The 72,089-nt window shown below is 37.6% G+C and overlaps 1 protein-coding gene across 1 annotated transcript; it reads left to right on the top strand.

Moving 5' to 3' along the window:
* The first annotated feature begins 46,235 nt into the window (after positions 1-46,235).
* LOC145687885 (uncharacterized) lies at positions 46,236-63,012 on the top strand. The gene is made up of 2 exons (XM_081761403.1): positions 46,236-46,396; positions 59,831-63,012. The coding sequence occupies exon 2, from the start codon at positions 59,848-59,850 to the stop codon at positions 60,850-60,852; it is 1,005 nt and encodes a 334-aa protein (XP_081617529.1). The 5' UTR covers positions 46,236-46,396; positions 59,831-59,847; the 3' UTR covers positions 60,853-63,012.
* Positions 63,013-72,089: the final 9,077 nt, after the last annotated feature.

The raw sequence follows: 72,089 nt of genomic DNA, 5'->3' as shown, positions 1-72,089 counted from the left end.
GTTTCTGTTGTACTTTCGTATTATTCTGATCACTTTTCTGATCATTGCTGTATCCCTTATCTGATATGTTATTGGCATCATTAAAATCTATTTCTGGATTGCTTTCATGAACTTTTGGATAAATGATCTTGTTCAGGAACATACGAGTCATCGGATCCGTAATCACAATCAGTTTCTGTTCTATAGCCCTACTCCTTTGTGGTATACCTATGCTAATTGACATCTTAAAATATTCAGATTTTCGAAACGAAAGAAACAACCAAATATTAATAGTTATCAGTATAAAGTAATATCCGTCCCTTAGACGGATAAAATATATTTCCTTTACAGTAATATCCGCTTGCGAGACGGGTTGGAATAACTTTATGCACTTGAAAGTCTGCAACAATGAGCTAGACATGCGACCACCGGCTGAAAACAACACAGTCAACCCACAACTCAAGCACAGGTGAAGTATCATATCATACTTCGAATGTGAGTACCAACTCTGAAGAAAAAATATCGTACATCCGCTTGGGAGACGGATATTACCGACTAAGGGTTAAGTTGATTTTCTGAAGGTTGAAGGAAAAACCAAGCGAAACAATATAGCATTTGTCAAGTAGGGAAGAAAACAGAAGCCACGAGGAGAAAAGAACATTTTTTCTTGCATATCACTTGCGACCCTCTTTAAAATATTCCCCTCCCCCGTTCTATGTATCAACGTTGTGGTCAAGGGTAAAGAGTATTGTTACATGTCACTTTGAAGAGTTTCAGTATGATTGGTTATCTTGGTAGTTATTGGTGCATCCCTCAGAAAATCCTGGATCCAACCCTGTATATATATCGAGCAGATGCATAAGTTCGTGCGGTTTTCTTTGGGATTGGTAACAATGCGGCGTGAAGCGATTGTTTATCGTTATTCCGTTGTTTTACCGTAGTTTGAAGTTCCTGTGTTGCGAAACATAGGTTTTCTTGATTGTGAACGTATTATTGTATATATTTCAGACAAACTAATATGGAATGTCAAGTTGAGAAAAGTGATCATTTCCGTTATATTTTATTTACTCTTCGAGTATAATCGAGGATCCAGTGCAGCAGAAGTTGTGAGAAAAATTTGTGCAGTGTACGAGAATGAATCAATTGCTGAAAGAACAGCACTGGAAAACTTCTCTTGATCAATGGCTAACAGATTTCTTCCAGTCAAAACTAAAACAATTCTACAGGCGAGGCATTGAACTACTACCTAAACGTTGGTAGAAGGTCATAGATAGTGGAAGTGATTACATCACTGAGTGATTGTGAGTGATAGTAAAATGTATGCAAGTATTGTTACACTCGTAGAATATTAATGTTATGTCTATATTGTATTTGTATTTGAATAAACAGAACAGCAGAATAAAATATAAGAACCGCACGAACTTATGCATCGACCTAATATACAGGGTGATTCAATAAGAACGTACCAGGAATATATCGCAGCTAATACTACACGTAGAGCCTTGAAACAAAAAATTGCATTACCAAATCGTATGTGTAGAATGCAATAAAAATAGTAGTGAGACCAGTGGCGTCTCATGAATACCTCCAACGGGGAGCAACTTCAATATTTGAAATGGAAAGTGGTATAACTGTTGGAATCGTTCGAAAGGACATTAAATGTCATGCAACTTTTAGAGGACAAACTTTGTCATATCCTTTAACATTTAGCCGCTAGAGACGTTGTTGCAGACTTGAACCTGACTACCCGTAGCAGGCCTTTCTCTCAGCTAATAATGCACATAGAGGAGTCAAACAAACTATTGAACTACCAAATCGTATGTGTAGACGTCAATAAAAATAGTAGCGACACCAGTGGCGTATCGTGAATATCTCCAACGGGGATCATCTGCAAAATTTGACATGGAAACAGGGGTTGGTTGTGCCTCCATTGAAACAAGCGCACAATGGGAGAAACGTTGAGTGGAAACACGTTGGGATATTTCTTCCTCTGTGGCAGCAACACGATCGCATTACTAGGTGAAAGTCAGATGATGCGAGCGTTTCTGCATGCGGAACCAAAGGGAAGAGTAAATGCTGGTCTGAAAAGAACGGGACGTACAATTGTATACACGACTCCAAAAGTGCATTACCACCTGTACTTCTCGTTTTCCTGCAATAGCAGGCAACCCAAAAAGCTCGGCGGTTGGGTTGGTTCCGAATTCGAAAGGCGTTCGACCAAACCTCAATTTTGTTAAAAATATATCAGTGTGGCAAACTGAAAAATAAGGAAATAAAACAAATTGTTAAGAATGACAATTTTATTATCGTGACGGAGTTGGATGACATCAAAAGTTACAAAATGATCTTACTTAAGCAGTTCAAAAAAGATGAATGGCAAAAGACACATATCAGAAAAAACATTTCTCTCCTTCTCCCCCCCCAAAAAAAGAATTTTAAAAAAGTTACATAAAGTAAAAGTTTAATATAAAAGACTCACCCAAAATTTTGAAAATTGACACGCGAAAGGCAAGAATAACTGAACCCAAGTGAATAAAATTGTGCACAGATATTGCAGACGTAAAATGTGGGAATACAGGCTTCATATTTTCCTGAAAAAAAAACGGCAGGGTGGGGCACGGACCCCTCCAAACCCTTGATCACGAGATATCAAAAATGCTTGTAACAGTATGTCAGATGTGTGTAAAGGACATGAAGAATTGTAACGAAACTTTTTCTATGGACAACACGTAAAAAATAAAGGAATACGAGGTTTTAATGTTCTGCGGAAAACAGTTTTACGGGGCAAAAGCCCCCACGAAAAATTTTGAAATTTGACGTCCGAAAGGTAAGAAGAAGTGAACCGAACTGAATGAAATTCTGCACAGATATTATAAACATAAAATGAGGGAATACGGGTTTCTTATTTTCCTTTAAAAAACGGCTGGGTAGGGCGCGGACTCCTCCAAACATTTGATCATGAAATATCAAAAGTACTAGTAACAAATGTCAGATGGGTGTAATGGACATGAAGAATTACAACGCAACTTTTTGTATGGACAATACGCAGAAAATAAAGGAATACGTTTTTTTTTATTTTCTGCGGAACCCACCCCAAAATTTTAAAGTTGACGCGAGAAAGATAAGAAGAAGTGAACCGAAGTGAGTGAAATATTGCAAAGATGTCGTAGGTTTAAAATGAGGAAATACGGATTTCGTATTTTCCTGCAAAAAAAGGTTCGGTGAGGCACGGACCCCTCCAAACATTTGATCACGAAATATCAAAAGTGCTAGTAACAGTATGTGAGATGTGTCTAAAGAACATGAAGAATTGCAACGAAACTTAATGTATGGATAATATGCGAAAAACATACGAATACTGTTTTTTTTTATTTTCTGCGTAAAAATGGTTTTACGGGAAAAGCACCCACCCAAAAAAATTTTGAAAGTTGACGAACGAAAAGCAAGGACAAGTGAATCGAAATGAATGAACTTGTGCACATATATTGTAAACGTAAAATGAGTGAATACGGGTTTCGTAATTTCCTGGAAAAAACTGTTGGAAACGGCACGAACCCTTCCAAAGTTTTGATCACGAAATATCAAAAGTACTAGTAACAGTGAGGTGTGTGTAAAGGAAATGAAGAATTGCAACGAAACATTTTGTATGGAAAATAACCATAAAATAAATCAATACGAGTTTCTTATTTCCTGCGGAAAAACTGTTTTAGGGGTCAAAGACTCCTACCCAAAATTTTGAAAGTTGACACCCGAAAGACAAGAAGAAATGAGCCGAAGTGAATGAAATTTGCACAAGTACTGCAGACGTAAAATGAGAATAAGGGTTTTATATTTTCTTAGAGAAAACAGTTAGGTGGGGCGCCGACCCTCCCAAACGTTTGATAACAAAAAATCAAAAATAATATTAATAGTATGTGAGATGTGTGTAAAGGAAATGAAGACTTTCAACGAAACTTTTTGTGTGGGAAATGTGCTGAAAACAAAAAATACGGGTTTTTCATTTTGCGGAAAAATGGTTTTATGGGGCAAAAGGCCCCACCCCAAAATTTTGAAATTTGGCACCGAAAGGGAAGAAAAAGTGAACCGAAGTGAATAAAATTTTGCGCAGATATTGTAGACATAAAATGAGGGTATACGGGTTTCGCATTTACCTAAAAAAAACCGGTTAAGTGTGGCACGGACTCCTCCGAATCTTTGATCACGAAATTTCATAAGCGCTAGTAACAGTATGTCAGATGACTGTAAAGGACATGAAGAATTGCAACGAAACATTGTGTATAGAGAATACGCAAAAAGAAAATGAATACTTGTTTCTTATTCTATGCGGAAATATTATTTTGTGGGCAAAAGAACCCACCCCAAAATTTTGAAAATTGATGCCCGAAAGGTAAGAAGAATTGAGCCGAAGTGAACGAAATTGTGCACAGATATTGTAGGCATAAAATGGGGGAGTATGGGTTTCGTATTTTCCTTGAGAAAACGGAAGCGTGGGGTGCCGACCCCTCCAAACCTTTGATCACGAAATATCGAAAGTACTATTAATAGTATGTCAGATGTGTGTAAAGGACATAAAGAATTCCAAAGAAACATTTCGTATCGACAATACGCAAAAAATAAAGGAATACGGGTTTTTTATGTTCTGCGGGAAAACGGTTTTAAAGGCTATAGCCCCACCCAAACTTTTGAAAGTTGAAGCCCGAAAGGCAAGAAGAAGTGAGCCGAAGTGAATTAAATTGTGCACAGATACTGCAGACGTAAAATGAGAATACGGGTTTCGTATTGTCCTGGGGAAAACGGTTCCGTAGTGCGCCAACCCCTCCAAACCTTTGATCACCAAATATCAAAAGTACTAGTAACAGTATCTGAGATGTGTGTAAAGGACATGAAGAATTGCAACATATCTTTTTGTATGGACAATACGCAAAAAATAAAGGAATACGGGTTTATTATTTTCTGCGGAAAGACTGTTTTATGGGGCAAAAAAAACCCACCCCAAAATTTTAAATTTGAAGCTGGAAAGGTCAGAACAAGTGAACTGGAGTGAGTGAAATATTGCACAGATATTGAAGGCTTAAAACGAGGGAATACGGGTTTCGTATTTTCCTGGAAAAAGGGGTTGGGTGAGGCACGGACTCCTTCAAACATTTTGATCACGAAATATCAAAAGTACTAGTAACAGCATTTGAGATATGTGTAAAGGACACGAAGAATTGCAACATAATTTTTTGTATGGACAATACGCAAAAAATAAAGGAATATGAGTTTCTAATGTTCTGCGAGAAACGGTTTTAGGGGGCAAAAGACCCCATCCAAAATTTTAAAAGTTGACGCCCGAAAGGTAAAAAGACATTAGCCGAGGTAAATGAAATTCTGCACAGATATTACAGACGTAAAATGAGGACATGAGTTTCGTATTTTGCTGAAGAAAAAGGTTGGCTGAGGCACCGACCCCTCCAAACCTTTGATCACGAAATATCAAAAGCGCTAGTAACAGTATGTCAGATGTGTGTAAAGAACATGAAGAATTGCAACGAAACATTGTGTATGCAAAATAACCAAAAAAAAAATAAATGAATACTGGTTTCTTATTTTCTGCGGAATACTGTTTTAGGGGTCAAAATCTCTCACCCAAAATTTTGAAGTTGACACCCGAAAGAAAAGAAGAAATGAGCCGAAGTAAATGAAATTTGCACAGATATTGCAGACAGAAAATGAGGTTACCGGTTTCGTATTTTTCTAGAGAAAACAGTCGGGTGGAGCGCCGACCCCTCCAAACGTTTGATAACGAAAAATCAAAAGTGCTACTAACAGTATGTCAAATGTGTGTATAGGACATGAAGAATTGCACCGAAACTTTTGTATGGACAATGCACTGAAAACAAAGGAATACGGGTTTTTTTATTTTTGCGGAAAAACGGTTTTATGGGGCAAAAGACCCCATCCCAAAATTTTGAAATTTGACGCCAAAAAGTAAGAAAAAGTAAACGGAAGTGAATGAAATTTTGCACAAATATTGTAGACATAAAACGAGGGAATACGAGTTTCGTATTTACCTAAAAAAAAAAAAAAACGGTTAGTTGGGGCCCTGACTCTTCGGAACCTTTGATCACGAAATATCAAGAGTGCTAGTAACAGATTGTCAGGTGTGTGTGAAGCCCACCAAGAATTCCAAAGAAACTTTCTGTATGGACAATACGCAAAAATAAAGGAATACGTTTTTTTATTTTCTGCGGAGAAACAGTTGTAGGGGGCAAAAGAACCCACCCAAAGTTTTGAAAGTTGATGCCCGAAAGGCAAGAAGAAGTGAGGCGAAGTGAATTAAATTGTGCACAGATATTGTAGACATAAAATGAGGGAATACGAGTTTCGTATTTTCCTGGGGAAAACGGAAGCGTGGGGCGCCGACCCCTCCAAACCTTTGATCACGAAATATGAAAAGTGCTAGTATGTCAGATGTGTGTAAAGGACATGAAGAATTGCAACACAACCTTTTGTATGGACAATACGCAAAAAATAAAGGAATACGGGTTTTTTATGATCTGCGGGAAAACGGTTTTAGGCGGCAAGAGACCCACCATAAATTTTAAAAATTGACGCCCGAAAGACGCGAAGAAGTGAACCAAGTTGAATCAAATATTGCACAGATATTGTAGGTTTAAATTGAGGGCAAACGGGTTTCGTATTTTTCTGAGAAAAACGGTTAGGGGGCTCGGAACCCTCCAAACCTTTGATCACGAAATATAAAAAATGCTGGTAACAGTATGTCATATGTGTGTAAAGGCCACGAAGAATTCCAACGAAACTTTTTGTATGGACAAATACGCAAAAAAATAAAGGAATGCTTTTTTATTTTCTGCAGAAAAACAGTTTTATGGGGCAAAACAACCCACACCAAACTTTTGAAAGTTGACTCCCGAAAGGTACATGTTGTCTCAAAGGTCGAGGGCATTCTTTATTGCTATTTTAAGGAAAAAATTTTCTAAGTCCAGCTTCGGGTATCTTCGGGAAAAAGTAAACCAGGTTCGAACCTCGAAGTCAACCTTTGCAATCGGGAGAAATTTTGCAGATGTGTTTTTCTTCTTTTAAATATAATAAGACTTGTTATTAATTGTATAAAAAAGCAACATTGATTGAAATACTTAATAATTCAATATTTCGAAACTTTGTATTAATATCAGCACATGCCTGTTTGTCATTTAGCTCTCCATACGTAATGAAACATTTAGATACGTAAACGAATGTTTCCATATGTGAAAGAATGCAGAAAATTAAGACATAGAACACAATTCTCGTCTGAGTACTAAAATAAAAGTCAAAATGGAACAAAAACAGCGTTTGCAGTGGATATGAATCAGAGCCCTGCACGGGCCGGGCGCGCCCGATTCGGCCCGGTGCCCGGCCCGGCCCGACCCGTTTCAAGTAATATCAAACTGGACCGGGCCGGGCACATTTCGGGCCGAACCGGGCCGGGCACATTTCGGGCCGAATCGGGCCGAGCACATATCGGGCCGAACCGGGCCGAGCCGGGCCGGCCCGATAGTCTGAAAGACGGTTCGGAAACTAATGTTGTCAGCCTACTTGTTTTTTTAATGTCCTCCACTACCTCTATTTTTGCCGTGTTTGTACGGTCTTACTGTCAGCCTATGTTAATCGTAATGTGTTTGGGAAACTGACTCTTTATTCAAGACTGTGATGTACTGGTAATACTATTACTACTTCTACTACTATTATTACTACTTCTACTATTACTACTACGACCACTGCTAATACTACTACAAGTGCTACGACTTCGCATCAGAGTTGACATGTCTGATGGTACCGAATTTATCTTCTAAGTACAGAATAAAATTGAGAAATGCTAGTTATTATGGCCGGTCTGCGTAGAATGTGAACCGATGTTTGATCTACGAGGGAGAATAGTGGCTCAATAGAAAAAACACTCACATCTGGTGCTAGAGGTCGTCGGATCAATCCCTGCTCATGCTATGTGAGCTTTGTTGTGGACAAACATCGTGTGCATGGGAGTTTCTGGGGTGGTCCCGCTTCCTCCCACTGTTTTCTTTAAACCAATTCATCCCATCATCATCCATTCAGCCTGAGCCGTAGTTACCTAAAAAACGTATGGTAAAGTCAAGTACTTGACCTAGTAAGTAGAATTTGGCACGCTACCATTGGACCACGGAGGGCAAAACCATAAACTGGCGTGCTCATAAGATCAGTGCAATTTGTAGTAATGTTCAATTAGCAAGGCAAATATCGAATGGTGTTACATGTTCATGTATTGTTTATAGTATGATGCTACAAATATAACAAAATATAATGATCAAATAAATCACCAAATCGCCAGGGTCGATTACGTGTTCCTGGAACACGGTGGCTCAGCGGTTGAGCGTTCACCTCTGGTGTATGGGGTCCCTGGTTTGATCCGAGCTCTCGCCAAGTGAACTTTGTGGTGGACAAACACCGTGTGGGGGGTTCGCGGCATTCTCCTGTTTCCTTCCACTTTATTTACTCCACTATTTCATTTATTTCTCACCATCGTCTCCTTTAGGCTAGTTGGCATAACTTGAAACCACCTACCAAGAAGAATAAACTAATGGATTGGGAAGATAGACATTCAGTCTCTGGTGAATTTGATGATGAAGTAGACATCTACCTCAACATGTCATCATGTGTAAGAGAACTAGATATACTGCAGTGGTGGAAGCAACAAGAACAATCATTACCAAAATTGTGTAAATTAACGCGTCAGTATCTCGTCATCCCTGCTTCTAGTGCGTCTACTGAAAGAGATTTTAGTACTCAGGAACGGAGAAATGCTCTAAAGCCTGAAACTGTTGAATCTGTTTCCGTGCTATTCGATGCGTACAAGGACATACAGTAAAGCGATGTTCATTTTGCACTATTGGTTTCTTAGGAAACCTTATATTTTCATTTTCTTAATATCAACTATCCCTTCTATTATATGTGATGTTAAGAGGCATTTTTGATAGCTGATATCTATACATTTTTCATTCAGGGGACTTTTGAGGTATTTTTTGATCAACAATGATATGTGTGGATTTTGTTTTGATTTACTGCCTCGCATTCCGTCATATAGCTCTGTTATTTACTTGTTACGTACCGTTCCAGGAACATTTCATCGATCCTGGGGTCTGGGTGATTTATTTGATCATTGTTTTTTGTTATTATTATTGTAGCATCGAATTATAAAGAATACAGGAACATGTAATATGATTTGGAATCTGCCGTGCTAATTGAACATTACTACAAATTGCGCTAATCTTATGAACACGCCAGTTCATGGTTCGGCCTCCGTGGTCTAATGTAGCGGAACAAATTCTAATTAGTAGGTCAAGGACTTGACTTTCTCATATGTTCTTTAGGCAATTACGGCTCAAGACGTATGAATGATGATGGATGAATTGGTGGAATGAAGACAGTGGACGAAAACGGTCTAATCCAAAAACTCCCACGCTCACGATTTTTGTCCACAACAAAGCTCACATAACACGAGGAGGGATCGATCCGACGACCTCTAGCACCAGATGTGAATGCATTCTACTGGCCAGACTACGCAGACTGGCCATAATAACTAGTATTTCTTCGATTTTTTCTGTACTTAGATTGTAAAGTATGTACCACCAGACATGTCAACTCTGACGCTCGTAGCAGTTGTAGTAGTAGAAGTAATAATAATAATAATAATAATAATAATAATAATAATAATAATAATAGCAGTAGCAGTAGTAGTAGTAATAAGAGTAGTAGAAGTACAGTACTTTACAGTCTTGAATAAAGAGTTAATTTCCCAAACACCAGTGGCGGCGGTTGGACGTTAAAAGTGAGGGGGCAAGACATGATCTGAATATTTTATATAAATATTAGTTTTCCTGGTTGTTTCTAACATTTTGTTTGACGAAAGGTTGTATAACTAATAGGATACTTTATTTTCAGTTAAAATACCGTATATCGTATATAATAGTTTATTAAGTAAATTGAGAAGAACAACGCAAGTAGATACTAGCCCTTTATACTCTTAAACAACGAAAGTGTAAGAAGAGATTTGATTCCTTGCTCATGAACATCTTAAAATTCTGTCTGGAAAATTGTGTGATCAGATTATTTAATAAATTTGAAAAACAAATAAATAGAAAGGATAATATTAATCATAGTAATGAATAATGATGCTTGTTTTGCAAAAGTTATATTGAAACTGAGGATTAATGAAAAACTTAATATTTAATTCCAAACATGATATTAAATATATGTTATTACTCTTAGAAAATGAAAGACAGTAAATACTACAAGCATATGCTACGACATTTAAAGAAATATTTGCTTTTGCAACTTCTTGAAATATGTTCGTTGCCATTAGGTGCAGATTTCACTTTCTTGGAACACATCAAAACACAACAATACTTACAATCCACACTTCAGTTATACAAAATAAACTTAAAACCTAGAATTATGTTCAATTTACTAAATTTTATTGTATATACACTCGTACATCCTTAAACACAACACTTCACTCGTATATTACACTACAAAACAATGGAAAAGGTAGAAGTTTCTTATCACGCTCTTTTTAATCGATATTCCTTACTTTAGAAAGAAGAAAAGACATTTTAGGAACTGTCAATTTTTGTGCAATTAAAGAATAACTTGTGAAATAGGCCCTACTTTTTTGCATAATGTTCTTTCGATTAGCTTCAAAGCGGCTCACTAACATATCGAGCCCTTGTAAGAAGAAATGAAAGTATGCTGAAATTGTGCTCCAATAGGTTATTTTCTGGGGTTATTTTCTGTGGCGATTAAAACGCAATTACTGTAGCTTTCTTTACTCCACGGGAAGACAACCAATACGTATTCACGCAACAGCAAATATTATATGGCAGCATTTTTTCCTATTAATCAGTAACACATACAAAATCGTTATATTTCCAAATGAAACTAGCTATATACATTAATTGGTTACTTAAAAAAAGTGCGGGGGCAACTGCCCCCCTTTGCCCCCCCTAATCGCCGCCCATGCCAAACACATTATGATTAACACAGGCTGCCAACATTAGTTTCCGATCCGTCTTTCACAGTGTTCGGCCCGATTTGTGCTCGGCCCGTTTCGGCCCGATTTGTGCTCGGCCCGTTTCGGCCCGATTTGTGCCCGGCCCGTTTCGGCCCGGCTCGGCCCGAAATGTGCCCGGCCCGGTTAGAGCCCGGCTCGAGATTCGGGCCGGGCCGGGTCGAGCCGGGCACAGAATTCAGATCCATTCGGGTCGGGCCGGGCCGTCTTCGGGCCTGGGTTTGCAGGGCTCTGCCCTGCACGGGCTGGGCGTGTCCTGTTCGGCCCGGACACAAATGCTATAGGGCCGAACCGGGCGCACGTATTTCCGGGTTGGAACCGGGCACTCAAGGACGGATTGGAAACTAATGTTGTCATTTTTTCCCTTAAATGTCCTCCACTACCCCTGCCTTTGCCGTGTTCGTACGGTCTTACTGTCAGTCTATGTTAATCGTAGTGTGTTTGGGAAACTGACTCTTTATTCAAGACTGCAAAGTACTGTAATACTACTAATATTACTACTACTTCTATTATTACTACTACGACCACAGTTAATACTACTATAACTGCTACGATTTCGCGTCAGAGTTGACATGTCTGGTGGTACAGAATTTACCTTCTAAGTACAGTATTTTATAACAAGACTTGTCAAACAGAGTGAAATATCCCTATTTTCATTTTCCAACCATTTTTGACCATAAATCGACTTTTGCGAGGTGAGAAAGGAAGATACGACAGAAGGAAAACAAAGTTATTGTAGAAGCATTATCATCAATATTTTGCATTCCAAAATACGGAATGTTACTTAAAAAACATAACTTTAAAAGAAATATCTACTAAAATGAAAGAACAATCCTGGCATTTTAGGCGTGTGCGTAACAGTAATATACAAAATAAATATTACAATACTTTTGAGGGTCTAGATCATTTAGATTAGATATTGGTATTCCAAAGGTAAACAAATGGAATGTTTTTTTTTCTTTTGACTGAAAACGTGATTTTGAATTATATATATATATATATATATATATATATATATATATATATACAGACTGTTATACAATTCGTGTAATTTTCTACAGCACTGGGAGAAGATGAAGTTTTCACACCATTAATATAAAATTTGGCACTCTCATTGAGAAATATCTGAATTTTTCGAATTTCTAAACGAAATAGAAGAAAATTAATGTTTAGCCCCCCTTTTGGAAGTGTAAACACAGAAGTTCATTTTCCTTATGGGAGGTTCAATGTTAAATTTTGGAAGCAGTTTTCTCCAATAAATATTCGTAAAGATTTTGGGGCAAATGAGTTGTATTTGTTACGAAATGCAAAAACACTCATTCACAAAGCTAGTAAAGCCGTCTCAAACATTATTTTGGGAAGGCCCCCCTTCGGGGGGCAAGGGCCGTAAAAAGCTGGTTTGTGATGTGTTACCAAATCCCAAAATTTATTTTCGGAGTGCCAGTAAACGTCAGATTAATCACGAATGTCACATAATTAATGCTCCAATGCTCCTTACATGTAAGAGTGACTGATAATGGGGCTACAGCCCCCTTTCAAAAGTAAAAAAATCACCAGAAATATCCTTAGTAGGGACATACGAGAAGAAGGTGTTTTTGTTAATTAGTGTTAATTAACAGGGGACGAAGCATTAGATGATGTACCTTTATAAAAATTCAAAATTTTGTTCCGGAAATGCCAGTGAGATTTTTCACAAATGTCACAGAATTAATATTCTAATGCTCCTTGCATGTGCCAGTAACTTGTGTGGGGCTATAACCCCCTTTCATAAAATATCCCCATAATTCTTCAATTTATTTGAGGTGACCTTTGTGCTGCCTCTGTATCATATCGGGTTGTGCATTAATGGAAGCCATGGCTAAAAATAATATACATTTCCTTTCCCCCGACTTCGATCCGACATTTTGTTCTCGAGTTACGGCTGTTTTAGGCATTTTTCCGACTGGTTTTTGGCTGGTCATAGCGCCAAAAGGAAGCATTGTGCACCCAGGTTGTCTTATCACGGTGTCAGGAATGAGCTCTCAAACGTTGTAAGTGTTGTTTTGAAACACCCTCTATATTTCTATCCTGTTTCTGATTAGCTTCTCTTTGCCAATCAATTTCCAGTATTCCCAAAATAAACCAAAAGTGAACTAAATTCACTAAATCGCCTTCCCCTATGCTTTCTTCTTGTATAGTACTTATTATATATTTATATTGTAATTGACAGAGATTGCCAATATTGATTGAAATATCTGGTTAAAATTCTATTAGAGGAATTCCCTCTTCAGTACAGAAATTCCCTCCTTGCATCCTACCGCCATTTTAGGCGAGATGGGATTAAGTAAGATGGAAATTCCCATCTCGCCTAAAATGGTAGACATTCTTATTTTGGAGATATAAGTGGCTGATAAATCGTTAGGCGAGGTGGGATTAGGCTAGATGGGATGGAATCATCTGAAAAGGTAGGAGTACGGTAGGTAGCGGCATGACGTCACGCCGTCCCCCATGCCTATCTTTGCCCATTGTAATTGCTTAGGAAGTGGGAGGACGCCGTACACAGTTTTTTGGAGGTGGGGATAGGGTCCCCCGCGTTCCCACGCACTTTAACCCCTGCTGCTAAGTATTAATTGCTGTGAGGACTAACGAAAAATATTATGTGATAATAATAATAATAATAATAATAATAATAGTAATAATAATAATAATAATAATAATAATAATAATAATAATAATAATAATAATAATAATAATAATAATAAGTATCTGAATGATACAGATATTTTTTCAACTTTTATTACAATTGCTGTGGGTTCCCATGAATCTGGTTATATTGTTTTTGAAAGGAATAAAGAGGCTTCAAACAATATGATTTGTATAAAAGAAAAAAAAGCCTTATCAGTTGCAAGAACTGACAAGTGGCCTTGTGTCTGTTTTTTTAAACACAATGTTACGAGGCACAGAAGCCACCACGCCTGCGGTGTGCTTGCTTTTTTGGCTCAGGCAGCTTCAGTACTAAACTTAAGACTTTGCTTCAGGCAGACAGTACTAAAATTCTGTCAATTTATGTGTAGCTATCAGCAACCACACAGGTTCTTTGAAACGCTGAATTTTACAAGAAAGGTTTTGTCCATCGGATAGGAAGCGAACGAAGCCCATCGTACGTTGTAATCCCTCCCCTCTTTTGCACACTGTGTGAAATTTAACTTGTATACTGTAGTAAGTTACAGAAAAGAGAATGCTATTTTTTAAAAAATGACATTATCGAATAAGATTGACCATTATTACAATATATTCAAGATGAAAAATATTCTTTTAACATTCGTCGTACTTAGTTGTCTGCACTGAAATTCCCATAATGTGCTTTCTTCTTTTCTAATATGAGCTCCGAGCTTCTTCGTGTCTAAGTGGTTAGCATACGTGCCTTTGGCGTGAGAGACCCGGGTTCGATTCCGGTGAGAGCTCATGTAGTTCGGGTTTGTCAATTAATCAGTAGGTCCCGTCTTATATAGCCTCGTTGCTGAAAGAGACGACAAAATCAACTCAACTCACATTGAGCACCATAGGCGATATAACTCCGAGGTGAATTTTGTCCCTGGAAAACTTCCCAAAATCATCAACGGTATGAAATATGTCTGCAATGCAACATGTCCATCATTTCCAACTCTATGCTCTGTGATCTAGTTTGCTTTTCATGTTTTCAGTAAACTAGACATACAAAAGGAAGAATAGAGGCTTTCTTCCAGAAAATTGTGTTCGAGGGTGGGGGGTCACACAGGCTCGTATCCACGGGGAGTCTAGGGGGCCGAGATCACCAAAACTTTTTACATTAGAATGATTTATGAGCATTAAAGTAGTCAGCCATTAGGATTTTTTTTTGTTTTAGGATGATACCAGAATCGACTCCTGGTGTAAGCTCAACTTTCAGTATTGTGTCATTTGCAGGTCTCGTCTCATACAGATTCGTTGAAAAACCTCTAAACATGTGCTATGACTAGTATGCGAACTAAAGTTTTTTTTTTTTTTTTTTTTTAGCAAAAGAGAGAGAAATTTCTTGCTTTAGACTCTGCCCTGTAATCCAGTTTTTCTGGAGGCGAGATAGTATGGTTGGGAACGACCTATCAGATTCAAGTTCCGAACCCACATATAAAAGATCTTCCTTTATAACCTTGGTGTTGTATAAAGACGAAAAACAAAAATATACTAATAGCTCCAGTAATAGATATTATAGCAAAGAGATTTAAAAAATAGGTGGTTTTAAAATAGAGAAAGGACAGTACCTGAGCTTTATTAGTATTATTAGCATATATTACCCGCTTTGGTAAGTTAAAATGAAAATTTTAAAGCACAACTCCGTATTTCATGTGTTTAGTACCCGTGAAATATGCTGTTTTCGTTTTTAATGGCATCGATTTAAACAGCATCGGAAAGATCATTGATGAACTCGGCGACCCCAAAAATCATGGATTCGACACCAATAATGGTCATTTTCGGTCATTTATATATATATTTCCTCCTCCGCTATGTTGCGAGCCATGGCAACGAAAGTGTCACTGTTCATCTCACGACCCCCCACAAATGTGGATTCTGCACTAATTAACGGTCATTTTCCATTATCTTTAAATATCTCTTCCTCCCTTTCCCCCAAGTTGTGGGGTTTAATTTGAATTTAAACATTATCGAAAGTACCACTGCTCATCTAAGCGACCCAGAAAACTATAAATTTGACACTGATAGTGGCCATTATCGATCATTTTATATATCACTTTCTTCCCTTCCCGCAAGTGGCGGAGCTGATTTTGCATTTAAACCGGATCGAAGATGTCACAGTTCATCAGAATGATCCCGAAAACTATGGATTAGGCACTAATATTGGTTATTTTCGATTATTATTATTATATATAGCTCCCCCTCCCCCGTGCTGCGGCACACGAAATCAGAATTGTCACTTTTAATCTCAGCTACTCCTAAAACTATTGATTGGACACTAATATTACTCAGTTTCGATCATTTTTAAACGTTTATCCACCTCTCCTCCATTGTACCCTCCACCTTCCCAACTATTAGGGCTGAACTTGGATTGAAACAGCATCAGAAGTGTTACTGTTTGTCTCATCGGGCCCGAAAACTATGGATTCAACATTAATATCGGTCATTTTTGATCATTTTTAAATTTCTCTCCCTCTCGCCCTCCCCTACGTTGTTTCGTCAAAGTAAATAGCCTAAAGTAATCCCTGCCCCTATACTCATGTATATTGAAAATTTGATTTAGATCGGTCGGGTGGTTCAAGAGTGATGAAGTCACAGAGACAGGCATTTTTATTTTTATTTTTTTTTTACATATATCTGCCCCCTCTCCCTCCCCTACGTTGGCTCGTCAAAGTGAAATGATTACAATAACGGTGGATCTGACCTTTCTAATATAAATAAAATAGAGTTTGCTTGAGTGTCTGTCTCTCTATCTGTGTGCGGCCCGTGGACCAGACGAGTGGACGAAAGTTTTTAAAATTTGGTCGCGGGTAGCTTGGTCTAGGCCACAGATCAAGACGAAGAGTTTTTTTTTTTCAACCGGGACCGGCCTGGGAACCAGACAAGTTGGCAGAGAGTTACCAAATTTTGGACACGGATACCTTGGTTCAGGTCCCAGACCAAGGTGAAGCGTTTTTGACTAAATTCGAACCAGGGGGGTCTCAGGAGGGCGTTAACCCAGACATGTAAAAGTAGTAGAAAATGACCGATATTAGTGTCGATTTCATAGTTTTCGCGGTCGCTGAGATCAATGGTGATACTTTCATTAGCGATGATTTTCTAATTCAGCCACCATTGTATGTGGGCCGGGAGTCACCGGGGTGGAGAATTGCGAGACATGTAAAAATAATGGAAAATGACCGATATTAGTCTCAAATCAATAGTTTTCACTGTCGCTGAGATGAATGGTGATACTCACACAGGCGTTGACTTCCAAATACTGCCCCCTTCGGCTGCTGGCCAGAGGCATGGTTTTTTTCAAAATTGGAACCAGAGGATCATAGGGGCTTTTATCGGAATATGTAAAAGTAGTAGAAAATGGCAGATTTTAGTGTCACATTCATAGTTTTCGCGATATCGGCTGGAGGCCAGAGGCGATTTTTTCACAATTCGAACCAAGGGGGTCTCAGGGGGCGTTTACCGGGACATGTAAAAGTAGTAGAAAATGACCAATATTTGTGTCGAATCCATATTTATCGGGATTGCTCAGATGTATAGTGACAACCCCGATAGTGTTTACGTTCAAATTCAGCCCCCATCGGCCTTCCCAATGAAAACACATGTATATATATTATTTTGTTTTCCATGTAGTTAACATTAATGTCATAGTAGATTAAATGATAAAATTCGAATTAGTAATTCTGTTTTACATTGCTCCATACATACACAGGAGCAAATCAAATCCCGGGGGGATGAAGGGGACATGTCCCCTCCAATCTTGGAACTGGGGAGATTGTCCTCCCCAATAATCCGATTTGAAATGTGTTTTTTGGGAGAGAAATTTGATTATTTGTGTCCGATCGCTAGAAAGGAAAGTGAGATGAAATTAATGTCCACTCAGAATAAGCCTCAAATCTGCCCGCCTCCCAATGTTGAAGACAATTCTGCTCCCCTGATCCTCTACAGCATTGTTTCTCGGCTACAGAAATATTTTGAACATCGCTATATATGTATATATATAATATGGGAACGATCTTACCCGTCCCCCCCTCCCCTAATGTTGAAGACAGATTTGCGCTGTTGCATACATACCTGTCGTTTCTCGTTTCTTTTTGTCCATGAACTCAAAATCCTGGACAAGGCTTGCATAAATTTCTCGCCGTGCTTTTTGCTTTTCAATCCTGTTCTTGAAAGAGTCTGTTATCTTATCCCATATGCAAAGTCTACATTCCACAAGTTCAATAACGGTTAAAATATCGAATGGAAAAATTCCTGCCATCTCTAAAAATCTAAGCAAAACTAGAAAGGTAAGAATGCAATAATATACAATCTTTTGATCCAGTCACTGTAGCTAAAATGCAGAACTCTATCAGGGGGTCGATCCCGGTACAAAGGGGAGAGGGAAAACTTGGATACATAGCTTTGGTCTTTGTTTTCAATTGCCATTCTACACATTATTTTTTAAAATGGGATATTTGGGATAGTTTTGGAAGTGAGAGAAAAAATCTGTAACAAGTGAAGCATGAAGTCACATCCCTATTGTTGAGATCACAATCAAGAAAATGCCAAGTGAGTAACTTGTCCTTGGAGCTTGGGAAAGAGTGTTTGATTGTGTTGGTTTCGTTTCAAAATAATAATTCTACTTTGACTTGTCAAAAAATATTGTATTCAATCACTGCTTATTGAGTGGAACCGGGAAAAGTAATCTGCACACAATTCTAATGAAAATAAAAGGAAGTAATAATAATCAGGATTTTTTTCATATGCTTATGTTCACAGTGTATCAAAATTTGAAAATTACGCTTAAATTAATTTCCAGAATGTATTGAAATTTAAATGCATTAATAGATTAAAAAATATACCATCAAAAAGTGTGTGTGTGAGAGAGAGAGAGAGACAGAGAGAGAAAGAACAAAAATTAAAAATTAGTGGAAAATAATCAAGAACTTGGTTATCTAAATTTTCTATATTCTATTTGGTAATAGCTATTTAGAGGGAAACCAGTACTCTTCAAACTTCCCACATTTTATACTTATTTAATAAAGGGAATTAGCTACTCCAAAACAGAGACTGTAAAAAAATAATAAGCTGTTCCGAAGTTGTTTATAGGACAAGATAATAATAATATTATTATACAATTATAATAGAAAAAAAATGGAAACAACAAAATTCCAAAGACAAGAAACGAAACAAAAATATACAGCGCCTTGTCACTCACTCTCTTCATCTAACCCACTGGCCGGCCGACATTATCGGCCACATGTGCATCCAATCATAAGAAAACATTGCCACCGACAAAATCGGTGTCGGCGATACCGCCGACATTATCTGGGGCTTGGGTGACAGCATCTGCGTGTCGGAGGATCGGCCGATAATATCGGTGGCGTGTGTAAGCTACGATTTGAGTACATTGAAGTCGATTTCACCGCCGACATTATCGATGCTTCCACCGATATTATCGTTGCCGTGTGCAAACGCACTAAGACTTCTCTTTGATCTGTATGTAAACTTTTGTCAGTTGATGCAAAAAATAAGTGTGTTTGTTCTACGATCTACATTTCGAAACTGATTTTATAAGATGAACAGACTCCCCACACTTGAAAACAACATAGACAGATTTTCTGAAACTTTCGTACGTTGTTAGCTGCAATATTCCTGTACAGGTAATTATTCGCGGAGATGTTTACATAGAATCAAGGAAATCTTTACGATCTATGAAGAGAAAGAAAACAGACTTTGTTCTTATTTGCTGTCAATCTGCATTCCATCGGTTTCTTTTTCTCCGCGGACAATCCTAAGTTCACGCACGTGACCTAGCGAGGGAAGAGAGAGAAAGAAATCTACCTGGTTAGATTCCTATCTGCTGTTCTGCACTGTTGCAAAATGCAGCCAATATCTTAAACAGCTTTTAAATGGAAGAAAATTAATTTTTAATTAGCGCGCTATAATATTACCTTAGCAAGAAAAAGTAAAAGTGAACATGCAATATTAATACTAATAAACATTTGGCCGAATTTTGAACTCTATAAAATAAATAGTTTTTATAAAATTTTGGAAAGAAATATGCTATGTTATTATATATATTAGGGATGGCCAAAAATTTTCGGATCCGGATATCCCGGATCCAGTGAGATCCGGATCCGGATCTTGCCGGATCCGGACCTAGATCCGGATCTCGGATCCGAATCTCAGATCCGGATCTCGGATCTGGGTCCGGATCTCGGATCTGGATCCGAAATTTGAATCTCAGATCTTGATTCGTATCCAAACCTACATCTGAAATTGTGATCTTATAAAATTGAATATCTAAAATTCGTTAAAACTTTTTTCTTATTCACTGATATAGTAGGTTACTGTGCTTTTAAATGTTTCCGTAACACGTTTGTGCTACCTTTGTTCTTTATTTTATTTTAACCTTGCAATATTTACATGTTGCACTTTCTGTCGAAGTCGCTTTAGTAAAATGTTTCCAAGTTTGATTTCTTCCCATTTCAGAGTATAGTGAACTGTCTGAAAACTGATGTAAATGGTAACAAATTCTTCTGTTTAGCTCCTCTTCGAAACTTAAACTTCCCATTTCTTCTGTTAGCTTCACATTGATAATATTTATTTTATTCTTAGAAAATAAACTTTCTCCTTTTCTCAGATACAAATGAAATATCTTTTAGATAAGGCCCTTTTAATCGCAGGAATACTAGACAAAACAAACTCTTTATTAATAGTAGTTTCTGACTCACTAGAGTCCAACAATCAACAAATGTAATAATGAATATCTTTCACTTCGAAGGTATATACAACAAAAAATATAGACTGGTTGGCGTGAGAATTTCAGGAGAGCGATATGGTTGTGTTCGTTGTATGACTTTATTACCTAACTTATGGCTTGCCCTTCTGAGGTCGGTCGTTTGTTGAAGGAGTAAATATAAAAGAGATTTCTATTATTTTTTCTTCACCCTCCATGTTTCTTTAAACATACATTGCAGGAGGTAACCAAAACATATCCATGCGTCGTATCATTGAAGCGTTTTGTGTTTTGTATATTAAAGTGTTCAAAAATATTTAACATATTCGCATTTGTTCATGTGATCTCAGGTTCAATTCTCGGTGAGAACATACATGAGAAAATTGAAAGCTGAAACAATATGAAAATAGTATTTAAAAGTCAGGAAATTGATATTAAAACTTTAGCTATATATTGGGACTGTAAGGCTGTAGTTAAATTAACCCACACGTTTCGTGAAGATATATAACATCGTTATTGTTTTTTCACTATAAGCTATCAGATACATCCTCAGAGGCTACTTTACACTGTAGTAATCAACAGATGAAAACATTGGAAAAGGAATGGAAGGAAGGTCTCCAGAGCCTTAGATCAAGGTACTAACCTAGCATTTGCCCAGTATAACTGAGAAACAACCCTGGAAAATCCTCAGTCAGGATGGCTGGTCTCCGAATTCGAATCTGGTATTATCCAATTGCGAAGCAAGAATCATAACAAGTAGCCTGAGCTCGCTCCGTATTATTATTATTATTATTTAATTAATGTAATGTTTTAAAATTAGTGCAAATTAAACCGTACTTTATTTATTGCTGATGTTATAGTTAATACGTCTACATGAGACATCAGTCCGCTATCAAGAAAGAATACTAGAACTGGAATTCAGGAAGCGGGGGAAAAGAGATTAATGAGGATGAGGAAACTATGTACGATGCAAAAACTGAGTAATTATGACTTCGTCACAGATATATTCACTTACATACGTCAATTAATATTTCTCTGATACAGTGCACTCTTACTTTCTATAGTGGCAGGAAAATGGCCCGCTTTTGTAAACGAACACACTAAGGACGTGGGTATAGGTGCAATGTCCGTGCAAAGAAATATAGGTAAAACTAGAAAAAAATAGGGAAAGCGAGGAGAAATGATAAACCGCCCTTCAACTTAAAAAAAAAAAACTAAAAATAACTAAACTTAGAGTTACGAAAGACGCGAGACGAATTTTATTGAAAAGATTGTTTTTCCTTAGTGATTAGTTCTTCTAACTATGAACATGAATTAAAAAGAAAACAAGTAGCTAGCTCCGAGTTTCGCAAACTAGTTGAAAAGAAAATATTGGATAAAATTTAATAATAAAGAAGGCATTTATGATAATTAAAACAAACTAAATTCTTGGCACGACAGTCCTTTGGTTCCTACCAGCGGCCTTACGTTCAAAGTGGGGATGTGTAGTCAACGCATCGACACCCGAAGTCCTTATGCCGGCTTTCTAGACTGGAGTCCGCTACCTCTTACTTAAGATAACTCCCCCACGATGCTGGGTCAACATCGAAATTGTTGAGTGCCTCTCCGGAAATTGAACCCATGACCACGGGCACCGAAGGCAGGCTTTCAGTCTTCTATAGACGAAAAGCTAAAGTTACACACATTATCTAATACAGAAATAAGTTCTGATTCTCTAATAGCTGCTGATGGTGATAGTCAAGGTTCACCGAAGCATGAACCCAAACCCAAACTGAGATATTGATGTCACTGGAACGCCTGAAAAGTCATTGTGGGTAAGTGAATTGCCCGGATGTCCGGAATTGTCAGGATGAAGGGCGATGGTGATGTGAAATGCGGGGCTGTCAGAGATACTACTTATGATAATTGGATTAATAATCTATGTTGCCATAAACCCTCTTCAAGAACATAACTGTTAATCTTAGCTTTGAAAATGTTACATAAGGAGTTTTATTGCTATTATTAGGTTGCATTAGGAATTATCGGATTTATTTTAACGCTTAATTTTTACATCTCTTCTAATTTACGAATATTTAAATCGCAATTATACCCTTAAGGTCAATTAGTGATATTTTAAATCATGAAATGAAATGAAATCTTTAAGTTTAACGTCCCGCGGTTATGCCGGTTAGGCTAAAGGAGACGGTGATAATGAGAAATGAGTGAAATGGTGGAATGAAGGAAGTGGGAGGAAACGGGAGAACCCCGAGAATACTCACGAGCACGATGTTTGTCCACCACAAAGTCCACACGGCGCGTGCTGTGATCGAACCAGGAACCCCAATCACCGGAGGTGAACGCTCTACCACGGAGCCACCGCACCCTTCATTTTAAATCATTTCGAACCAACTTTATATACGGTTAGTCTTACTATATTTGAATAATTGAGACCAGAAGCAGTCTACACGCTAAGTCCAAAAGAATCTTGGCCGACCTCCTGATAAACCACGTCTTTCAGAACGTATGGCAAGATAGCCCCCCCACTTTAGAAAATTGAAACAATGACTAGGTCATTCGTTTGTACTACGTTTGTACCGTTTGTACCGAAAATATTTTCGTTTGTACCATTTTCCTTATAGGGTTACTTGAGAGGTCGACTGGGGGGGCTATCTTGGCGCCAAGATAGCCCCCCCGTATCACAGCACAAAAAATTGGAATACACCATTCGAAAGCAAATCGTTTGTACCGTTTGTACCGAAAAAAGTTTTGTTTGTACCCTGATAGTTTTCGAGAAACAGGAGATGATATTTGGGGGGGCTATCTTGGCGCCAAGATAGCCCCCCCGTATCACAGCACAAAAATTTGAAATACACCATTCGAAAGCAAATCGTTTGTACCGTTTGTACCGAAAAAAGTTTTGTTTGTACCCCGATAGTTTTCGAAAAACAGGGGATATATTTGGGGGGCTATCTTGGCGCCAAGATAGCCCCCCCGTATCACAGCACAAAAAATTGGAATACACCATTCGAAAGCAAATCGTTTGTACCGTTTGTACCGAAAAAAGTTTTGTTTGTACCCTGATAGTTTTCGAGAAAGAGGGGATGACATTTGGGGGGGCTATCTTGGCGCCAAAATAGCCCCCCCGTATCACAGCACAAAAATTTGAAATACACCATTCGAAAGCAAATCGTTTGTACCGTTTGTACCGAAAAAAGTTTTGTTTGTACCCCGATAGTTTTCGAAAAACAGGGGATGAAATTTGGGGGGCTATCTTGGCGCCAAGATAGCCCCCCCGTATCACAGCACAAAAAATTGGAATACACCATTTGAAAGCAAATCGTTTGTACCGTTTGTACCGAAAAAAGTTTTGTTTGTACCCTGATAGTTTTCGAGAAACAGGGGATGATATTTTGGGCGGGGGCTATCTTGGCGCCAAGATAGCCCCCCCGTATCACAGCAAATCGTTTGTACCGTTTGTACCGAAAAAAGTTTTGTTTGTACCCTGATAGTTTTCGAGAAACAGGGGATGAAATTTGGGAGCTATCTTGTACGCAAGATAGGCCCCCTAATGTGTCCTTTTTCCATGTCCATTAATAAGTATAATATGTTTATCCATGTGAATTGATGTGTATTTAGAATTCTGGTTCTGCATATCAAAATAAAAAAATGAATTTTTCAGTAATAACTCAACGTTAGAATTGAATCGGCGAGTGGGACAACAGTGTGAGTCCAAAATAAACCATTTTGAAGTAAAGGCAAAAATAACACTAAGGATGTAGTACTGCAAGTTGTAATGAAGAGCAGTGCAATTTGCAAGACCTTGCACGTTATAACAGAATGCTATAATGTCGACTGTACATTTGTGGCATTAACTAACGAAAGTTATTTTTTCAAATATCTCAAAATGCGTTTTGTGGACTATAGTAGTTTTCCACGCACCGATTCAATTAAATTTTCTCTATTTCTGACCTTTTCCTTAAGTAAATACGTATTATTCAGCAATGGCCTATTTGCTTTCGTCTATTGTCTATGAAAGCGGCAAACTTCTCGAGCCGTTAATGTGACAGATATAAACAGCTAATTTTTTCAGTTGGTGTAAAGCTGAAACGTGGAAGGACGCAGTTTAAGTGAGCAAACATTTCATCTTTTAGTTTTTTTGTTTAAGATTATTTCGGTAAATCCAGTTTAATTCTGAATTTGTACACACTTCGTTATGCTTTTTACGGTATTTATTTACGGAAAAGGGCACAAATAGATTAAATTTAATTGAATCGTTGAGCGGAAAAACACTACTAGTGCACAAAACGCATTTTGAGATGTTTGAAGAAAGAACTTTCGTTTGTTAATGCCACAAATGTACAGTCGACATTATAGCATTCTGTTATAACGTGCGAGGTCTTCCAAATTGTACTGCTCTTCATTACAACTTGTAGTTCTACATCTTTAGTGTTATTTTCGCCTTTAACTGAAAATGGCTTATTTTGAACTCACACTGTTTTCCCACTCGCCGATTCAGTTTTAACGTTGCGTTATTCCCAACAAGTCCTTCTTTTCATTTGGATATGTACATCAAGAGATCTAAATTCACATAAATTCACATGAATAGACACATAATACTTATTAATGGGCATGGAAAAAGTACATATTAGGGGGCCAATCTTACGTACAAGATAGCCTCCCAAACGCCATCCACTCTTTCTTGAAAATTATCAGGGTACAAACAAAACTTTTTTCGGTACAAACGGTACAAACGATATGCTTTCGAATGGTGTATTCCAATTTTTTGTGCTGTGATACGGGGGGGCTATCTTGGCGCCAAGATAGCCCCCCCCAAATGTCATCCCCTGTTTTTCGAAAACTATCGGGGTACAAACAAAACTTTTTTCGGTACAAACGGTACAAACGATTTGCTTTCGAATGGTGTATTTCAAATTTTTGTGCTGTGATACGGGGGGGCTATCTTGGCGCCAAGATAGCCCCCCGCCCAAAATATCATCCCCTGTTTCTCGAAAACTATCAGCGTACAAACAAAACTTTTTTCGGTACAAACGGTACAAACGATTTGCTTTCGAATGGTGTATTCCAATTTTTTGTGCTGTGATACGGGGGGGCTATCTTGGCGCCAAGATAGCCCCCCCAAATGTCATCCCCTCTTTCTCGAAAACTATCGGGGTACAAACAAAACTTTTTTCGGTACAAACGGTACAAACGATTTGCTTTCGAATGGTGTATTCCAATTTTTTGTGCTGTGATACGGGGGGGCTATCTTGTCGCCAAGATAGCCCCCCCAGTTGACCTCTCAGGTACCCCTATAAGGAAAATGGTACAAACGAAAATATTTTCGGTACAAACGGTACAAACGTAGTACAAACGAATGACCTAGTCATTGTTTCAATTTTCTAAAGTGGGGGGGCTATCTTGCCATACGTCTTTCAGAAAGGTGAATTGTGGCAATTCGATACCCACATGAGGAAATCTTCGGTTCAGTGTGAAAGCTTCCATAAGAACCAGCACTCTCATCAGTGAAATGTGCTTTGGTAATTTTTATTCAATGTGAAAGTACCTAACTTTATTGCTAAAAAAATGGCATTTATTTCAAACAAGTCGCCATTACAGTTTTCGTATTTAAACACAACACTCATGAAAAGTCATGTTAAAGCGCGACTTGCCCCTGAAAAAGAATATATATCTGTTTTTAGTTTCTCGTGTTCCCCAAAGTACACCCGGACTTAGTGCAAGTGCCTTCCGCTCGCACTACCTAGGTACAAACGGCTACGATCATGGTACTAGCACTTGTTTCGGTTTCCAGATCTCAAATATTTATCTTTCAGCCTGATTCTATGTATGAATCCGAAATTTCAAATCTAGATAAGGGGCACCAAAATTCATAGTTTATTCTCGGTGCTCATATTGTGATTTATTAAATAATTATTAAATCTAATTGTAAGTTATACATTTGATATTTTGAGCAGACTGAGCAAGATAAATATACGTAAAAACTAGTCAATACTTATCTTATCTGTTTATGTTTTCTTAACTGTCAATGAAATGGGTGTATTGAGGAATTTTAAATATTCGTGTCTTGTATTCCGGTTTCAAATATAAATATGTATGTATTTCATCTCGGTCCTGCAACCGGGTGGACTTAGATTCGACATTCGAACTCTCATCCGGATCAAATCAGATTATTTTTTAGTTAGGCAAGCATTTAATCATTAGTGTAGATTGAAGGAGACAAATAGACTTGCCAGTATTCTTCTTAATTTTCTGTTTTCTTCTTCACTGTCAGGATTTCGTGAAATTTCTTTCGGCGAATTTTTGATATTCAAGTTTATCACAATTTGGGTAGGATGTGGGTTTGGATAAGAATCAAGATCTGAGATCCGAATTTCGAACCCAGATCCGAATTTCGAATCCAGATCCGAGATCCGGATCTTCGAATCCGACCAGATCCGGATCCGGCCATCCCTAATATATATAACGTTACCCTCGCGTTCCCCCTCAGTTTTACCCTTACTATATATGAGAATTAACATTTCCCTTTATACTTATTATGGACATAACAAAATGGATACTCAGAACAGTTTTGGTTTTCAAACACTAATGCCAAGAAGCAAGCATATCTCCATGAAACAAGCATATCGTTTTGTTTATTTCTTTCTTTCTTGACTCTTCGATCTAGTCGATCGCCTGAAGGCAAAACATCGCACAGCAAACAAGCTGCTTCGACACGTGCCAACGACAGAACGAAAGTCTTGAGTTTAGTACTCAAACTACACTCAGGCAAAAAAAAAAAAAGCAAAATGCCCGCACACTTCTGTGCCTTGTAACATTGTGTTTAAAAAAAGCACAAGGTCAGCTGTCAGACACCTGATAAGACTTTTATACAAGTCGTCGTTGTTTGAAGCCTCTTTATTCCTCATAAAAACAATATATCCAGATTCGCGAAAGCCCACAGAGATTGTATTAGAAAGTTAAAAAAATATCTTTATCATTCAGATCATTTATTATTATTATTATTATTATTATTATTATTATTAGTAGTAGTAGTAGTAGTAGTAGTAGTAGTAGTAGTAGTAATAGTAGTAGTAATAGTAGTAGTAGTAGTAGTAGTAGTAATAGTAGTAGTAGTAGTAGTAGAATTACCACATAATATTTTTCGTTAGTCCTTACAGCAATTAATACTTAGCAGCAGAGGTAAAAGTGCTTGGGAATGCAGGAGACGCCGTCCCCCACCTCCAAAAAATGTGTACGGCGTCCCCCCAGTTCCTAAGAAATTACAATGGGCAAAGATAGGCATGGGGGACGGCGTGATGTCATGCCGCTACCTACCGTTCCCCTACCTTTTCAGATTCACTTTATCTTTGCTTAGCAGGAAATCGATACAAGAGTTAGTAGGACAGCCACTCTTTATTGATAAAAATCGTAATTTGGCGTTATTAAAAACAAAATTTCTGTGTCTAGAGGTAGAAGAGAGGGGACCATGGAAGTTACTATTGCCACGTACAAAAATGAAACCTGTATTCAACACTGACTACGTATAATTCAAGGATTTTTTTTAAAGCAAAATGCTTACACCTTTTCAAAAGTAAAATTAAAATAATTACTAAGAAATACATTCATTGAAAAACTCAGGGGTGGCAAGTCCACCGTTTTAAATCTGCTGCAGAGCGTTCGAGTCCAAATTCAAGTAAAGTTAACGCATGGAAGACCCAGGCTCGATTCCCGGTGGGAGTTCATGTGATTCGGATTCGACGTTATAGCTTCGCTGCTGAAAGGGACGTTAAGTTCAAAATCAACTCAAGAAAAGTTAAAACAATGAGAATGTTTTCTACTGTTTTGTCGTATGCAATTCTATGTTAAATAAAACTACATACACTATTTGATAATGGAAGCATCGTCGGAAATACAGTATCCAATAAATAAAACTTTTCACGGAGGGTTTATCTGAAGATACATACAAATATTGAAAATAGTTTAAAAAGGTGCATAATGCGGAAATACTATTTTATCGCGTATGAACTTAAGGCTTCTAGAACAGCAAGTTCTGACCAGATATTAACACCGCAGAACCAGAATATGATCAAGGGATGGACTAAACCAGCGTTTCCCAACCGGTGTGCCGCGGCACAGTGGTGTGCCGCGAGGAAATCGGAACAAAATTATTAATTCTATAGCAATCAAATTGCAAGACATACAGAAAAAGGTATATTTGTATTTCAAATTACTAGGCCTACTATGAATCTAAAATTTAAAGTTTCATACTGTGTTACTTTTCTGTAGAACATTTTTCTGTGCATTTCTAATTTTGAAAAAAAAGTGTTATCATTGTTATGACCATTATTGCTTCTTTATTGTTGCAGACTATTTCGTAACTTGAAATGTTAAAATATTATTCAATCCTTCCGGCAAAGTAAACATGCATACGAATTACCTATATTTGTGTTTTAAAAGTAAAAGAGGTTCGTTTGTTCGTTCGTTATTTAGTGATCCTCCTTCTTAATGAAAGGTTGGATACAGTTTTCGAAAAAAAATGTATTTTTAACAACTTGAGCCCTATATCTGATTGTAATTGTTTTCTATTTTTAAATTAAAATGAAAAATAAGCATAATGATTTACCACAGGGAAAAACAGTGGTCTAGCTTTCTTCTCTGTGAGAAGGATGTCAGTAATCAGAAAAAAATACTACAGTATTTTATATTTTCAAATAATAATAATAATAATAATAATAATAATAATAATAATAATAATAATAATAATAATAATAATAATAATAATAATAATAATAATATGTGTGCCGCGAGAATTCAAGTTACCCTGGTGTGCCGCAAGTTGAAAAAGGTTGGGAAACGCTGGACTAAACTATAGCTTCCAACTTTACCCAGTGTAAATAAAGTAGGATTGAAACCCACTCTATCCAGTGTACACCTGAGCGTCATGGGGGGAAGAGGGGGGCTGTATCCCTATCCCCTATAAAATTCCTCTTGGATCCGTGCCTGTTGAAACCAATTCATATTTCATAACTTCATACACGGCACGATCAAGCACTGAATCTATTGAAATCTTACTACATAAAATAATTATCAAGTGTCTACACTTTTTCTATTAAAGCTCATAGTATATTCCATCATAATATAAATTGTCACTCATGTAGTGTGTGCTAATATAACTAGGGATGCGCACGAGACAAGATTTGTGGCTGTCTCGTCTCGAAAATGTGCTGTAAAAGTGATGTCTCGACTCGAAAAATGTATATTTCTCTATTGGAAGTGTCATGTCTCCACTCGAATTTTGTTAGGAAAATCCTGTCTCGATTCGTCTCGTGCGCATCCCTAAATGTAACTCATGACAAAAATGTTTTGTTTTAAAACAAAATTAAACGGTTGAAGTGGACTCTGCCGAGTAGAAGACATCCAATTTATTAAACCGCCTCGCAACTCACTTGGCAGCACACTTGGGTTACACTCTTCACCTTTTTCCCATGCTATCTAAAGTATCGGCTAATCTTAAATTCGCATTGCCGATTCCGGTTTTCTAGCAAGAATTATTATGTTGCAACTTAATTTGGATGTGAAATCCTGACTTAATTAGCATTTAAGAACTTCGAAGTCTGCATTAAAATCATGACAGAAATATAGTTAAATCTCAGTTCTAAATTTTATGTCTAGCTTGCATCTAAATACTTGTGCTGTCATTTCTTTCAATGTTGGTAGGAGCCGAAGTTCCAATTGATCCCAATTTTTCGCTTTAATTCCCTCTATTTGTTCATAAAATTTTAGAGAAATATTATTATTAACAAGCAACACTTCTGAAGTGTAACACTCCGATCTTCATAAAATTTGGAAGGTAGATACTATACATGAAATAAACGAATACGTGTTTCTTATTTTCTGCGGAGAAAAGGGTTTTAAGGGGCAAGAGATCCCACCCACAATTTTGAAAATTGACGCCCCAAAGGCAAAAACCAAGGAAACCGAAGTAAACGAAATTTTACACACATATTGCAGATATAAAATGAGGGAACACGTGTTTCGTATTTTCCTGGAAAAAACGGTTAGGTGGGGACCGGATCCCTCCAAAACTTTCATCACGAAATGTCGAAAGTGATAATAGCAATATGACAAATGTGTGTAAAGGACACAAAGAATTGCAACGAAACTTTGTGTATGAACAACATACCATAAAATAAAGGCACACGTTTTTTTTTATTTTGTGCTGAGAAACGATTTCAGGGGGCAAAAGCTATCACCCAAAATTTTGAAAGTTAAGGCCCGGAAGGCCAGAGGAACTGAACCGAACTGAATGAAATTGTGCACAGATATTGTCGACATAAAATGAGGGAATACGTTTTTCCCATTTTCCTGAGAAAAAAAAAAAGAAAACCGTTTAGGTGGGACACACACACCTCCAGAACTTTGATCATGAAATATCAAAACTTCTAATAACAGAAGTGTTTGAAGGACATGACGAATTGGAACGACACATTGTGTAGGGACAATACGCAAAAAATAAACGAATACCGTTTTTCTTTTATTTTCTGCGGAAAAACGGTTTTAGGGGGCAAAAGCCCCCATCCCAAATTTTGAAATTTGAGGCCCAAAATGCAAGAAGAAGTGCACCGAATTAAATGAAATTGTGCGCAGATATTGTAGACGAAAAACGAGATAATTGGGTTTCGTATTTTCCTGGGAAAAGCGGTTGAGTGAGGCACGGACCTTCTAAACCGTTGATTACGGAACATCAAAAGTACAAATAAGCATACGCAAAAGTTCCTAAAGAATATGGAGAATTGAAACGAAACTTCGTAAAGGGACTATTTGCAAAACAGTATATGAAACGTGTTTTAATTTTTGCGGAAAAACAGTGTTGGGGCCTAGGTCCCATCCCCCCCAAAAAAAGGAAATATTACCGTAATAGCTCAGAAAGGAGTGGACCCAAACAAATCAAATTGTGTGTAGACATTATATGTAAAATAAGGGCTCTCGTGTTTCTCAAGTGTTCCTATCCGTTTTGCTTCAAATTTGGCATACCAATAGCAAACTGGAAATAAATCGACACGTGTTTTTCTTTATGCTGAAAAAACATTGCAAGGGTTAAAGGTGCCTTCTGAAATACTATAAAATGCGCTATACTGTTTGTGTTTGCTGTTACTTGATCCGCCAAATTTGAAGAAATCGGATGGAGACACGACACTTGTGAAACACGAGAGGCCATATTTTACATATCCAATATCTACATACAATTGCTTTCGCTTCGGTCCACTTCTCCCGCGACTCAACGCCTCGGTTCAATTTTTTTTTCTTTCAGGAAAATACGAAACACCTCTACAATATTAGTGGACATTTCATTCACTCCGGTCCACTTCTTCTTGTCTTTCGGGGTCAAATTCCAAAATTGTAGACGGGGGCTTTTGCCAACCAAAACCGTTTTTAACCAAAATTAAAAAATGTATTCGTTTATTTTTTGCGTATTGCCCATACTCGCAGAGCTCCTCCGTGGCTAAGCGGTTAGCGTACGCGCCTTTGGCGTGGGAGACCCAGGTTCGATCCCCGGCGGGAGCTCATGTGGTTCGGATTCCACGTTAATCAGTAGGTCCACGTATCATATAGCCTCGCTGCTGAAAGGGACGCTAAACTAAAATCAACTCAACTCAACCCATACACGCAGTTTGATGCAATTCTTCATGTCCGTTACACGCATCTGATATACTGTTACTAGATATTTTGATATTTCGTGATGAAGGGTTTGGAGGGATCCATGCTCCACGTGACCGTTTTTTCTAGGAAAATAAGGAAACTTATTCCCTAATTTTGTGTCTACAATATCTGTCCAAATTTCATTCACTTCAGTTCACTTCTTCTTACCTTTCGCGCGTCAACTTTCAAAATTTTGGTTTTGGGTTCTTTTGCCCCTAAAACCGTCTTTCCGCAAAAAAGAAAAACATATTCTTTATTTTTTGTCCACACAGAAAGTTTTGTTGCAATTCTTCATGTCTTTTACACACATCTAACATATTGTTACTAGCATTTTTCATTTTTTGTGATCAAAGCTTTGGAGGGGTCGGTGCCCCACCCAACCGATTTCTAAAGGAAAATACGAAACCCGTATTCACTCATTTTATGTCTACAATATCTGTGCACAAATTCACTCCCTTCGGTTCACTTCTTTTTGCCTTTCGGGAGTCAACATTCAAAATTTTGTTTGGGAGGTTTTGCCCCCCAAAAACCGTTTTCTCGCAGAACATAACAAAACCCGTATTCATTTACTTTCTGCGTATTGTCCATACACAAAGTTATGTTGCAATTCTTTATTTCCTTTACACACATCTGACATACTGTTATTTTTACTTTTGATTTTTCGGGATCAAAGGTTTGGAGGGGTCTGTGCACCACCCTACTGTTTTTCCCAGGAAAGTACGAAACTCGTACCCTCATTACACGTCTGCAATATCTGTGCACAATTTCATTCACTTCGGCTCACTTCTTCTTGCCTTTCGGACGTCAACTTTCAAAATTTCGGGTGGTGGCTTTTGCCCCTGAAACCGTTTTTCCGCAGAACAAAAAAAAGTATTCATTTTTCTGCGTATTGTTAATACACAAAGTTATGTTGGAATTCTTCAAGTTGTTTGCACACATCTGACATACTGTTGGTAGCACCTTTAATATTTCGTGATCACAGGTTTGGAGGGGTCCATGCAGCACCCAACCCTGTTTTCCAGAAAAATAGAAAACCGTATTCCCTCATTTTACGTCTACAATATCTGTGTAGAAATTCATTCACTTCGGTTCACTTCTTTTTGCCTTTCGGGCGTCAATTTTCAAAATTTTGTGTGGGAGCTTTTGCCCCCTAATACCATTTTTCAACAGAACATAAAAGAACCCGTATTGCTTTATTTCTGGCGTATTATCCATACAAAAAGTTTCATTGCAATTCTTCATGTCCCTTATACACTTTCTACATACTGTTATTAGCATTTTAATTTTTTGTGATCAAAGGTTTGGAGGGGTCCGTGCCCCACACGACTATTTTCTCCAGGAAAATATGAAACCCGTATCCTTATTTTATGTCTACAATATATGTTCACATTTGCACTCACTTCGATTCACTTCTTGGGGCCGCGGTGGCTCAGTGGTAGAGCGTTCTCCTCTGGTGCTTGGGGTCCCGGGTTCGATCCCAGCCCCAGCCAAGTGAACTTTGTGGTGGACAAACACCGTGTGCGTGGGTTTTCTCGGGGTTCTCCCGTTTGCTCCCACTTTCTTCATTCCACCATTTCATTCATTACTCATCATCACCGTCTCCTTTAGCCTAACCGGCATAACCGTGGGACGTAAAACTTAAAGATTTCATTTCATTTTTTTTCGATTCACTTCTGTTTGCCTTTCGAGTTCAACTTTCAAAATTTAGTGTGGGAGCTTTTGCCCCCTAAAACCGTTTTCCCGCAGAACTTAGAAAAACCCGTATTCGTTTACTTTTTGCGTATTGTCCATACACAAAGTTATGTTGCAATTTTTCATGTCCTTGACACACATCTGACATACTAGCACTTTTGATATTTTGTGATCAAACGTTAGGGAGGGTTCGTGCCGCACCCACTCCTTTTTTCCAGGAAAATAGCAAACCCATATTCCCTCATTTTATGTCTACAATGTCCGTGCACAATTTGATTCACTTTGGTTCACTTCTTTTTGCCTTCACGGCGTCAACTTTCATAATGTTGTGTGAGAGCTTTTCCCCTAAAACCGTTTTTCCGCAGAAAAACCCTTCTCCATTTTTTTTTTTTTTTTTGCGTATTGCCCGTACATAAAGTTTCATTGGAATTCTTCATGTCCTTTACACAAATCTGATATACTGTTACTAGCACTTTTGATATTTCCTGAGCAAATGTTTGGAGTGGTCCGTGCCCCACCTAACAGTTTTTTCAGGAAATACGGAACTAGAATTCCCACATTTTATTTTCACAATATGTGTGAAAAATTTCATTCACTTCGGTTCACTTCTTCTTGCTTTTTCGGCGTCAAATTTCAAACTTTTGGGGTGGGTTCATTTGCCCCCCTAAAACCGTTTTCCTGCAGAACATTAAGAAAACGTATTCTTTCATTTTTTGCCTATTGTTCATGCACAAAGTTTCGTTGCAATTCTTCATGATCTATACACACATTTGACATATTGTTACAAGAACTTTTATTTTTCGTGGTCAAATGTTTGGAGGGGTCCGTGCCCCACGCGGCCGTTTTTTCCAGGGAAATACGACATTCGTATCCTCATTTTACGTATTCAATATCTGTGAAAATTTTTATTCACTTCGGTTTACTTTTGCTTTTCAGGGGCCGCCGTGGCTCAGTGGTAGAGCATTCACCTCTGGTGCTTGGGGTCCTGGGTTCGATCCCAGCCCCAGCCAAGTGAACTTTGTGGTGGACAAATACCGTGTGCGTGGGTTTTCTAGGGGTTCTCCGTTTCCTCCCACTTTCTTCATTCCACCATTTCATTCATTACTCATCATCAACGTCTGTCTCCTTTAGCCTAACCATCATAACCGTGAGACGTAAAACTGAAAGATTTCATTTTTTCTTCTGCCATTCGGGCGTCAACTTACAAAATTTTGTGTGGGAATTTTTCCCTCTAAAACCGTTTTTCCAAGGAAAATAATAAAAAAACAATATTCATTTATTTTTTTTGTCCACACATAAAGTTTCGTTGCAATTCTTCATGTCCTTTACACACATCTCAGATACGGTTACTAGCACTTTTGATATTTCGTGATCAAAGGTTTGGAGGGGTTAGTGCCCCACCGAACCGTTACTTCCAGAAAAATACTAAAACCGTATTCCCCCATTTTATATCTACAATATCTGTGCACAATTTCATTCACTTCGGTTCACTTCCTTTTGCCTTTCGGGCATCAACTTTCAAAATTTTGGGTTTGAGCTTTCTTTCCTTAAAACTGTTTTTTTTTTCACAGAAAATTTAAATAAATGTTTTCCTTTATTTTTTGCGTGTTGTCCATAGACGCAGTTTGATTAAATTCTTCATGTCCTTTACACATATCTGACATGCTGTTACCAGCACATTTGATTTTCCGTGCCACGTTCCGTGCCCCACCTAACCGTTTTTTCGAGGAAAATACGAAACTCGTATCCTCATGTTACGTTTGCAATATCTGCGCTTAATTTCGTTCACTTCGGTTCACTTCTTGCCTTTCGGACATCAAGTTTCAAAATTTTGGGTGGGAGCTTTTGCCCCTAAATCCGTTTTTCCGCAGAAAATTTAAAAAGGCCGTATTCCTTTAGTTTTTGCGTATTTTCAATACAAAATGTTCCGTTGCAATTATTCATGTCTTTTACACACTTCTGACATACTGTTACTAGCAGTTTTGATATTTCGTGATAAAAGGTTTGGAGGGGTCCGTGCCCCACCCAACCGTTTTTTCCAAGAAAATACGAAACTCCTATTCCCTCCTTTTACGTCTACAATATCTGTGCACAATTTTATTGACTTTGGTTCAGTTGTTCTTGGCTTTCGGGTGTCAACTTTCACAATATAGAGTGGGGCTTTTATATTAAAACTTACGTAACTTTATGTAACTTTTTCTTTTTTATGAGATTCTTTTTTTGGGAGGTGAGGAGAGAAATGTTTTCCTCTGATATGTGTCTTTTGGCATTCATCTTTTTTGAACTGCTTAAGTAAGATCATTTTGTAACTTTTGATGTCATCCATCTCCGTCATGATAATATTATTGTCATTTTTAACAATTTGTTTTATTTCCTCATTTGCAGTCTGCCACACTGATATATTTATTACAAAATTGAGGTTTGGTCCAGCGCCTTTCGAATTCGGAACCAACCCAACCGCCGAGCTTTTTGGGTTGCCTGCTATTGCAGGAAAACGAGAATTGCAGGTGGTAATGCACTTTTGGAGTCGTGTATACATACGCAGAATCACACCGTGTAAGTGGCGACAACAATGGCGTCAGCAAGAGACCACGAGGGGGAGGGTACATACTGTAACAGTAAACAGAGGTACATTTGCTGCTGTTGAATGAAGCTCTAAATAGGGAACCAATGACATACACAATATTTGAGAGAGTGGTTTAACCATTCCTGCGACAGAAGCGTAGTGGATGGGGGATAATTATGATGAGGGACAATGTACGATGCTATAACAAAACGGAAGAAGAAACTATTGGTTGCAACGGAAAAAGACGAACCGAATGTACTGTTGCCAAAGCATGGAACAAATCATGGAGACAGAAAGCTGAGGCGTTGCAATCAACCCACTGGAGTAAGATGAGTAAAGAGCTAAAGAATAAGGTTAATTTCCGCGGAGTGTAGTGGACGCCCCTGGTTTTCACAAATGTTCAAAGTGATGTCCCCGAACAGCAATACAGCGATTTATTCGCTTTACGTAATTGTGAGCAACAGCTTCCAACTCGGCCACTTTGATGGTCCCGAATGCGGTTGTAATGCGGTCTTGCATGTTGCGAATTATAGTTGGTCGGTTGACATACATAATATCCTTAATTCGACCCCAGAAAAAATAGTCCATACAAGTAAGGTCGGGCGACCGCGGAGGAAACTCTAGCTCTTCCGATCCAGCGTTGCGGGAATAGAACATTTAGCTCTTCCCTACACATGTCAGCATTATGTGTTGGACAGCCATCTAATTGAAACCACAGCGTCTGACGTATATGGAGCGGTACGTTTTCCAATAGCGGCTGTAGATGGTGTCGCAAGAAATCACGAAATATTGCGCCTGTTAAATGACCATCAAAAAACCATGGCCCAATGTCCTAAGTCCCTACAATGCCACCCCATACATTAATGCGCCATCGGTGTTGCCGATTGACTCCTTTCATCCAGTGAAGGTTCTCCGCTGCCCAGTAATGTGCATTGTGGAGATTCACGTTGCCATCACTGCAGAATGTCGCTTCATCAGTCCATAAAATGAAGTGAATGAAATTCGGATGTTCTCTCACGCGATTGACCATCCAGTTGCAGAACAGAAGCCGTAAATTACAGTCCGCATCACTTAGTTCTTGATGCAGAGAGAGTGGTAATGGTGAAAATGTGATTTCCACAGAATACGCAGATCACTACCTTGACTGATACAACGATATCGTGCGATCTGCCGCGAAGATAAATGAGGATTTACTGCAATAGCGGAAAGTACATCAATGGCAACGTCTTCATTTTGTACGACTCTTCTCCGGACACCATAGCGTCCACGCATGTTGCTTGTCTGCCGCAATCATGCTGCTAATCTTCGCAGCAGATTGTGGGAAATAGCTTGTCGCTGTGGATAGCGTTCGGCGTACAATCGAGCTGCAGCCCTATAAATTTTCCGGCATTCCCCTAAAATCATGAACATTTGGATTGTCTGCAAATTCGTATACCGCATAAATGTTACTTACTACCGACACTTCCTACTATAATCACTCAAACATCAATACAGTCAAAGAGGTTTCACTGCTTGTGGAAGTTTTGTATTCGTCCTGTCACGAGCTTGTAATGCACAGGGGTAGTAGAACTCAATGCACGACACCTTGTCCAGTACACGGACCACTTTAACTCACTGCAGAGCTTAATCATTCTCGGACTCTACACGCTTGTGTTACCTGTTTTGGCTACAGCATCGCTCCTTCTGCCCTGTGTCTGACATAGCAGCAATCGCCTGTTCGAGGCCGCATAGACTATGTCTTGAGCAAGGTCATGTACAGTACGTGTTAGCTACTGGATCTACAAGAATACCATCACACAATTACTGGCAACGAAATATGAGTGTGCTGTTCGAAACAACGGCAAACAAGCCCACAACACATGCTCCCGGATTTGGGATATATTTCATATTGTACATACGCACACAAGACACATAGCGCGTCCAAGTCATTGTGGGTCTGGGCTACCCTTGGCTTAGGCCCCGAGATAATCCTGCAAAGGCGTCGGCGGTTGTTTGCCAGGGCGTGGTTTGCACGTACCCTCCCGGCATTCGCCTGGTGAGACTGGGGACACCGTCGCACTATCTGACTTTCACCTAGTAATGCGACCGTGTTGCTGCCAGCGAGGAAGAAACATGCCAACGTGTTTCCTCTGGACGTTTCTCCCATTGTGCGCTTGTTTCAATGGAGGCACAACCAACCCCTGTTTCCATGTCAAATTTTGCAGATGACCCCCGTTGGAGATATTCGCGATACGCCATTGGTATCGCTACTACTTTTATTGCATTCTACTCATACGATTTGGTAATGCAATTCTTTGTTTGAAGGCTCTACGTGCAGTATTAGCTGCGATATATTCCTGGTACGTTCTTATTGAATCACTATATACGTATATATATATATAGTGTGTGTGTGTGTTTAGCTCTAATAGTGTCTACGTGACACACAGTGTGTACACAGTGAATCAAGATGTTGAACAATTGATTATGACTCAAATTTGGATAAATATTATTCCGTATATATGATAAGACTCGCACTATCATATTCCAGTATATGTATTCAACCACTGTCTTACACTTTAATAGAAATGTTCTAGAAGCATCTACATTGCATAAACAGGATGTTCTTTAGTTATCTTTCTCTTTTTATTATTGACCATTTGATATTATTTTGTTGGCATGTAGATATGTAGATCTTTGAATACCATTCTCACACAATGAGCTCATTAGTCAGTAGACTCTTCCTCGAAACGTTATTGAACGAATGTTTATTGTTTATGCATTCTAAGCGTACTTATCAAAACAACTTTTTATTGTTCCTATTTAATTGTCTCGTTTACGAAGGGAAGTTCAATGTAATGGGTAGACAATTACGTCATTACATATTTTCATGTTACTACTCACAAAGAAATAATCAATACTTATATATATATATATATATATATATATATATATATATATATATATATATATATATATATATATATATATATAATTCTGAAAGTATTGGAGAAAGATGATCTCTTTTTGGCCTTTCTTTCGGGAGTAGAGGTTACAGAATTTTCACGGTAACTCAAAAACAAAAACTACTTTCAGAATTCGCATATATTAAATCTTAAAAAATAATAATAAAAAAAATTACTAGGGTAAATCTCTTCGACAAATTAACCCACAAATCCCCAGTGTATCACAGGTGTCACATTGATTTCCTGTTGACCTTATAAAGTTAGTTTTAAACGTTTTACACAAATACCCATTGTACTTTATAAGCCACACATAAACCTTTGTAGCAAGCTTTGTTTCGTTCCTTTTCTTCAGGTTTTAGCAATTTTATTCACCTTTTCTTGTCAGTAGCTGCATGTGGCTCATGGAGTTCTCGAGCGCCTTTCAGCTTCCGGATATATTTTATTTATTCCTATGATAAGCAAGTATTTAACTCCCTAATAAATTATTTTTTCCTGTATCTAAAAGGGTCAATAATTACTCTGGTAAAATAATAATTGTTCATGTACTAAATTAAAGTTGTAAACTAAGTCTTCTCCTCGCTGAGTCACAGGTGTCATATTGGAAATGAAATGAAATGAAATCTGAGTTTTACGTCCCACGATTATGCCGGTTAGGCTAAAGAAGACGGTGATGATGAGTAATGAATGAAATGGTGGAATGAAGAAAGTGGGAGGAAACGGGAGAACCCCGAGAAAACCCACGCACACGGTGTTTGTCCACCACAAATTTCACTTGGCGGGGGCTGGTATCGAACCCAGGACCCCAAGCACCAGAGGTGAACGCTCTACTACTGAGCCACCGCGGCCCCAGGTGTCATATTGGGTTTTCAATTCATTCAAAAACACTTTTTTGGACATTTCTGTTATATAAGACCCCCATTTAGTGAACAATGAAAGTTTTGTTCAAAAATTCTTACTTGAACAATGTTTGGGTTTCTGTGGGTTAATTAGTCTGACATTCCTACAGGAAAGTTATAATTACATAGTTATTGAGTTAATTAAAATGTTGTTTAAGTTAATAATGAATGTTAAAAAATATCTCGAGCTCCGTCGTGGCTGAGCGTGGCAGGGCAGACTGGGCTTCGATTCCCGGCGAGAGCTCATGTGGTATGCATCACATGCTAAGCTAAAGGTTCACGTCTTATGTATATCCTCGCTGTTGAAAGAGACGAACTCAAAATCAAATAAAAAATGTTAAATTTAAATAAGAAATCGTAATTGTTTTTCGGAAACAGGAAAATACAAATATCTTAGAAATGTGGACTTTTAGCGACATTTTAGTGTACAGTTTTTATATTGTTGTTTGTTTCAAGATAAATGGAACACTTTTTTGTACAACATACGTCACAGTATTAGTGGCATTTTTTCTTTGCTTAGGAATAACATTGCAAATTCTAAAATCATGAACATGTCATATAAGGAATTTATTAAATTTGCTGACAAATAGCGATCTGACATTCTTCTTTAAAAATATGCATTGTATGAAAAGTATTACTAATATAATGCTTGTTAAAATATTTGATTGTGTTCTGAAGTTGATTAGTATGCACAACATTATATTTCTATTAGTCCATAGTAAGTTTCACGAGACTTTCCCCCAGAAATTCTCCTTAAACAATTATTTTCTTTTTTAAAAATAAGTCCTTTGCACATCATCTTTCCTTGGAAGTATCTTTCCTAAAGATAACGTTCTTTCGATTATGACTTGAAATACATCAAAGCTTCAGAGGCTTTGATATTAAAAATAATTAATTAGATGTAATACTTTAATCATGGTTTAAGATACACATTAATGAATTTGCTTACTAAGTGTGGATATTTAAATAGTTAAGGCATATTTGATCGATTAGTTTGCAGTTTATGAAATATCCTGGTTCGCCTGTAGCTATGCAACACACCATGCGTAAAATTTGAAGATAGTTATTGGAACTTTCAAAATACTTCGCCGATTCCTTTTATAATTATTCCGACATTAAGCAAAAGCGCTACTCATTAAATTTCTGGTGTTAGCACTTTATTATCTTTACGTGACTGAGAGGACGTTGCATCTCAATGGACAATTCTTTCTCGTGTTTTGATCTTTAATAAGACTGGCATAATGGTACTGCTTTGATTAAGAATACATACATTTCATTAGATACCTCCAGTGATATTTTAGGGCTTTAGAAGTACGACCTAAACATAAATTCGTACACACACTAGCAAAGATGCCTGTCATTTGCACAAGACAAGATGGAATTAATGGATTGCTATTAAAAAGTATGCAAAATTTATTGTTACAGAATAATCGTTAACTAAAGTACAAATTCACTACAGTTATGTAAACTTCTCCTATATAACATTTCCATCGAGATCTAGACTAGTTGTTTTAACTCAGATTTGAAACTGATATATTTACTCACACCCATAGAACTATTAAGTAAAAATTTTACCCTACTCTTCTCAAATAAAGTTCCCAAACTCAGAATGTAGTCACTTTTGCCGAAATCGAGGCCTGGGTAGTTAATCCACTTTATTTGACCATAAAACGTTGATCCACTTGATTGTATGAAGTTTGATTTTTATGTTTTATTTCCTTCTGCAGCATAGATTATAAAAAAAGACAGGACCTATTATTAACATGTACTCTGACCCGCTATCGGGGATTTCATCCATTATAATTAGCGGGTGCACGTAACATTCTACAAGATTAACCCTGAGACCATGGGTTCTTCTCCACCACTGAATTTCGCCTCCAAGAGACTTAGTTACGATTTCGGAGCCCACGTTAAGTGTAGGCATTGTCCTATATAACCTAGATATTGCATAAGGACATAAAGCACGAAAACTGATAGTTATCAAAATTCAACACTAAATTATTACAAGCTAACGTGAACCAAATTCGGAAGATCCCAGCCTACATAGCTGCGGGACACAGCTTTCTGAAGCCAAGCCTGTCCCTGGATGAGCCCGGCCAACAAATAAAACTATGATTACTCCTTAGACGATTGGCTACATGCACACCGAATTTCGTTCAGATGCGTTTCTGCGCTAAACAATGATCGTCGTCAGATACAGTTACGAGGTAATGACAGAAACGTGAAGGTAATGATTCCTACTTCCAAGAATTCATTATGAACCCAATCTATCAGAAAGACATATCTGGTCTGTAGGCAGCCAAAAAGAATCAGATGCGATTTTACATAGACAAAACGTCGACACATACCGCCGGATCATCCCTCCGATTTTATTATGACATGGAGCAGGAATTGGGGATGTATATTATTAATTTTTATGATACAAGCTGAAATGCCCGTTTTCCGCACGGGGAGAATGGGTATATAAAAATATTAGACCCCCTTTCTCCTTAGGATACGCGTTTCCATAAAAGCATAATGATAGAAATCCATAAGATACCTTAATTTTGGCTTAAATTTGTTTAAAAATAAACTTATTTCACTATAATACGCCCTTTAATGAAAGTGGAATGATAGAAAAAACAGCTTGAGGTGGGTAATAACTATGTTTCAATTGTAATTATAAACTGGTCGGTCATTTTCCCGAATCCGAAAACTATGGATTCGACTTTGTCTTTTTGGATATTGTATTTACAACCCTACTCACTTCCATGCAAATACGGTCTTTTTCGATACTTCTATATGCTCTCTCCTCCCACTTCCTAGTATGCTAAGAGATCTTATCCCCATTTTTTTCACATTATAAATATTATGTGTGTCAGGTTTGGCGATCCAGAGTTATTGCACACATACGTACATTTATATATATTATTAGTTTGTACACTAACTAACTTCCATCACACAAATACTAATGCTCACATCTAAATACCGTTATGACCTGTTACTGGTTATATGCTTCATGTGAGCTGGTAGTAAAACTTGTTCAATATTGCCTGTCCTAAAGGTAAACGGTAACAACTGTGTCTGTAGTGTATATACTGTGGTCATGTTGCTTAGTTGAATCATGCTTGATATTGAATAGGAGGGCCGCGGTGGCTCAGTGGTAGAGCGTTCACCTCTGGTGCTAGGGGTCTCGGTTTCAAACCCTGCTCCCGCCAAGTGAACTTTGTGGTGGACAAACACCGTGTGCGCGGGTTATCTCGGGGTTCTCCCACTTTCTTCATTCCACCATTTTCATGCATTACTCATCATCACCGTCTCCTTTAGCCTAACCGGCATAACCGTGGGACGTAAAACTCAAAAAATTTCATTTCATTTTTTGACATTGAATAAATACTTGTGGTTTTTATATAATCAATTACAACCTCTTGATATTTAATACCGCCCTGCTATTACGGTAATATTTATGTTTTTTTTTCGGAGGGGGCCTTAGTACCAGCACTGTTTTTCCGCACAATTTAAAACACGTCTTGTTTATTGTTTTGCAAATTGTCCCTACACGAAGTTTCGTTTCAATTCTCCATATCCTTTAGGAACTTCTGATAACTTATACTGTTATTAGCGCTTTTGGTATTTCATGATCAAAGGTTTGAAGGGGTTCTTGCCCCACTCAACAGTTTCTTCAGAAAAATACGAAACCCGTATTCCCACATTTTACGTCTAAAATATTTGTGCACAGTTTCATTCACTTCCGTCCACTTCATATTGCCTTTCGGGTGTCAATTTTCAAAATTTTGGTTGGGGCTTTTGCCTCCTAAAACAATTTTTCCTCAGAAAATAAAAAAAACGTATTAGTTTATTTTTTGCGTATTGTCACTACACAAAGTTTCATTGCAATTCTTCGTATCTTTTAGGCACTTCGGATAACTTATAATATCATTAGCACTTTTGATATTTCATGAGGGGTCCACCCAATCGTTTTTTTTTTTCAGGAAACTACGAAACTCGTTTTTCTTCATTTTACGTCTACAATATCTGTGCACAATTTCGTTCACTTCGGTCCACTTGTTTTTGCCTTTCGGACATCAACTTCCAAAATTTTGGGTGGGGTATTTTGCCCCTAAAACAGTTTCTCCTCAGAAAATTAAAAAAAACACGTATTCGTTTGTTTTATGTGTAATATCTACCTGCCAAATTTTATCAAAATCGGAGTGTTACACTTGGGAAGGTTACTTGTGAGTACAATGTGTTTATTTCGTAGAAAATACGAAAACTCGTTTTATTAGCAGTTCGAAAATTTTGAGACCTGTGATCCAAAAACTAATTACCGGTCAAGATCGCAATCGTTTGATTCATTCTTTTTGTAACATTTCTAAAATTCTTGTTTAAGTTTTATTTTAAATTTTTGCTTTATTATTTTTTAAATTGTTTTTGGTAATACATTTTTGCTCCACTTCATCAGTGGTAGTGTTATAAATTCAACTCAACTTGAAGAGGATGAAGCTTCTACTTGATGACTCAGTTCCAGGTATTGTAAACTATCGGACCAAGGAAATACGAAGTAATGAATAAAAATACGAAGATAAGGTTAGAAAGCCCCTTCGTAGCTAAGCGGTTAACGTACGCGCCTTTGGTGTGGAAGACCCGGGTTCGGTTCCCGGCGGAAGCTCATGTGGTTCGGTTTCCAAGTTATTCAGTAGGTCCTCGTCTCATATAACCTCGCTGCTGAATGGACGTTAAACTCAAACTCAAAAAAGTTTAGACGGAAAATAGAAAGCTATAGGAAGGAAAGATTGAAAGGAGTTGATTGAGTTGATTTTGAGCTTAACGTCCCGTTCAGCAGCGAGGCTATATGAGACGTGGACCTACTGATTAACGTGGAATCCGAACCACATAAGCTCCCGCCGGGAATCGAACCCTGGTCTCCCACGCCAAAGGCGCGTACAAGACTAAAAGGAGAGTTCATAATATCTTAATATACTGCATATCGAAAATGGATGATGATGAAAGCTTAAAGCAGTGATTGAAATATTTAAATTCCCAAATCTTCATTACCAAAGTATTACCTATTCCTCAAATATTTAACGTCACAAGTGATATTTTAGGATTTAGATTTCTGGGCTTTCGGCATCTAAGGCCATTTAGCCCGTCATATATGAAGGATGACATCCCTCGGCGAGCACAATATCCGGGGAAAAGAAAAGAAGAAAGGATTGGGGAAAAAAGGAAGTGGCCTGGAACTTATAAGCTAGGTACCACCCCAGCATTTGCCTGGTGGGAATGAGGAAAACCCAGGAAAACCTGATTCAAGATGGCTGACCTGAAAAAGCTTTTCACACTTTTTCGACCAAGTGCCCCCACCGGGAATTGAACTGAAGACGAGAGCGTTAATGTCTACGGTACGCGGGGGAACACAGTATATCGAAAATGGATTATGAGCAATGATATAAATATTGTAAGATCTCAAATCATCATTACCAAAATATAGGAAGATATTAGCTATTTTAGAAATATGTAACGTCAGAAGTAATATTCAGTTGCTCAAAATAATAATAATAATAATAATAATAATAATAATAATAATAATAATAATAATAATAATAATAATAATAATAATAATAATAATAATAATAATATAAAGAAAAAGAACAAGAATAAGAAATGTTGTCATATGTATTTGAGTGATTCACAAAATGTCGAATATATATCATTCGATATAGAACTCGATGTATCGACTTTTTAGTGATCGAAAATGTTTCGCTTCTTTCCCTATACAATATTCATTTCTTACTTTTAAACTTAAAAGTGCTATCCAAAAGACAATAAAGTTAGTGTTTATTTCAATATTGGAATGTTTTATTAATTTACTACTAACATTTGTATCAAAGTAATATTTTGTGTAGGAATTATTTCTTTCTACGAAACTACAGCTATTTGTGTTTGCGCATGCGCGAAGGCGTCAATATGGTTTATAGCAGAGACTTCTACATCAAATTACTAGTTTTCGAGGTGCTCTCGCATAGTGCGAATACGTAATCATTCGTTTCAGTATTGTTTTTTTCTTCTTTTTCCGATTCTGCATATGCGCATGCGCGTTGGAGTGTAACAGCATTGGTCCCGCAGCGCAGCAGCGTTTTCAGAATTTGAAGTTTCATTTCGTAAACAGCATAGGAGGTAAGTTAGTTTCACTAAAATAACTTTTAGGGTATTTTTAATCATAAATTCTCTTTATGTTTATTAGTTATTTTGGTTTATAATTTAACTTGAAATCTAGATTCCTTTACTTCTTCCTGAGGTGTTTTAGAGTGGAAGATTCAGTTGTGTAGGGCGTAAGACTATTGTTCTATCTGTTTTTGCTTTTTTACATACAATTTGAGCTGTGTTAAAGGGTATATAGTTACTTAGCCTCCTACATATGTAGTTTATCACAAAATGTTTAAGAACTCCCCTCATTTGGGGGGGGGGGCGGTGGCTCAGTGGTACAGTGCTTACCTCTAATGTGTCGGGTCCCCGGTTTGATTCCCTCCGAAGAAAGTTTGTGGTGGACAACATTGTGTTCGTGGGTTTCCTTGTGATACTCCTGTTTCCTCCCAATTTCTCATTCCACCAAATCTTCTATCATCATTCATTTACCTTAATCATCGTCTCCCTTAGCCTAAAAAGCATAATCATGGGACGTTAAACTCAGAGATTCCCCGTTTTCTCATTTTATTTAATTTTTAACCCTGTAAGTATTTTAGTAAACTTTTCTAGTATTGACTACTGCCTACGATAGTTTCTTTTGTATTTGAGATTTCATTATATAAAACACTTGCATGAACAGGGCTGGACTGACCCAAGTAGGTTGACAGCTATTACTGCCCAGACAGGAGCCAAATCAAAAACGGGGCCAAATGAAAATTTTAATAAAGAGAGGAGGTCAGGATGAGAAGAAAAAAATGTGGAAAACGTGTGCCACAACTAATAATCTTGTGAACAGTCACGGCGGGAATCTGCATACATCAAGCTCTTTTGACCGTGTCATTCAAATTTTATTGCGACTCACGTCCCCTACAAAGTAAGAACGTGCCATGCCACCTTTAGAGTCATGTCGGTGTAAGCAAAAACAATAGTGAAATCCAACACGTCTTCTATCGCGGAATTTAAAAGGGAGTCGAAAGTCTAGTGGCCTAACAATACAATTCTTGAGAGTTTAGTTTCTTGGCCCAGGAAAAATAATAATTTGAAACCCAACAGAAAGAGATCTAAGATCACTTTTGTGATTTACGATATCATGGTGATTTAAGAGATTTTCATTTCGATTATGACGAGGCAATAGATAATAAATATTGCTGCTAGTTCTACCAAGCTATTTAGAATGCTGAAGTTATAGTTCTGTCTATGTTACTCTCATGAATATTTTTACATAACATATCCTGATAGTATATTATGACCTTTATAGCACTGCATAATGTATGGTGTGGCTACTAAAGGATAGTGTGCTTTGTCTAAAATATTAGTATGCTTTCATTGTGGGAAAACAGTGTGCAGTAGGGGTAATGGTGACTATTGTGCTGCCAAAATGTCTTGAGCCGTGGCAAAAATGCGAACTAAAGCTCACACCCCGACACACCCACGCGTTGAGCCAATAAGGGTTCAGCAGCTGCTAAGCGAGAGAGCCTTAGCGAAAGAGAGTGGAATTCCTTCAGCCGATAGTAGCGCCTGAAACGGAAGACTAGGTGTCAAGTCAATGTGGTATATTTATAGGAGTGTATTAAGAACTGGGGGCCACCACAATATGCCAGCCGCCGAGGTCAACTAGTAGCCAGTCCAACCCTGTACATGAAAATTCCTAAAAGTCTTAATCAAGTTAAACTACATTTCTATATTAAAATAAAACTCTTGGAGGAGGCAAAACATCAAAACATCACATTAAAGTAAATGAGGGACTCAATGGAAGACAACGGTAAGTTACATTCTAATAAATTGGAAAACAAAGTTTAAAATTTCCACGCAATAAAATGCACGTATGGCAAGATAGCGCCCCCGACATTAGAAAATTGAAACAATGACTAGGTAATTCGTTTGTACTACGTTTGTACCATTTGTACGGAAAATATTTTGGTTTGTACCATTTTCCTTATAGGATTACTTGAGAGGTCAACTGGGGGAGGGGCTATCTTGGCGTCAAGTAACCCCCCTGTATCACAGCACAAAAAATTAAAATACTACATTCGAAAGCAAATCGTTTGTACCGTTTGTATCGAGAAAAGTTTTGTTTGTAGCCTGATAGTTTTCGAGAAAGAGTGAATGAAATTTGGGGGCTATCTTGGCGCCAAGATAGTCCCCCCCTATCACAGCACAAAAAATTGAAATACACCATTCGAAAGCAAATCGTTTGTACCGTTTGCACTTTATGTCTCTGTAACTATTGTCCAGATCTGACCTAAATTCGGCTAGCAAATATCTCATGGTTAAATTAATAAAAAAGAATATTATATTCGGTGACCCGGCTTGGCTAGAGACAGGCTCGGTTTGCCTTACATGTGATACTATTTCTCGGTAACTACTGGCCGGATCTGAACGAAATTCGATGGACAAGTAGCCTATCTCCAAGCAACTTAATTGCTATATTTATTTGGTGGCCAAGTTTTGCCAGGGACAAACTCGACTCGACAACAGAAACTGTGTTTCACAGCTTTTCATGCTGGGAGCTTCTGAATTTGTTTCGTCTCGGTGGTTATTATTATTATTATTATTATTATTATTATTATTATTATTATTATTATTATTATTATTATTATTTACAATGATTTCGAAATTTTATATTACAAAACTCGAGGGAACGCAAAGTCTGCATAATATAATATTTGCCACACTTCTTCAGAAGGTCTAGGTCTAAAACTATTCCAAATTTGATCCTGATTGGATGATTAACATATACATATATGAAAAAATCCGTCGTGCCTATATCGTTAGTGTACATGGGTGCAACTCCTGGCAGGGGCTCATATGGTTCATATTCTACGTTAAAACTGTAGGTTATGTCTACGTGTGACATAGCCACGCTGGTGAAAGGGATGCTTAACTTTAACCCAATGAAATCCATATACAGGGTGTCCAAAAGTCCCCTGACATTGGGTAACTTTGTTATTATCGGAGTTACGACAAAATGTAAGAGGAGAAACCGTTTCCAAATATGATGTTGTTCTTTTTAAACAAAACTATTTTTGAACTATAAACAAAATCGTTGGATGTGTTTTCGAGAAAATCGGATTTATTTTTATTTTTACACTACCTGAAATGCCCATTCTTTGCATGGGTCCGATAAAATATCCTATGTAAGCAAACTGAACAACAACAACAAAAAAATGGTCATTTTCTACTACTTTTACATGTCCCGGTAAACACTCTCTGAAAACCCCCTGGTTCGAATTTTGAAAAAAAAATATAAACATTTCGTCCTGGTCTGGGCCTGGACCAAGGTACCCGTGACCAAAATTTAATAACTCTTGGTCCACTCGTCTGGTTCCCAGGCCGCACACAGACATACGACAAGGCACAACTCTTTATTTTATTTATATTAGATTTAAGTAAGCTACTCTTTATTTTTAGAGGTAGAAAATTGAAAACACTAAAGAATCACATAAAAAATCTTCAGTTTGAAACTTGGTCTCTATACATTGAATAGCATGGCCTCTAGTCTAGTGTACATCAGGACGAACAGAGAAATGAGTGTCACATCACTTTTTTGCTATCTACGGGCCATGAAACGTGTAAATCCGTTAAGAGCTCGCATTCTATTCTTTTCACGATCACCATGTGTCATTCTCTCCTTTCGTCATTCGAAGTGAAAAAAAGGAAAAAAGAAAGAAAATTATTTTCGGCCCTCGTCACTGGTCTAATGACTAGCGACCGCACTTTCGGTGCACGAAGACCTTGGTTTGATTTCTAGTGGAAGAAAAAATGAAAATGAAATGAAATTTTGAGTTTTACGTCCCACGGTTATGCCGGTTAGGCTAAAGGAGACGGTGATAATGAGTAATGAATGAAATGGTGGAATGAAGAAAGTGGGAGGAAAGGGAGAACCCCGAGAAAACCCACGCACACGGTGTTTGTCCACCACAAAGTTCACTTGGCGGGAGCAGGGTTTGAACCCGAGACCCCTAGCACCAGAGGTGAACGCTCTACCACTGAGCCACCGCGGCCCCTCTAGTGGAAGAAGATTGAAATTTGAATGCATTACGACAGTTCGGATTCTACTTTAAGCTGAGTAGGTCCACGTTTCATATAGCCTGGATGCTGAAATGAGACACTAGGCTTCAGCAAATAAGAACTTAATTACGATTTTCGGGAAGACATTCTATCAAATCTTAGACATTTTTACTTACTTGTTTTAAAAAAACATGCGGAACAGTTAAAAAAATCTATAGATTCATCATATGCTGATAATTTGATGTACTTAACATTGGAAGCTGTTTTAAATACACCACAGGTGTTGGACGTGTGAAGTAGACAGTATTTGAGCATATTCCAAATACATTAAAGTAGTACGTTTGGTTCATTCTTTCTAGCAGAAATGTGACAGGTTGTAAATGTATTCTATAAAGTTTCTTCAGAAACGGCTTGAAACAATATTGTGAACCATACTTAGGCGGACCCTTACTTACAATATACGAGGGCCGGCCAAAAAGTTACCGAAATCCTGTTGTAGTTTTGCCATTTGTGATGCAATCTCAATGAATCTAGTGCAGTACTGTCTTTACCTAATTATGAATTTGACAAGTGTGAGTAGATCATAACAGGCAGCGTACGAGTAATGTAGCTGAACGGAGCAGTGTGTGGCGATCAGTTGGTGCAACTTCGCAGATCGAGTAACGCGCATACAGCAAGTTCATGTGCAAGATGGAGAAAAATCTGCTTCAGAGACTTTGATAGCCTTGAAAACAGTTTAACACCATCGGATGTTTGACTCTTCCCAAAGGTAAAAATGGGCCTTTTCCGTTTCACCAACGCAGAAGAGTTGAAAACCAAAGCGACGCCGGAATTTTGGAAGATACCAAACGAGGACTTTCGTCGGTGTTTCCAGCAATCGCAACAGCGGTGGAACAAGTGTTTCTGTTTCCGAAAGTGCCAACCTTGAAGACGATTAAGTAAATGCATATTGTGGTAACAAAGAGCTACAACAAAATTCCCGGAGCTTTTTGACTGCCCCTCGTACGCATCATACTTTATTTAAACTCACATGGAAAATCTGCTCTGAAGCCCAATATTAAGAAGATAAAGATGAAATTATTTTATTTGAAAATAAAATCGTTCGAGTTCTAATAGAAAGTGAAGCGGCCGTATCAGAGTTACAACCCTACGTCAAGGAAGTGCTAACGCTTACTTCAATAATAATTTGCTAGGATTCTTGTCGAAAGTTAATCAATTCCTACATATCAAAGTAATTTACAACCAGTTATTTTTGTCATTAACAAACTTTCCAATCAGGAGGCCTGAGAATTGTATCCCATACGTGACCATACCTTTTCTTTTCGAGTTGTTTTCCTTCAACGTCAGTGTTAGTCGTTAAGATGAATCGTGTAATATCCAACTATCTATATATTAAAGTGCTAGGTTTATATATATGTCTCCAGAGATAACTTTATATGTTTGTCTCCAATCTTTTCGACAATGAGATCTTGAAAACCACAAGTGCTAGAAACGTACCGTTTTCACTGGTCGATTCCAAATTTTATGTAGGTTGTCCAGTTTTAACTCAATATTTTTTGAAACAAAACATGTTCTTTATTTCTTTATTACTTTTTTGGGGTACACAGGAAGTGTTGAAATTTTAAAAATGTAAAGTATCACATCCTACAAGTTATATATTCCAACACAACACAGTTGTATACAGGGGTAGTACATCTCTCAGGCATTTGTTTCATGACCAAATGATAATGAGAAACGAAGGATAACCATTTCTCCAGTCTAAGATGAATATTGTTTTGAGTGTTTTGCCCGATGAACATAATATATCACTGACATTATAATTAATTGTATGTGTAGTGTATTTGCTTCTTATATACTGCATGCAAGAAAAAACACTGATTATACATGAATTAGTAACTGCAAACAGAAGTCGGCTCAAACCTTGGAAACGGTGCGAGATATTGAAAAAAAATCTCCTTTATAGTACCTGTTGCCGATCTTTATCAAGTCGTCTTTCACTTGTGTCTGTAAAGGGGCATGTACAGATGTTGTGAGGAATGACCAGGAGATTCATGCTCATATGTGAATGATGCGCTATGTAGAGAGCGCACGTTCAGCTAGCCTATATATTAAAATGCTAGGTTTAAATGTTTGTGGTCAAGAAAGTTTATATGTTTGTGGTCAATTCCGTTTATAGCTTTGTGACCAACACTTTTCGACAATGAGATCTCGGAAAACACAAGATCTACAAACATGTTGTTTCCACTGTCTGTTTCAAATTTTGTGTGGACCTGCCAGTTCCCATTCAAACTTTAAAAAAATCATGCCTTTATTATTTTATTCAACAGTTTAGGGGCCGTTTTGAGTCTCATAAGACTAATATTGTAGCTAGGGTGAAGGTGAGGTTAATATTATTGTTAGGCAACCAGTAAAAGAGCTAGGTACAACGGGTTCACGGACACTGCAGGCGCTTTACATAAAACTGAATAGCAAAACCTACTGCAGGATGGCAACTTTAAAGGCCTCAAGAGCCGCAGAAAGGCATACTCGGATGAATATGGATTTATAAGAAAAAAAAATTATTTCTATTTGATATCATGTCACTTCTACAAATCTGCCAGAAACTCAGTCCAACATATATATACATTAAAATACTATGTTTATATGTTTGTCTATAGGAATTCACTCCCTTTGTGAGTCGTCCTGTCCTGTCCACTTGCCTATGTAAGGAGATTCATGGTCATAACAGAACGATGCGCTGAGTAGACAGCGCAGATTAAGCTAGTATAGATTGAAATTCTTGAAATCTACTTAAGCCAAAGGAGCAATCGTCAATATCTTCTCACAACTTCTACCCATAATATTGTCCATTTTCTTTACCGAACAAATCTACCTGAATGTCTTAGTCCAAGGAGAATTTGAAATGTCCGTTTTTCGCACGGGGAGAATAGGTTTATGGAAAATGTCTGGACCACCTCCTTTCCCCTCTTAGGATACGCCCTTTAATCAAAGTGACATGATTTTAAAAACTTGAAGTGAAGTCTGAAGTCTTTTAAGTTTTACGTCCCACGATTACGCCGTGTGGGCTAAAGGAGACGGTGATGATGACAAATGAATGAAATGCTGGATAGAAGAAAGTGGGAGGAAATTGGCGAGCCCCGATAAAACCCGCGTACAAAGTGTTTGTCCACCACAAAGCTCACTTGGCACAATCTGGGGTCGAACAAGGACCTCATGCACCAGAGTTGAGCGCTCTACCACCCAGTCATCGCGACCTCAATTTGAGCTAGCTACTAATTATGCTCCAAAAATTAATTTTAACGATTAAATCGTTTTCTGTGAAGCGATTACAAACAACAGAAAAACGTAGATTTCAATGTGGCAAAATAAATAAATAGATAAACATAAAAATAAAATAAACGATAAAATCGTCCCTTAAAAATAGAATTTTGGATGCCTATTTATTTGTAATGAGAAGTTTATATGTCGAGTTTCACCTATTTAGCTTGTGAGGCTTGTGAGATACTCTATTTTTTTACATTAAATTTGAACCTTCCAATTCCCCCCTCTTAAAACACCCCCATTAACCAAAGTAGTGATAGAAATCTAGCTCGAGGTAGGCACTAAGAATGTTTAAAATTTCATTCCAAAGTTTTCAGCCGTTTCCCCGTGGCGCGATCACAAAACAGGAAACGTTGCTTTCACTGTGGAGAAAAAATATATAGATCTATAGAAATGCCCTTTTCCTCTTCAAACGGGAATTTTCGAAAACGCTGAGACACTTTGAATGAGGAGTTTACAGGGTTATTACAAATGATTGACCCAATTTCATAAATTCACTGTTGCTTCATTATTGGATATTATTGTCACAAAACTTTGCAGGCGTATTGAAAAAGTAAAAAAAAAAAAAAAAAAAAACTTTTTACGGGTATTCACAAAAAAGTTGCTTCATAACCGAAGATGAGTTTCTCACAAAATCCATCTTCTTTCATAAGCTGCGCCGAACTGTGCCAAAAATTCAGTGTCTGACTTTGTCATCAGGAGTGATGGCTTGTAACAACAAGCGGTAAGGTTTCTGCTTAGATCGTTTCCGTAAGACCTTCCAAACAATAGGGTATGAAATGTTCAGATCTCTGGTTGCTCTGTCCGTCGTCTTCTGTGGACTTTGTGCAAAACTCGCTCGCATGTGCTCAACCGTTTCTCACTGTTGGCTGACCAGTTGATTTCCCCTTAACGGTGATGATGAGTCATTCTGAAGCTGTAAACTGTGCATACCATTGCCGAATGAACTTAGCAGTTGGTGGATCTTTGTTGAACTTCGTTCGGAAGTGTCGTTGCACTGTTAGGACATACTGATTTGAATGAAACTCGGGAACAACATAAGCTTTCTCTCCGCCTAACGCCATCTTGAATAAATGCTTACTGCTGCGCTCTCGTGGCAGAAATAAGAAGCGAACTTGCAATACAAAAAGTACTTTTTTTTTTAGTTTTTCAGTCTGTCTACAAAGTTTTGTGACAATAATGTCCCATAATAAATCTACAGTGAATTTATATAATCGGGCCAATCGTTTGTAATAACCTTTTACATTCAAAGTTATGTCCTTAATTTAGAGACTCATGTGGTACTTTATTATGAGCTAAACATTTGAATCCCCTTTATCTCCCTTAGCATATGTACTTTTAAAAAATCTTTCTTATTCATTCCCCTTGTAACAGAAGTAGTTATACACCCAATTCTCATGTTTCTTGATAATATTAACATGGCCTTAATGTCTACACGTGAGCCACTTTCACTCTTCCATATACAGCGACCCCTTCCCCCATCCGAATTCTTTCTCTTTCTGGAGAGGAATTTTCAAAAAAAAAAAAAAAAAACGCTGAAATACGTGTAACGTTTGTTTTTAATTAAGACACATCTCCACATTCGATGTTCACATCTCCAACTTAACCGAATCCCCATATTGGACATTTTCTTGATAAAGAAAGGAATATTTGATAACATAAAAATGTTCCCCGTTTCCTCTTTAGGAGTGGAATTTCCGAAAATGGGGCACGGTGGCTCAGTGATAGAGAGCTCACCTGTGGTGCGTGGGGTCCTTGGTTCGATTCCAGCTCGCACCAAATAGGCTTTATGGTGGACAAACACCGTGTTCATGGGTTTTCTCGGGGTTTTCCAGTTTCCTCCCACTTTCTTCATTCCACCATTTCATTCATTTCTCATCATCACCATCTCCTTTAGCCTAGCCGGCATAACTGTGGGACGTAAAACAAACCAACCACGCAAAAGTTTCGAATGGTATAAAGAGTGTTTTAAGGCACAAGTAGTGTTTTATAAGCATGTTTAAAGTCATATTCTGCCTGGGAACATTACATGAACTGCGAAGGCAGGGAAAGACAGCTGTTGTTATTATTTTTCTTTAATGATTTGTAGGGAAACTGCTATAAATATCTCTTTCTCATCTGCATTAGGGATGTGGTTTATTGGGTAACGATTCAAATCTTGCGTTTCAGTTGGTGTCTTATTTATGATATTACTTGAAAAGTTTCACTCATTCTTAATGTCAGTGACCAATATTCCTAAAGAAATCGACACAAAAATGCGTGTGTTTGTGGCAATTTGAACCGCATGCTTTATGTGTGCATGCTTCTAGATTTGACTCCCTGTGTGGAGACCATTAGTAGGTTCGTTGATTTAAGTTTAGGATCCTTTTCCAGCATCCAATTCGTAAAACCATACTTCGTTTACTACTAAAAATAATAACTTAATAATACAATTACCTGACATTAGAGCCCAGAACTATGGTTTACCAAATTATTTTCAGCTGAGTCCCCCCAACGCGGGGGGTTAGCTGAGAACATCGACCCACAACGCGATTTTTACTGGATTTATAGGCAAAAAAAAAATTGCATTTAGTTTCGTTTGGTGAGGTCACCACATTGACCCAAACGCGATTGTTACTGTATTCCTAGGACTACCAGAGTGGTTTTAGTTGAGTGTTGTATGGTTAGCACAGGGATTCCAACTCAAATATAAATGGGTTTTTAGGTCTACAACATAGCCTTTCAAATTAGAGAGATGGCCCACTTTTACACCTATCATCATCTGCTCAGTCAACACTGACGTGCTAGTCCTCTTCACGTAGTACGGGCTTTGCCTTAACATACTACCACCACCAACAGCTCTGGCCGTTGCCAGCCCAGAGTTCTGACGTGTTTCCCACTCTATAAGTTTCAATTAAATTATGTGTGTGTGTGTGTGTATGTGTGTATGGCACTAACTTGTAAGAGAAATAAAAGCAAACGAATCAGTTTAATGCTTATTAGGTTGAGGGAGACAAATGATTTATGTCAGGGAATGAATGTGGCAAAATTGGTGGAATGAGAATGTGGGAGGAGATGGAAGTACCCAAGAAAACGCTCGGACACAAAGGGTATAGCTAGATAAGGGATGAAAGGTGCCCTTACATGGATTGCTGTGATATTTATACCAAAGGTACCTCACATCCGAAGATGACTTTGGTCAGAAACTCACCCTCAAATTTCTTCGAATTTCGAAGTTATTGTTGAAAATTCGAAAATCGAAAAGTGTTCATATCTCGGAAATGACCTAAGTTACGAGAGTGAAACAAAATTTGAATATACTTTGGTTAAGGGGCTTTATTGAAAACAAGAAAGAAAAGAACGTATTTCGCCCTTCAAAATTCTAGCAAAAAGCGCGTCGAATATATTCGAATTCAAATATGTTTGCTTTATGTTTGAGTGACCATCTTCTATTTTCCACCATAGAAGCAGCACGAACTCGGTTATTTTGACCATGGTTTCATGCTCTTGGTGTAAAATGAGGAAAACAAAATTCGGACACGCCTGGAAGATATACAACCCACGTTACGCCATAAATGGTTTGGCCGGCAAAAATATTGACAGAAGTCAAAGATGGTTGAGTTTGAATTTCTAACTCGTCACGAATGATTCTACGTGGGAATATAATTATCATAATCGTATCTCTTCCAGAAAAACTGTGAGAGCACGAGTGCCATTGATTTCACTAGTCAACAAATTTTAAACTTTTTTTTCTAACGTAAAAGAAAACACCAAATCTTGAGGAAACTTTATGTGCTGAATTCGAATATGCATTCCGTTTTTCTCCATCACGTACAGTTTTCCCGCGACAAAAGATTTTTGGTAAATTCCCTAAAAATGTCCCTTTTTCGTGTATTTCATAACCCTAGCTCTTGTCCCCTTACGAATAATAACACAAGAATTAAAACAAAGAAAACCGTGATTGATGCTCAATAAATTCTCCAAGTTTCAGAGCAATCGAGTTATTATTTCTAGAGAAATAAAGATAGTTATATGTATACTGTCTGTATTATTCATTGCACCATACTTCAGATCTCTTGATTTGGGGGAAAATGATTAATTCTTCATTACCACAAGCACATACATGAGCATACAACTGCTTACAATATTCACCAATACACTTACTTGTATCACTTTCTGTAGAATTAGAAGTTTACATAAATTTTCAGAATAATGGAAATGGAATTCAATGCATATTTGTTAATAGGTACGGCCTATGTATATCCCAATACAAACACATACAATCTTCCGACTTCTTTCCGTTATCAAATATACTTTCAAAGTGAATTACGTTCCTGCAGAATGCAACGTCAAATATGGTCGGTTTGGTAGATCCTAATAAGATACTACTACCACCACTTCATATAAAGTAAGGACTTATGAAGAACTTTGTCAAATCGATAGACGCAACTGGTGAAGGTTTCAAGCATTTGGGACGTAAGTTTCCTAACCTGAGTGATCCTAAGATTTCAGCGGGAGCGGGGCCGCGGTGGCTCAGTGGTAGAGCGTTCACCTCTGGTGCTTGGAGCCCCGGGTTCGATCCCACCGTGTGCGTGAGTTTCCTCTGGGTTCTCCCGTTTTCTCCCACTTTCTTCATTCCACCATTTCATTCATTACTCATCATCACCGTCTCCTTTAGCCTAACCCTCATATACGTGGGATGTAAAACTCAAAGATTTCATTTCATTTTTTCAGCGAAAGCGTTTGTTGGTTCCCAGATTAGGAAACTTATGTTTGATGATAGAGATTTGACAGCAACTTAAACAGTGACGAGCTAGCGGCCTGGACAACATTTACGTGTTTGTGTGCAACTTTCTGGGCAATAACAAAGCGGAGAATTACCGTCAGGGGCGTCATTTAGGGAGGGCAGGAGAGGGCAATCGCCTCCCCCAAGAGTTTGAGTAATACATATACTTTAATCGATTGTCTACTATTATACCAGTACTAAACCTGAAACTCTTATGTCAGTGATGCTCTTGCCCCGCCCCCAAGCGAAATTCGAAATGGCGCCCCTGATTAATGTGAAATAGTACAGAACATGTTACAGAAATACAAAGAATTGGGTTGTAGGATGTCTTTAAAAATCCACCTTTTACACTCTCACCTTAGCTTCTTTCCTGCTAGTCTAGGTGCTGTTAGCGATGAACAGGTGAAAAAGACTCCACCAAGACATAATAGCAGTGGAGAAAATTTACCAGGGACTATGGGATCCTCCTCAATTTTGTTTTCCTCATTTTACGCCAAGTTGCACTGTGAGTATAAAACCATGGTTAAAATATATTATAGGCGAGTTGGTGCTGCTTTTATGGTGGAAAATAGAAGGTGGTCACTCAAACATAAAGCAAACATAAAAATGTAATAATAAACGACCGATATTAGTATTGAATCCATAGTTTTTGGGGTCGCTTAGATAAAGAAAGGCACTTCAGATACCATTTAAGTTCAAGTTAACCATCCATTACCACTTTTGGTGGGGAAGAATTCTGTCATGTAAAATAATCGAAAACGACCGATATTAGTGTCAAATCCATAGTTCTCGGGGTCACTAGAATGAATAGTGATACTCCTAAAGCCGTTCAAGTCCAAGTTCACTTAATTTGCAGAGGGTGGGGTGGGGGAGTGGAGAATAAAATGTTAAAAATGACTGAGATTGTGTCGAATTCATAGTTTTCCGGGTCAAAAAAACGTCTGATCCGTTTGAAATGATTTTTGGAAGATAGTCAGTACTCACTTCAAGCTGGGTTATTTATTCACTTAATTTGATTAAAGGCGTATTTTTTGGTGGTACGGTATTTCAGTATTTACGTCAAAAGTAGAGTATCTTCTATATTTTTTTTCATTAAACTTTCATTGAAATAACTATTTTAAGGGAAAGGGGATTCAAATATTTCTCATAAACCTATTCCTCTCGTGCAAAGAACGGACATTTCAGTTATTATTGAATAGAAGTATGATTCTTTGTATGTACTAATTAATTAAACTATGGTTGAGTATAAACCAAAAGTTATATTGTATTATAAATTAATAAAACGCATAACTTTAACGTCATACATCATCCTTTCTCTTCTATTTCAGGTTACTCACGACTGAATATGAAGGCTCAGAGAAAAACCGGCAATCCTGGCATATTCACCACTGTGACAGCTACTAATGGTACTCTTATGACATATTGCTGGATGGTCATCTCAGTTGTTCTAGTATGCAGTGTTGCTTTCGTATACAAAGAAATGTTTGGATTATTCGCTGCTAGTGAGACCATCTTGCAGATGAACGTCTCCGATACTCATTTTACTGTACTCTGCTCCAAAATGATCTCTTTCAACAATGAAACAGGGGAAATCGGAGTCCATGATGGCATGGAAAAGGAGATTGTAGATCAGCGTTGGTATGTTTTCATGTTGGTATTGTCTTTGATTCATTTTTTGGTTCATCTATTCCTACCAAATGTCATATGGGAAATATTTGACGATGGCACGACAGAGAAATTCATTCGTCGCATCAATAAGGCTGTACCTTCGAAAAATAAGCTTACTTATGTTGTAAATATGGTTGTAGGTAATATGCATCAATTCCGATTCTACACAGTCAAGTTTTTAGCTTGTGATCTTTACAACCTAGGTATTGCTGCTATGTACTCTTTTATATCGTGTGTTCTTCACGCATATGATGATCACACATTCAGTATTGACAACATGTTTAATTTGAAGAGTATCGACCTAGAGATCATCTCCTACTTCCTGTGGTATTGTTCTATTACCCTAATCATAATTAGCGGCTTTGATATATTACTTAGTGTGATACTGTCTAATTCCACTTACGTTCGTGGTCTATACATTGGTTATCTCTTTAAATCCAAGAATGTTAAAGCTATGTATGGTCTTGCTAAAATAATGTCATATGACAAGATGGTTTTCCTGCTTAAGCTGCGTGAATATATCAATCCGATGTGGCACGAGGAATTCATTTCCAAAGTGGCAGCTGTTCTAACTGATCCCCAAGGAGACCGTTTGGCTTATGAAAAAAGTATGGTCCTTCGTAAACCAATTCTTTATAAGCCAATTGGGTTTGGCGTGGAAGGTACATTCGAGAGATATTAACATATAATTCGTGGGCTAACTCGCTACTTTCTTACATAAAGGCGTAAAAGATGTCTATGGAATGTTGAAGGGGCCAAAGAGGTACAGAACAGCTTTATATGGTAATTACCTGGAATTTGTCAATACAAGTGAATACAAAGAGTAATGAAAGTAGCTGGGTTCATTAATTATAAAGGTTAAATGGTCTTTAAAAGAGGCGGAGTTTTGCGATCAAACGGCTAACGATTTTTTTGGTAGATATGACCAAAGCTAAGGTGCAAAAAATGTTGGTAATAAACAAATGTTATTCAACTTTATAATTCGATTTTGTAAATTATTAGTTGTTATTTTCTCTTTGTGTAATAAAAATACTCTTTTGGAGAAAAGTTATTACATCTTTCTATTTAAGAAATATTACTTTTTAATTGTATTTTGTTTCTATAAAGAACATTTATGTTTCGATTGGCGATCAGAAACAGTGTCTTACTCTGTACTGAATGAAATGTTTGAATATTGGCTTTTGTGTTACTTTCTTATATACATGTGTCTTATAATATGGCAATACGTTAACATGTAAATTAAATAGACGTTCAGTTTTGATTTGATACAACGTACCAAAAGAGAACAGAAAGGGCATCTCCAGTGACTCCCTACTTTCTTGACCGGTGAATACCAGAGTCGATATGGGTATGTCGAGAACCGGTAGCCTCGGTAGGTCACGAATACGTTGGTTTTGATGTCGCAAAGTGAGGTGTGTTCGAACAGGAGTCGAAAAACCGATTGATGGTCCCGACAGTGTTGTACTCAGTTCTCGGGTCACCATGCGCCAGTGGAGAGGCTTTCGGTGGAGATCTTTGGATCCATCCTCATCTCCTGAGTCTGTTGCGTAATTTTATGCCGCATATTACCCATGAAACTACAGAGACCCAGAGGATCCTTACAAGAAGTGAAGAGAACCAGCCTAAAAGCATGTATTGTTTACATGAGTGGGCGCGTATCTCTGGTGACCGACAGGCCCTTCGGGCAATGTGGGTATGGGGAGAACGTGTAGATACGTTAGTTTCCACATATGTAAATCGCGATGTCGGATTTGAAGTTGTTCCTGTATCAGGGCCCAAAATAGCCAGACACTGCTGATAGCTCTCGACTATTTCGACCCATGTGTCAGCTGAGCTTGGATTATGTGTGTGTATGTGTGTGTGTGTGTGTCAGGGAACAAATTGAACTGTGCCTCCCCCATAACACTATTAGCTACGGGCCTGCTGGATATCACAACTAAGCCCAAGAATGGATTCCAATTGGAACTAAACCAAGCTCAGCTGACACATGCGTCAAAATAGCCCAAAACGATCAGCAACGTCTGCCCGTTTTGAGCTCCGGCACCGCAACGACTTAAAATGTGAGAGTAGGGTTTGCATATTCGCAAACTAGCATGTCTTTCCGTTCTCCTCGTATGCAAACTGCCCGAAGTGCCCGTCGGTCACCAGAGATACGCGCCCACTCAAGTAAACAATACGTGCTTCTGGACTTGTTCTCTTCACTTCTTGTGAGGATCCTGCTGGATCTCTGTAGTTTCATGGATAATATGCCACATAGAATTACTCAACAGAGTCAAGAGGTGAGGATAGAGCCAAAGATCTCCACCGGAAGACTCTCCACTGGTGCATGGTGACCCGAGAACTGAATACAACACTGTCGGGACCATCAATCGGTTTTTCGACTCCTGTTCGAACACACTTTACTTTGCGACATCGAAACCAACGTATTCGTGACCTACAGAGCCTACCAGTTCTCTACATACCTATATCGAATCTGGTACTCACCGGTTAAGAAAGTAGGGAGTCAACAATCCATTGGGTGGTGATGCCTTTTAAAGGTAAATTTTCCGATTTTTTTTTTAAATTGTAGATGTTAGTTATGGAGGCAAGTGAAGAAAAATACATTGTTAACGTGTGTACTTCCGTTAATTCAGTTTATGCAACTGTAATACTTGATGTTGAAAGATGAATAGTGTATCAAGTTGACTTGCTTGCATTTTGTCCTTGCTTTGATTGTAATTCTTTTTCCTTATTTTTATTGTTTACCCACTTGCTTCATTTCAATATAATTATATTCTATTATTATGCACTTCTTACACTTACGCAAATATGTAAAATGCACATTATAAAATAAATTGTTCAAGCAGCAATAATTTATTTTGTACCCTCATAAAAACAATCAGTGTCTAGTAAACAATTTACCCAGAATGTTAGTTTCTTAGTAGATCAAGTTGTTTAATTCTAGAGATAAATACGTCATAGCCATTACTTCAATTAGACAAAATGGACGAAAATACCACATATTACGTTTAAATAGTATTTTTATTTACATTTAAATATTATTTTTAACATATTTTTAAGTAGTAGTTCTGCATAATATCAAACGTCCATATATTGTCACCAATAAAGAGCTCAATTCTGTAACAGTCTTTGGAAAAGTTGCATAGCGTAACCCAATACAAAACATGCAAAAATCAACTATAACTGTTATGCCGATTTATCGCAAATTAAAATACAAAATTTGCCTTACGATGACAAAGCATTATGAAATGTGGCCCATAAACGCTTTTAATTTTTTGTGAGAAATTGAATTAAAACGTTAGTTTTATGTTACATAGTCATACTCTGTAAGTAAAAATACTCATGGTTAATGAGAATGATTGATGATGGGATAATTGCTGTATTGAAGTTTACGGGGATTGGGATAACCACGAGAAAACACATTAACATAATATTGCAATGTTCTGATTAGTAGAGTCTAAATAATGCATACGGAGTTTCAACCCTTCACTTTTTTATTATAAAATGAATTATCTTTTAAATATTTTGCGAAATTCTTCTAAGTCTTTTATTAAAAAATGTTTTCACTGTAAAGTAAGTTTAATATTCCTCGGCACAAAACGTGGCCTCAGAATAAAGGATAATTGAGTGTCTGAGAGTGAGAAGGGACTATGCCACACAACCTGAAATTCTGATGTAGGTACAGTTCTTGTTGGTGCTACTATATAACGGTGTAATGCTGAACTAGTTGGACATGTGGCAGATCCCCTTCGCGTGTTACAGACAGTTGAAGATAGAAAACTGCAAGCGCCACCTGTTCGGTGAGACAGAGAAGAGGCTATGCCACTCGGTCAGTGGTGGAGGAAGCCTCAGCTGTTTTGTTATGTTCCGCAGTCTGCTCGCGCATGAGCTTCTACACAGCAGTAAAATACTACTGTTTGTAGTCTAACTGTAAAATGGCGGCTGTTGACGGTAATGAAGATGTTTGTGTAGTAAAACCTAAACAACGTTTACAAAACAGTGGTGATTGGAAGAGGAATGTTGCGAAAAGACTGAGGAAAGTTATGTAAGTGATAAAACCAACAAACACGTGACAGCAAAAAGACGGAGGGGAGGATGTGACTGTGTCATAAAGAATGCACAAGCCAAACAAGGTTGGTGTGAGTTTCATACATTGACAGATGTGGACAAGGATAACCTTTTCATAAGATTTTATAAGTTAGGTGACTATGACTTGCAAAATTCATTTTTGTGGGGAGTTATCAAGGAAAATGACTGTAAACGTGCATGCAAAAACAAACGTACTGATATGAATAAGTCAAGAAGAACACAAACATTTACGTATTATCTGAAAAACGGAGATGGCAAAGATGTTAGAGTGTGCTTAAACTCTTTTTTTTGGACACTTTTGCAATCTCGAAAAAAAAGGGTCGCAGTTGTCAGGGCTGGAGAGAAGACTACAGAAACGAAGCCTAGTCCGTTAGGCGCAAGTGACGAAGATAATGAAGAGCATAGCCTGTCACTTCAATCGCGTAAGCCTATTTTGCCCCCATACGGACAAACGTGACAAACAAGGTAATATGAAAAAGCTTGCAGACTCTCAAACTGATTTTCTTATCAACCACATCTAAAAATTTCCTCGTTACACAAGCCACTAGAGTAGGAAAAAATCTGAACAAAAGCTTTATTCGCAGTGCGTCGTCCGTCAGTGAAATGTACAGACTTTACCTAAAAGATTACGTACACCGATCTGGTGATGATATAGGGCCGCCTGTTAAATATGAAAAATACCTGTCTATTTTCAAAACAAAATTTAACATTGGATTTAAACTGACCATATCAGACTCTTGTTCAGTGTGCGACGAATGAAAGTTTACGGACAAAGAGCTTATTCCTTATTCCGTTCGCCTTCATCAGCTTAAAGCAGAACAAGGACATAAGTTGCTTTCAGATGCTACCAAGAACTCGCGAAGTCTTACTTATGAGTATTGTGTCATAACGTATGACTTGCAACAAGCAATGCAGGTACCTGAAATTCCTACTGAAAAAGTATTTTATCTAAGGCAGTTATGGGTTTATAACTTAGGTTTTCATGTTTGCAACACTAATAAAGGATTTATGTGTATGTTGCCAGAAAATAGGATAGAACGTAGTCTTTGCATATTAATGAGAGTAGTAGGGGTCCGCGTATATCTCGCCGAGTCACCAAAAAATTTGTGACGTCATAGGTCAAAGGTCAATGCCCTTGCCCCAGGATCAATGACATAGGGGTACTTAGGACCACCCCCTCCAAATTTTGGCAGGGGTACCTTGGCACACCCCCTAAATTTTGGCAGAGGTGCCTAGGACCACCCCCTTAAATTTTGGATATTGCCAAATTTAAAAATTGGGTATGGTACCCTAGGACCAGGGTATGAACCTCTATTAGTATTTGGGGTCTATTTCGTTCCCTTTCATGGGTAAAAAATTGCCAAAAATTCAAATTTCGGAGATTTTTGACCTAAACTATAACCCTTTGATGAGGTCTTGTTACCCTATATAGTTATATGGGCCTATACAAGGATCCATTAGCATTCATAAGACATGGGTACATTTATGCACCCCTTTAAAATTTTGGGAGGGGTACCTTGGTCCACCCCTTAAATTTTGGAAATTGTCAAAATTAAACATTTGGTATCATAGTACTGGACCCTAATATGTATCATAATAAATTTGGGTGGTCCACCTCGTTCCCTTTTAGGGGTACAAAATTGCCAAATTTTAGTACAACCACGTGTTTGGTTTTTGACCCAATTTATCCCATTTGATGAGGTCTTATTACCTTATATGGTTATATGGTCATGTATAGGGGTCAATTTCCTATCATAAGACATGGGTACATGGATGCACCCCTTTAAATTTTTGGGAGGGGTACCTTGGCTTATCCACTCAATTTTAGAAATTGTTCCATACAAGCATTTGTATCATAGTACAGGACCTCAATATGTACCACTATAAATTTGGATGGTCCACCTCGTTCCCTTTCATGGGTAAAGAATCATAGTACAGGACCTCAACATGTATCACGATAAATTTGGGTGGTCCACCTAGTTCCCTTTCACGGGTAAAAAATTGCAAAAATATAAACATCCAATCTTAAATTTTGGGAGGTGTACACTTCTTATTATCAAATTATTAATTGGTAGTTCTTCTTAGAATTGGGTGGTATCTCATTCTTTGGGTAAATCATTGTCAAATATTAGTATGATCACTGATCTGTTATTGACCTATGATGGGATTAGGAGTCCAGGACATTGGTACACTGAAACTTTGTAGGATAATTTGCGAATTGTCAAAATGAAATTACGTCATTGGTTTTGAATATTCACGCCAAATATACGTAAGCAACATGATGTATCATGTGATTGATCTTGATGAGGTAGTGTACAGGGATTCATTTCCTTTTCAAAATTCGTGGAAGTTATCAAGTAACACGTTTCTAGAGAACAGTTGATTCTGCTAAGATAAACAATTGACCTAATTGAGACCTAACTACAACATGTAATTTTATGATTAATTCTAAGAATTAGGTACATCGAGAGAGGTACGTAGGACCTTTCTTTAAATTTGGGAATTATGATAAACAAAATTTTAGTATTAAGTGCGAAATTTGAAACAATACTTTGAACTTTAGTTAAGCTCATAATCTAAGATCATTGGTGGTGGTTGAATTAACCTTGAGTTTTCAGAAATCTGATAGGTAACCTTATTGAATCTTATGACTCATAGACGAAAGGCAATACATGCTACAACACTTTAAAATTTAGTCACAAGGTGATGTAATCTGACACCGGCAAAGTTATTGTTGATGCAATTTGATTGGCTGATCACTATCTTTCATGCAATCTGATTGGTTGATCACTATCTTTCGTGCAATCAGATTCGCTGATGATTTTCAAATCTTTGCTGCATTCAGTTTTAAGTTTTGTTTAACATTTAAAAATCTTGGTTTGAACACTTGTTCAACATTTTGTACTCACTGATAAATATGATCAAAACCGTTTATTTGTTAATCGAATAATTAAAAACCGGATAATATTTGACGGTTAACCGTAAAACATGCAATTATTTGTTTGAAAATTTTTGGTTTGAATTTTTTTCGTTTGAAACTGTTTGTTTGAAACTTTTTGTTTGAAAATTTTTGTTTGAATTTTTTGGTTAAATTTTTTGTTTGAAAATTTTTGTTTGACAATTTTTTGTTTCAAAGTTTTGTTTGATTTTTTTTGTTTGAAAATTTTTCGTCTAAAATTTTTGTTTGTAAAATTTTTTGTTTTAAAATTTTTGAATTTGTTTTGTTTCAATTTTTTAAAGTTTTTGTTTCAAATTTTTTTAAGTTTGTGGACTCATTAGTATAGAACCGTTTCATAACTGCTTAGAACAAACACATCTGGGAACATTGTTTATCATGATGCAATAGTACACGTCAGAACATGGGGCTGTAGAACTGGAAAAACACAAATCATTGAAATGCATCATTTTATTACACTGCACATACATCCATACCAGATATAGGATCTGGAATTTCGCGCCTCATACTAAAATTTTGTTTATCACAATTCCCAAATTTAAAGAATAGTCCTACGTACCTCTCTCGATATACCTAAGTCTTAGAATTAATCATAAAATTACATGTTGTAATTAGGTCTCAATTAGGTCAATTGTTTATCTTAGCAGAACCAAGTGTTCTCTAGAAACGTGTTATTTGATAACTTCCACGAATTTTGAAAAGGAAATGAATCCCTGTACACTACCTCATCAAGGTCAATCACATGATACCTCATGTTGCTTACGTTTATATTTGGCGGGAATAATCAACACCAATGACGTAATTTCATTTTGACAATTCACAAATTATCCTACAAAGTTTCAATGTACCAATGTCCTGGACTCCTAATCCCATCATAGGTCAATAACAGATCACGTGATCATACTAATATTTGACAATGATTTACCCAAAGAATGAGATACCATCCAATTCTAAGAACTATGAATTATTAATTTGACAATAGAAGTGTACAATTCCCAAAATTTAAGATTGGTACATAAATACACCTGTCTTATGAAAAAAGTAATAAATCCTGTACTCATTCAATGATAAAGCTGCATCATAAAAGATAAAATAGGTCAAAAACCTTTAAAATTTGAATAGTTGGCCATAAGAGGGACACCAACGTGTTATTTGATAATTCCCAAATTTAAGGAATGGTTCTATGTACCGCAACAAAATTTAAAAGGTCACATAAAAATATAAAGGTAATAAACCTCTGTACACATTCATTGTTATCAAAGGGAATAATCACTTCCGAAATTTACATTTTTGACAATTTTTTACCCATGAAAGGAAACGAGATTAATAGTGGTATATATTAAGAACCTATATTATTATACCAAATTGGGCAATTTCCTAACTTTAAGGGTGAGCCAATGTTCCTCTGCCAAATTTTAAGATGGAAGCATTGATGAACCTATATCTTAAGAAATAAAATAGACCCCTTAACACATTCATATATTCATATAAGATAATAAAACCGCATCAAAGGGGTCAATAACCTCCAAAATTTGACTTTTTAACAATTTTATCCATAAAAGGGAACAAAATGGACCACCCAAATTTATACTAATACATATTAGGGTCCTATAGTACTATATTAAATGTTTAAATTTGGCAATTTCCAAAATTTAAGTTAGAGGCCAATGTACTACTTCAAATTTTTCAACGGGTGCACGAATGTATCTGAATCTTAAGAATAAAATAGACACCTATACATGCCTATAACCATATAAGGTAATAAGACCTCATCAAATGAAATAAAATGGGTCAATAACCTCCGAAATTTGATTTTTTGATAGTTCTATACTAGTGAAAGGGAACAAGGTGGACCATCCAAATTTATAGTGGTACATATTGAAGTCCTGTAATATGATACCAAATGTTTATATTAAACAATTTCTAAAACCGAGTGGATAAGTCAAGTTACCCCTCCCAAATTTTTAAAGGCTGCATCAATGTACCCATGTCTTATAATAGGAAATGAACCCATATACATAAACATATAACCATATAAGGTAATAAGACCTCATCAAATGGATAAATTGGGTCAAAAACCAAACACGTGGTACAACATATTGCTTATGTTTATATTTTGGCAATTTTTTACCCATGAAAGGGAACTAGATGGACCACCCAAATTTATCCTGATACATGTTGAGGTCCTGTACTATGATTCTTTACCCATGAAAGAGAACGAGGTGGACCATCCAAATTTATAGTGGTACATATTGAGGTCCTGTACTATGATACCAAATGCTTGTATTGAACAATTTCTAAAATTGAGTGGATAAGCCAAGGTACTTCCCTTATGATAGGGAATGGACACCTATACATGATCATATAACCATATAAGGTAATAGGACCTCATAAATTAATCCAAAACCAAACACGTGGTTGTACTAAAATTTGGCAATTTTGTACCCCTAAAGGGAACGAGGTGGACCACCCAAATTTATAGTGATCTATATTAGGGTTCTATGTTTAAATGGAACAATTTCCAAAATTAAAGGGGTGGACCAAGGTACCCCTCCCAAAAATTTAAAAATGTGCATCAATATACCCATGTCTTATGATAGGAAATGGACCAATATGCATGACCATATAACCATATAAGGTAATAAGACCTCATCAAAGGGGATAAATTGGGCCAAAAACTAAACACGTGATTATACTAAAATTTGGCAATTTTGTACCCCTAAAAGGGAACGAGGTGGACCACCCAAATTTATCATGATACATATTAGGGTACTATAATACCAAATGTTTAAAATGGGAAATTTCCAAAATTGAAGGGGTGGGCCAATGTACCCCTCCCAAAAATTTAAAGGGGTGCACAAATGTACCTATGTCTTATGATAGGTAATGGACCCCTATACACGACCATATAACCATATAAGGTAATAGGACCTCATCCAAGGGGATAAATTAAGTCAAAAACCAAACACGTGGTACAACGTATTGCTTACGTTTATATTTGACAATTTTGTACCCCTAAAAGGGAACGAGGTGGACCATCCAAATTTATCATGATGCATATTAGGGTCCAGTACTATGATATCAAATGTTTAATTTTGACATTTCCAAAATTTAAGGGGTGGGCCAAGGTACCCCTCCCAAAATTTTAAAGGGGTGCATTAATGTATCCATGTCTTATGAAAGCTAATGGACCTCTGTATACGCCCATATAACTATATAGGGTAATAAGACCTCATCAAAGGTTATTAATTAGGTCAAAAACCCCCGAAATTTAATTTTTGGCAATTTTTTTACCCATGAAAGGGAACGAGATAGACCCCCAATACTAATAGAGGTACATACCCTGGCCCTAGGCTACCATACCCAATTTTTAAATTTGGCAATATCCAAAATTTAAGGGGGTGGTCCTAGGTACCCCTGTCAAAATTTAGGGGGTGGGCCAAGGTTCCCCTGCCAAAATTTAGAGGGGGTGGTCATTGACCCCGGGCCAAGGGCATTGACCTTTGACCTATGACGTCACAAAAAATTTTGCTGACTGAGCGAGATATACGCGGACCCCTACTACTATGAGTAAGGAAAATGAAATGAAATGAAATCTTTAAGTTTTACGTCCCACGTTTATGCTGGTTAGGCTAAAGGAGACGGTGAAGATGAGTAATGAATAAAATGGTGGAATGAAGAAAGTGGGAGAACCCCAAGAAAACCCACGAGCACGATGTTATTCCACCACGAAGTCCGCACGGCGCGAGCTGGTATCGAGCCAGGGACTCCAAGCACCGGAGGTGAACATTCTACCACTGAGCCACCGCGCCCCCCTCAATAAGTAAGAAAGAAACACTGAGGATCAAACTAATAAAAATACAATTATCATACACATTGTTCAGATAAGGAATGTGGTCTTTGTTACTCACTATAATTCTCTCACGGCGAAAAAGCGTTTCAGATATATGTGTGAGTGAACGATGAAAGACTTTTTTGTTCTTGGTTCGTGGTGGAAAAATGAATTATTAGCAGTTCCACCGAAGAAAAGAAATTATTTGCGTCGCAAAAATAAAGTATAAATTGAAGAATGATTTCTATCTTTACAAAATATACAGGGCGTCCACAAAAATTACTTATATAACTTGGTGATGGTTATAAAGCTTTACTGCATTATAAGGTATTACGGATACATACATTCATAGAACACAGGTACTTTGATGCATACATCTTAAATTTTAGGAGGGGTGTGTTGGCCCGCCTTAAATTTGATAATTTGTCAAAAACTAAAAGTTAGTATATGTTCTCTAGAACGCGAATACAATTAAAAAAAAACTTTCCGTTCCAGATCAGTCCTTTACGATGGCTGCTTTCAAGGCACCGTCTTCCAACAAATGTGGTCGTCCACTGTGAAGTTCATCCGAAAGACTTACATCTCCTGAACGGAATTTCTGCAACCAATGTCCGGCGATGCGTTCATTCACAGCATTCTCCCCAAATACCTGGCATATGTGGCGACTTGATACGGTAGCTGACAGCGCACTTTAAAGTCATACAGCAAACACGCGCGTACAAGCTGCTTTGATTCCTCCATTTCCCTTCGACACTGGACGGGTTATGACTATTGTATGTGCGTGATGTGCCTATATTACTGAATATTAAAGGTCAGACTAACTCCCAAACGCTTAGCAGGCACGTGCGTCATTTCGTTTCCTCTCTGTGAGCGCGTGATTAATGGGACATCAAAAACGGCAAGATCAAGATCATTTTGGTTACTTTGCACATTATTTTAAATTTCGTTAGTTCACGTTGTAGCTTTTCATTATATATATATATATATATATATATATATATATATATATATATATATATATATATATCAACATACACGGCAG

The sequence above is a fragment of the Thermobia domestica genome, chromosome 6, assembly GCF_964235325.1.
Source record: "Thermobia domestica chromosome 6, izTheDome1.hap1.1, whole genome shotgun sequence".
Lineage (NCBI taxonomy): Eukaryota > Metazoa > Arthropoda > Insecta > Zygentoma > Lepismatidae > Thermobia > Thermobia domestica.
The sequence above is the reverse complement of the archived record's forward strand: the minus strand, read 5'-3'. Positions and strand labels throughout refer to the sequence as shown.

Bases quoted from the DNA above. Each gene is read 5' to 3' on its own strand.
- LOC145687885 (XM_081761403.1), top strand. From the start codon at position 59,848: ATGAAGGCTCAGAGAAAAACCGGCAATCCTGGCATATTCACCACTGTG.